This window comes from Mirounga angustirostris, unplaced genomic scaffold (assembly GCF_029215605.1).
Source record: "Mirounga angustirostris isolate CCGP_5_RB_7025 unplaced genomic scaffold, mMirAng1.0.hap1 SCAF_6, whole genome shotgun sequence".
Lineage (NCBI taxonomy): Eukaryota > Metazoa > Chordata > Mammalia > Carnivora > Phocidae > Mirounga > Mirounga angustirostris.
This window is the reverse complement of record NW_026991714.1, coordinates 22,067,442-22,139,530: the sequence shown is the minus strand read 5'-3', so window position 1 is coordinate 22,139,530 and position 72,089 is coordinate 22,067,442.

Sequence of the window (72,089 nt, the reverse complement as noted above, 5' to 3'; positions counted from 1 at the left end):
AAACAACAATAAGATACTACCTCACAGCTGTTAGAATGGTTAGTATCAAAAAGACTAGATATAACAAGTTTTGGCAAGGATGTAAAGATAAGGGAGCGTTGTTGCACTTCTGAAGAGGATGTAAATTGGAACAATCACCAGGGAAAATAGTGTGGAGTTTCCTCAAAAATTAAAAAAATAAATAGAACTATTCTATATGATCCAGCAATTCCATCTCTGGGTCTCTATCCAAAGGAAAAAAAAAAAAAAAAAAAAGATACATTACCCCTATGTTCACTGCAGCATTATTTATAATTGCTAATATATGGAAACAATCTAAGTGGCCACTGATATATGAATGGATAAATAAGATGTAATACACACACACACACACAACCACACACAATGGGATACTACTCAGTCATAAAAGGGAATACAATCTTGCCATTTGTGACAACATGGATGGACCTGGAGAGTGTTATGCTAAGTGAAATAAGACAGAACAAGACAAACACTACTGATTTCACTTGTAAATATAATCTAAAAAAACACCACACAACAAAACCCAGAGTCACAGATACTGAGACTAGAGTGGGGAGAGGGGCAAAAGTGGTGAAAAGATCAAGAAGTACAAACTTCCAGTTATAAAATAAAATAAATAAGCCATGCGTATATAATGCACAGCATGAAGAATATAGTCAATAATATTGTATTAACTTTGTGTGATTCCAGATGGTAACTAGACTTATTGTGATGATCAGTTCACAATGTATACAAATGTTGAATTACTATGTTGTATAAATGAAACTAATATAATATTGTAAGTCAATTATACTTCAATAAAAAGTGACTTTATATGCTTGTGAAGAACCAGTAAAAATGTTATAATACATTGTAAGCCATTGAGTCTGGGACTCTAATCTGATTATACTGTCTACAGATCTTTAAAAGTTAGTATGAATGACAACTAAATCTAATAAAATCTAATCTGAGCAAGGAATTATTGAGTTTTCCAAATCCATTAAGAAACCTAATGGCCATGTGTTGTGAACTAAGGCAAATTGAGTAATCTAATTTTGCTTTTTAAATGAGTCAGGTCACTGTTATTTTCAAAAACTTCTCTTTCAATATTAACTTTAAAAAGCCACAATCATAAGCATCATTATATTATAAAAGTATTACACCAAGATTACTAAATTTCTGATCTTTAATTTGAAAAGGGATCACTGTACACTAGCAAAAGTCAAGACTAAGAGCAGGGTGCACTTGGCAGGGGGATAGCCTATGCATCTGGCAAAAGCCCACAAAGAAGTGCAAGAGGAAATAAAAATAATGCAAAATTTCCAGAAATATCCATAAAGTATATTAAGTTAGGCTTCCTTGGAAAAGTTTATTTTTCTTTTATTTTCAGCTTTTTTTATTGTGTTTTTCTATTTTTCAGTGATCTCTAATAACAACCTAAATTTGCCACTTCAATAAAGAAAACATATCTGCCTTTGGGAGGCTTTCCTAGATAATAATACACAGTGACAATTCTCCCAATGCAACTTTATTTTAATTTGAATCTCAATGCAGCAAAAGGGATTTTTGAAAACACCACACCATGCCTGATATATACTTATTTACAGGACAACACCCAAAGTGCCTATGTGCTTATGCTCCCGTGCAGATTTTTCTATCTCCCATTCAGTGAATCATCCAGAAACATGTTAAACATCATTATAATTATACTGTGATGGGCACTAAAGAAAAACATGATTCCTTGTTACCAGTAGTTTGTAGTTTACTGGATGATACTAAATATTAACATAACTACAAAAGCTAATATTATAGGAGCGGTGGTTGTGAAAGTATATATTTTAAAGCATATTTCATAAACATCTAATCCATTCTTAAGACTTTAGGGAAATGCCCAAAAAAAGTCATTCAAGCTGAGACATGAAGCATGAGTAAGAGTCCATCCAATAGATAAGTGAGAGTATTAGAAAAAAAAATTAGACATGGAGAAGAAATTGTACAAAAGACTAGCTATCTCAAAAAGTGAAAAGAGTAGATCTTAACTGTTTTCACCTCACACACACAAAAAATAATCATTATGTGACATGACAGAGGCATTAGCTAACACTATAGCGGTAATCATACTGCAATATGTAAATGTATCGAATCAATACATTGTCCACCTTAAACTTAAACAATGTTATGTATGAGCTATATCTCAAACAAAAAAGAGTTGATTATGGCTGGAGGTTAGATTCAAATTGGGAGATGGGTACAGTGAAAAAGATGAGGCTAGAGAAGGAAGGAGAATCAGGCTGAGAAGATGATCACTTATCTTTCAGCTAAAAGAAGGAGCTGAAAAATATTCACAAGGACTAAGATATAACCATATTTACCCATGAAAATGCTGACTTGGTCTGCAATGAGATCATTTTTTTTTCTCTTAGAGGTGGGAAAATTAGAAGTAAATATACTATTAAAACAGACCACCACCATAAAAAGTGTGGTGAAATTTACATAAGCAAATGAGCTAAAATCAATAGGTTAGAAGGCGGAAACAACCTCATTTTTTTATTATCATATATTCAAGCTTTCTTTTATCATATCTTCTCACCATTCTGAAAAATATCTTGGTTGGATCCCATACCTTCCCAGGCACTTTAGGTGCTAAAGAACAATACCCTTTTCAACATGAAAAAGTTCATTCTAATATCAAAACATCACCCTCACCCAAATAAATCTTTGCTCGCCTAGCTTGTCTTATCCAATAAATTCTCCAATAGTGGGGAGATAGGAACAGTCATACTCTTCCCCCAGGTTTTAAATAAATGAAGGAAGGAATGGTAAGGCATTAAAAACAGTTCTACTTAACCAGTGCTGCTATAATCTGTTGTAGGTACAACCAATGTCTATAGGACAGATGCTTGAATGCTGTTCATTTCCCTAGAGGTTTGCTTTGAATATTCAGAGATATCTCTAGCCATGTCCCCAAGACCTTCTCCTTGCTGCGCATTTCCTAGCATGGGAATGACAGTTACACAGCATTAGAGTTACTCTCTTTCATCATTCCTCTATTAGGAAACGATCTAAAAAAATAAACCACACCCTCCAGCTTTGCCGTGCAAAGTAGTCCTCTTGAGAAGAGTCTGTTAAAGATGGCTTAAATCTAATCCTCTCAGATTGAGATTAAGGAAGGAGGTTGGAGGGTAGGGATGTGCACACTGGTACTCTAAACACTCTTTCTGAAAAATCCTCTTATTTTCCCCATAAATTATTTCATTTTTTTATCTAGCCTGAAGGATGATGATAGGCTAGGGGGCTTTCATTAGCAAACACTACAAATGGTGTGTTTACCATCTCATTTTAGAAAACAAGAGTAATTATTTTACCCATTTTCAATAGCATTGGGGATCATCTTAAAGTGAGACAAGTACTGAAGACTTACTTCACATCTCTATCATAAGGAAGTGCTGTCAGAGATTCAGTTATCTTTAGGATATATAATCAGTAAGATTTAATGAAGAGGTTTGGAGTGAAAGATAAGAAGTTAAGTCTGACGGAATGAAATAGGGGGGACAAAAGACACAGTGTCAAGGAGCTGGTGCTCATTCCTTAACTAATGTTACTGCCATCAGAGAGTGAAGTACCTGAAAACAATGAAAATAGCTTGAACAGTATGTGCACACTTGTGTGTAACATTTGAACATTGCAAAAAATAATCATAACAGATTCCAGAAGTGACAAAAAATATTGACAAGAGTATTCTCTTTAGAGTGATTTAACTCTAGTTAGTAGTGGTGTTTTCAAAACCAATGAAAGCAATGCTCTTTTTCTTTTTCGTTTTTTCTCCACCCGCCCCCCCGGCTTTTTTTTAAGCAATACTCTTTCTGAAACTAAACTTGGTGGTAGGATACAAATGTAGGTTACAGATGTCAGACATGAAATTGACCAAATAGATGGTGGGCACACAGTATACTGCATATAAGCAGAATCCCACTCCTAATTTTGCAACCATGAAATACGTACATCAGAATTTGCATTTATATTTATCGACAGAATATTCCACTCAAAGAACCATCCTCCCACACACGCACACACAAAAAAGGTAGTACCCAGGATCCTCTTTCTCTAAGAATAGGTGAACACATATTTTTAAAGACAGAAAAATTAATTTTAAATAAACTATGAATTACATAAATACTTGAATTCATTTTTAAAATGCTATGTGAAAAACTATATAACTTGGCCTTAAAACTATGCTGCTTCTTTTTTAATATGTTTGCTTAAAATATTTCAGGCTACAAAGGAAAAAAATCTGAAGTCCAAAAGGAGTCCTACGGAAGCTCATAGATATGATAGTTAAATAACATAAAACTTATTCTATGTAAAGTAATTTTATTGCAACTGTAGTTTTCAGAAATAATTTTAGGAGAATAATTGGGATTGAGTTATTTACTTACTGGTTTCTCATGGAAGATATCAAGTTAACAAGAGTTGTTGGGTTGGGCAGGCAATATTTAGAAATATAAGGATAATAATTAAGGTCCCCCCACTCTGCTACCAACACTAATGGAAACATTATTGTATCTGGGAATGCATATATATTAAAGAGGTGATTATATTAAACATACATTTAATATAAGCATATTAAATATTTTTAGAAAATGTTGGATATTATGTAGTATAATTAGTAAGAGGCATATATAATTCAGAAATAACATTTGTTACACAGCTGATCCTTTAACACAAGTTTGAGCCACATGAGTCCACTTAATATGTGGATCTTTTTTCAATAAATACAGTACAGTATGGTAAATCTGCTTTCTCATGATTTTCTTAATAACACTTTCTTTTTTCTAGCTTACTTCATTGTAAGAATACCGTATATAATGCATATAACATTAAAAATGTATGTTAATTAACTGTTATTGGTATGGCTTTCCTAACAGTTCTATTAACAGACTATTTTGAGGGAGTCAAAAGTTATATGCATCTTTGACTGCCCTGTGGCTTGGTACCCCTAGCCCCCACATTGTTCAAGGGTCAGCTGTATTTATTACCTTTATATTTTCCTATGCATATATTTTTTAAAAACGAATGTAATCTATATTCACTTATAAATCCAGTTTTCTTTCCTAATTATTAAAGTCTCATAAAAATGAAAATAATAGTCATACAGTATTCCATGTTACATATGTACCATACTATTTTAATAATTCCTTTAATATTTATTATAATTAATAATTTTCCAACCTCCCTTATCACAATGAATACTGTAATGAGCCCTCTTATACATGAATTTTGTGCCTAGCTTTAATACTTTCACAGAGTACATGTGTAGAAATATAAAAACTTAAGGTTCTTAAGCTGAATACTGCTCACCAGAAGTACACCTTAATTGACACATACAACCACAAATGAATGAAAGTCTCTTTTTCAAAAAATGCTTAGCAAAACTGGAAGATTTTCTTTTTCTTTTTAATTTTATGATTGTGAATTTCAAAGCGGAAAAGCTGAAGCTATTTTTTAAGGAGGGTGAACAATCCTGCAATAATTGTAAGTTCTGAATATTCGCAGAACAGAGGCATGGGTAAGGACCAGTAGGGCAGTTAGAACTGTCACTGTTGAAGGAAAGGTAATGATTTCAGTGGGAAAGCCAGAGCCTAGGTACCCTGGTGCAAGTCAGAGATTAGCCTAAGGCATCCCAACCTAAGACGATGCGGATGGTGAGTTCAAAGATTTACTTTTTCTTTGGTTCTGCTACAGAAAATAAGAGTTTAAGTAATGATTGCTAATGGCATATCTGAAGACATTTTTTAACTTCTTTAAATACTGAAAGAATATATATTACCCATAAATATAAGCTCAACAGTATTTCTCAACTTCAGTGCCTGAATATTACTAGAGAAGCTTATTAAAACTTCAGATTCTTGATATACAACAGTTGGAGATTCCGTTGAATTATATGGGAAGGCAAGGTGAGTGGGCCCAAGATAACAAAATCCAAGATTCTGAAACAAGTGGTTAAGAAGTCAAATTTTAATGAAACACTAAGACAAAGAGATCAATCAAAACATACTCTGCTCTGATTGGGCACCTGGGTGGCTCAGTCAATTAAGTGTTCAACTCTTGGTTTCGGCTCAGGTTGTGATCTCAGGGTCATGAGATTGAGCCCCATATGGGGCTCTACCGCTCAGCATGGAGTCTGCTTAAAACTCTTTCTTCCTCTCCCACTGCTCTCCCACCTCTCTCGAAAAAAAAAATAATAACAAATAAATAAATCTTTAAAAAAACATTCTGTTATATTGATAAGTGCATGTTATAGAAAAGGACAGTTGACTGGATTATGCATAAAACTAAGGTTTGGCCATTCACCAAAAAAGATATGGGGGCTATTCTAATTGAAGATTCATGTCTAAAATAGATTCAGTCTCTCTGTATATAACTCTACAAACACAAGTATCAGAAGAGATAGTACAAATTACCCAGGCATAGAAAAATCTTTCACACAGTTTCTTTCTTATAAACCATCAGGGTTATGTGCTTATGAAATGACACTGTTTTAACTTGAGCTATATATTCGAGTAGCTTTTCTCTGTCTCTTTACTTCATACTTGTTGCTTAACCTTACATCCTTATTGTAACTAAGACTTTTTTTTTAAGATTTTATTTATTTATTTATTTATTTATTTATTTGACAGAGAGAGACACAGTGAGAGAGGGAACACAAGCAGGGGGAGTGGGAGAGGGAGAAGCAGGCTTCCTGTGGAGCAAGGAGCCTGATGTGGACCCAATCCCAGGACCCTGGGATCATGACCTGAGCCGAAGGCAAATGCTTAATGACTGAGCCACCCAGGCACCCCAGACTTTTTTTTTTTTTTTAAGTAGTTTCCACACTCAGGCGGAGCCCAACACGGGGCTTGAACACACAATTCTGAGATCAAAACCTGAGCCGAGATCAAGAGTCGGACACCCAGCCACTGGAACCACCCAGTGCCCCTATTGTAACTAAGATTTTTAAAAGAATATACCACTTTATATAAATCTTTAAAACTATGCCTTTAGTAAGTAATAAAAGCTATTTAGCCATATAGATTTTTCATGTATAGCATAAAAATAAATTCTACAAAAATGATATTCTACTTTTCAGTATCAATTAATGTCATGATAGTCTTACAGGAATACCTAATTCAGAAACATTCTCATTTTTAACTCTCCCAAAATGAACCTAACAAAAGGAGTACTGAGTATGCTTGCATTGTAGAAGTGGTGACAGTGTTCCAGGTGGAGTGTGGATAAGCTCCAGCTGAAAGCAGAGGGACCCTCAACATTCTATATGATCACGTCTTTAAGCCCTGGCAAGGAAGAGACTGCAAGTGCTACATGATGAATAGCTGTTAAATACATAGTTTATCCTCTTGGGCACTTATTCAATTTTTTTGAAGTAGGTATTTATAAAAGTGTACCTAAAATACATATAATGATCTACAGTTTATTTTCTTAAGTTTTTATTTAAATTCCAGTTAGTTAACATATAATGTAGTGTTAGTTTCAGGTGCACAATACAGTGATTCAACACCTCCATACATCACCCGGTGTTTTTCAGCACAAGCATCCTCCTTAATCCCCTTCTCCTATTTAACTTATGCCCCCACCCACCTCCCTTCTGGTAATGATCAGTTTGTTCTCTAGGGGAAAGAGTATGTTTCTTGTTTTACCTCTTTCTCTCTTTTTCCTTTTTGCTCATTTGTTTTGTTTCTTAAATTCCACAGATGAGTGAAATCATATGGTATTTGTCTTTCTCTGACTTACTTCGCTTAGCATAATGCTCTCTAGCTCCAGTTTAAAATGTACATTCATATCCATGAACTTATTGATTTTTACAGCCTTCGTGTAAGGTACAATAATTATATATCTTACACATAGGAAGTATGTGACAAATATTGTGGAAAACAGGACTTGATCATTAAACAGCTAGCGAGTGACAGAATTGCTCTTAAGTGCCTCTCTGTTATTAAATTTAGGAACTGTAATGATCAGACTGTGTAGAAGAAAAGAGTAGATATACACTCACCACTGTACCATGCTGCTAGAAGTATTGGCCAAAATTTAATGTTATCTAGGAAAGATGGTAAAACATTTTCTTTCAGGATAGGAATAATTCTGACAACTTAACTCTGAGAAACCACCATTCTGCAAATAGTGATGATTTTCAGTATTAAATTGACAAGGGTATTATTTAGGAATATTTGAGCTTGTGTCAATATTCTTATTAGGAAGTTATCACCAGCAATCTTTATCTTAAAATTAAAAAAAAGACGGAAAAAATACAAAGAAATAATTAGTTTCTAAATAGTTTGTAACAAAATTACATTTCTTGTAAAAGAATTTGAAGTTTGAATTTTATCAGATCCTTTCCAATACTGGGTTCTTAATTTTTCAGTTACTTCCAGTTTTCAGTGAAGAATATGTAATCCATTCTTATTTAGATTTTTATTTCTCTAAATTCTTAGGAGGTTATACTTTACTGGAAATGTACAAGTACATAAAATTTAAATTTCTGAAAAATGTTAGTGCTAGCATTTTTAATATAAAAATACATCGTTCTACTAAACACTTTAATACCCTATTGTTCATCTTTATCCTTCAATTTTAAGGTGTAGGTTTTTACTAGGTTTGGAATTGAAAATAAGAATTGGGCCTATATTAATGTAATAATCTAATTTTATGCTAATTTTTATTTTTATTAACTTCCATTTCCATTAAGCCTTTAAAATTGTAAGCTTCTTTCAGCACTTTCAGTATCTAAAAGTTTAGATATCTAAATAGTTGCTTAAATATTTAGCAACCTAAATATTTAATATTTGCTTACTCTGTTTAAATATTTGTTTAAAAATTCCATTTTTTAAGATTTGTGTTTATTTTTTAAAGGTAGTATGTCACTATATGTTAAACTCAAATTTATATAAAAACTTGAAACATTAAAAAATGGTAGTATGGAAATAAGAAAAAAAATTTATATTGTTTTAAAGATCTTATTTCAAGTTCTTACTTTTTTGTCAATATAGGTATATTCATTTGACAGTTATCCATATACAGGTGGTCTAATGTTACTATTTACAAACACAGCATCCGGAACTGAAATGCTTATTTATGCCCTTTATTAGCTGTTCAGGTTTTGGCAAGTTCAAACACTCTTTGGTTCAGATTTTTCATCTACACATAAGGATAATAATAGCAAATATAAAAGAGGATTGTTGTGAGAATTCCAGACATGCACAGTCCTTAGCAGTGAGTCTCAACCTATGGTCCTTGGACATTATGTATTAAAATTGCCTGAGGATTATTGTGAAAAATACCATTCCTACCTTAACCTCCTGAAGAGACTCATTTCTCTCTCCCTTTCTTTCTCTCTCTCTCTCCCTCTTTGTCCTCATCCCCCCCCACTTCCCCAGTCCTTGCAGGTACCTTGATCATGGACTTCTAACCTCCAAAACTTTGAAAAAAAAAAAAAAAACTTCTGTTGTTTAATCCACCCAGCCTATGGACAGACTATACTCAGCTAACATTAATAAAAATAAATTAATTTTAGGCAAAGCAGATTTCAGAACAAGAAAATTTATCAGTGATACAGAGGGGTATTACATAATGATAAAGGAAACAATTTCTCCAAGAAAACATAACTATCATGAACACATATGTACCTAACAATAATACATCAGAATACATGAAAATAAAACTGACAGAACTTCAAGGAGAAATAGGTTATTTCTGGGTGATGGGGTTTCCTTAGCTGTATTTTTTAAATCACACACAAATTCTTTGTCGATAGGGGTGAATGATATGAACCATTACATTGGAAGAATTTTTTTATCTAAAAATAGTGATTTTTTTCTCAAATACAACAGTTTTTTATTGTCAAATCCCTCTAAGTAATAAAAATTAGGAAGCAAGAACCAAGAAAAGTTATAATGCATAAGCTCCATTTGAAATGGCTTATTTTATAACACTGAAAATGTATCAGATCATTTCTCTAATAGAAGGTTATCCTAAAATTAGTTCATGACTTTGCTAGAAAAGAATTATTTGTTAGCTTCAGGGCAGGGGCTTTCAAGACACATGTATATTAAAAAATTATTTAGAAGAGTAACAGTAATGTGTTATTATTTTAAAAAATACCTAGCATTACATCAGAACTCAAATCTGGAAAACATTAATGATAAGAGATGCAGAAAATCTTGTTTCAACTTTTATTGTTTGTATATTATTTTACTTGCAATTTACCTTCATGTATGTTCATACATTTTAAAAAAGTCAATTTGGGGAGGAAAAAGAAATTCTTTCCCTGACTTATTTCATTCCCCTCACCCCTAACAAAAAAGTAAAAAGTTAAAAACAAAAATTTTAAAAAAGCAACAACACTCCTCCCTACTTTTCAGAGTCTACTCTTTTCTTCTACAAATAGACTTTAACCCTTTTCAAGTGCAGTAAATCCACTTAGCATCATGATTCCTGTTTTTCATATTTTGCTCATTATCTCCATCATTAAAATAAAAGGTCTTGACCTGCTGGTGGCTCATGAGCAAAGTGTCCTGTTAGAGGTGAGAAGATCCGTTGGATGGTGAAGAGGAGGAGGAAGGAGGATGGCACAAAGGCAAGCTATATGCCACCTTTTAATTACTTAAAATCTTAAGCAAGTTTGGAAATCCTAAACTTTCTGCTGTTTAGTCTGGGCCATGAATACTCCCAACTTCTCATATTAGAAAAGGAGAATGGATATATTGTTTTACTTTTCTCATTTTAAGGGAATATGAGTGACAACTTTTTGACAAAGAATCATCCCCAAAAAACCACTGCTGGCCAACCATATCCATATGATCTCTTAATACTTGTAAATTATTGTAAACAATTTTGTGTTATGATGTGAGGGCAAGAAATCATATCACATGGAATACTTTTTAAGCATTTTATTTTGTACTACATATATTAAATAATTCAAACTTCCCCTTCTTCCCTCCTGCCCATATTCCACGCCTCTCTCCATTTTTCCTTTCTGTGAATTGCTTTCAATACATTTGTGGACTTGTCAAATTCTAATTCCTTGAGCTATTGTTTGCAATGTTATGTTATTTTCTACAAAAAGCTCTGAAACCATGTCCCATTTCCAGAATTCTAACACCTGTTATGTCCCCAATGTTCTCAGGTCAAGTATGTCCTTCACATCACTTTCTAATCCTCTAATTCTTTAAATTGAGAAAGCACATGAGACAATACAGCACTCAGAGGTACTTCAACTACAGCTTCCCCTACGAATTATAATCATGCAAACAATATTCCCAGGAATGACTTGTGCTGCTCACTTGTTTTCTGGTGGTGGTGAACATGCTTGCTGAATGCAGGGCCCATTTTCTTTTACTGCTGGTCTAAATCAGACTTACATCTCTGAGTTTAACAATCCTAGGAAAGTTTGTCTTTTTCTCTTTACTCTTCATGTATCAAGAGAAACCTGATGAGCCTTTCTTACATGTCATGTGCAACCCTGAACCACATCCCATCTTCGCATTGTTCTTGAAGAAAAGTCAATTTAAAAGTATAATTTTACTAATTATTCTCATCAGAATAAATGTTATGCCTCTATTTTATTTATGTCATTACTCAAATGCTGTATGTTCAATTATAGATGAACAAAAGAACAAATTACCTGTTTTCACATTGGACAATTAGAATTTTATTAATTGTACCTTACTTTCTTTGCTTCTAAAGAAACTACATTTCAGTCATGACCCACTTTTCACTCTATTTTTAATTGACAGTGTTATTTTCTTTCAATTAAATTGCAGTCACAAAGCACCTGAGGGAGAAGTCTAAATAATCTATGGTAACCTGATTATAGATGGTTATAATCATTTGGCAACGTGCATTATTTTTGTTATTTCTGAACATGGAAAAAAATGAACAGAGAACCTAGGTGATACAATGGAAAGATGGAGATGTGTTTATCTACCTCCTTGTCTTTTCTTTCTTTTGCCTTCTCTCAAAAGTGATAGAACACTGCTAATATTACAGATATGTATATCAAGGCAAGGGAAGTAAAAGCATATTTACTCAAAAGACAAATGCATCAAAAGACAAATGAGCTAAATTTACTGATAGGCAAACCACAAATATACTAATATTTAGTAAAATGAGAAAACATTTTCAACCATAATACTATTAAAATGTATGTCTTTACAATCAGTGAGATTTTTTTTTTAAATAAAAATGACTAGAGTAAAATGCGGCAAACTCAGTACTTCCATTCATGGCTTAAGGAATGGTATATAGATATAAACTCTTCTGATAACAAGTTTAAAGAATATATCAAAAGGTTTAAAAATAACCTTATTCTTTTTCTCAGCATTTTGTAAAATCTTATCATGAAGACTTACGTATGTGCAAATAGCATTTAATAAGACTTTCATATTTAAATATATACATACCTACATATACTTTCAGAGGAAAAGAATGATAGAATACTAGACAAAAGGGGGGCGCCTGGGTGGCTCAGCCAGTTAAGCGTCTGCCTTCGGCTCAGGTCATGATCCTAGAGTCCCAGGATCGAGTCCCGCATCGGGCTCCCTGCTCGGCGGGGAGTCTGCTTCTCCCTCTGACCCTCCTCCCTCTCATGCTCTCTGTCTCTCATTCTCTCTCTCGCAAATAAATAAAATCTTAAAAAAAAAATACTAGACAAAAGGTAGAATTAATTAAAATGCTTCCATTAGATAGGACAGTATGTGGCTATTTAAAGTAGGTTTTCTGACATTAGTTACAGAAGAAACTATCGTGGCTGAATTTAATTACCATCTTCAGGTTATAAATTCAGCATATGATCTTAGCTAAAAGATACATGTATTAACAAACTTAAACAGAGGGAAGTGGTAAGAAATACATATGCATTGTAACGGTGGCTTTCTAAATAATGGGCTTCTGGATGCTCTAATTTTTTTTCCTCTTTTTAAATCCACAGATTATAAAGCATTTAGGAACCTCACATTAAATTCTTAAATTTGTTAAAGGCTGTCAGTAAAATACTTATAATAACTTTGTATGGTGACAGATGGTAACTATACTTGTGATGAGCATTTCATAATATATATATATATATATATATATATATATAATTGCCAAATCACTACCTTGTACATGTGAAACCAATATAATATTGTACATCAACCATACTTCAATTAAAAATTAAAATGAAATACCTATAGTTACATAACAAAGGGCCTTGTTCTCTGCATATCTTGAACTTTTCTATTTAAATTAATGAGAACTCTCCACCAAATTTTAGACTGGTTTAGCTTTTTAGCTTTTATTTAGGATTATTTTACAAGGTCTTCTATATGTATGTAAGAATCATATTATATATCTTTAGAAGAATAACAGAGAAGCATTATAGTACTCTAGCAAAATACTTGGTTTGATGATTAGGGAGATGAGGATTTAAACTGTCCCTATGTCCTCCAGAGTTACACTAAAACTTTCAGAGCCAGGCACTTCCTATTTAAAATAAGAAAATAGCACATGCTTCATATCTTATACTACTTAATACAATCTAGAAAAAATATCTGGTAAAAAAAATGTAGATATATATGTGCTAGCTGGTATTTGTTTCTGTTATAGTAATCTGTAGAAAACGTTAATGTTTATTTTCAAACCATGGTGCTCTGATTCTACATATTTGGTATCAAACTAGCAAATTAACTTGGAGATAAACACATACACATTAAATAAATAGAAGCTGTAGTAGTCCCTTTGGTATTCTTGATATCCAGGGCAACGTTAATGTATGTAAGCAGGTAGAGGCCTTTGAAAGTATTAATAAAGTGATGGACCAGAGTTTCAAACACAAAGGCATATTTAAGTTACAAATAGAATGGGATGTTTTATAACTACATCTCTAACTACTTCACAAAATGATTATTGATTGAATTTCACACCTGCAAGGATTTTAGATGTGCTTAGTTTAACAATGGATGCATGGTATACATTTATGAATCACCTAAAACTATTCTCACTCTTAAAAAATGAAGTTAAAGTGTAGTGAATAGTTCATATTAAAGCTGTCTTTAAAATATTACAAATACAACATAATAACAGATTAACAAGACATGGTTTCTTCTCCTTGATCTATATGGAAAAACTTTGATTTACTATTAATCTCTGCTTGTTTTAGAGTGTTATTCTTCAAAAGGCACTTACATCAGATCTTACCCTTTAAGAATAATATTGTTAGAAGAATGTTTTTGATGCTGTTTTGATAATCAATTAATAATATATGTTAAAAATATTTTAGAAAAGATGGTACAGCAAAATTTTCTTTAATATTTTTCCTCTCTAAAATAAAACAAAACAAAAAATAACAACAAACAAACAAAACAAGGGGAGGAGGAAGAAAACAGGGCAAAAAACAAACCTTTGTACCTAATGATGTCAGGAACCATCGTGATAAGTGGTATAAAGGACAACCAAGGCTGGAGGATGGCAGGGAGAGCACCTGCCTCAGCAGATCCTAAGCAAAGTCAGCAGAAATGAGAACTCTGTAGCCAACATTAGCCGAGCTGTTTTCCATGAAAGGCCTTACTGACATGATGATTAAGAACAGGGATCCAGGAGCCAGAGAGATCATAAATTAAATAAATAAATAAATAAATAAATAAATAAATAAATAAATAAATAAAATAAGGCAGATAAAAGGGAATTAAGGAAGGAAGGGAGAAAAGAAGAGAGGCCAGAGCAATCCCTGAATCAACAGCAAATTCGATTTCAGGATCAGAATGATTAAGACACCAAAGAATGCAATTTACTTTTCATAAAGTATATATTCCTTCATGAAGATCTGTTGTGAATATGTATAGAAGAGCAGCGGAACATTGTATCTAAGAAGCAAAATCTATAAGAAAATGGGCATTTGTTCTTGTGGAAGGGGCATTCTTCTTTCATTCTGGTGTTTGTTTTGTTTGTTTGTTTTGTTTTGTTTTTTGCTTTTTTGTGGGTTTTCTAGTCCTGCATGACATACATATTATGTACTTAGAATATTAAAGGTTGAATAATGATTTGGTTCATTTAAGGAACCACTCATTGATGAATTGAAAGGTTCATCTGATTTGGAACATTTTTTTTTTTTTCCTTCTACATGTCTAGAGTGTTTTGTTTGTTTTCTGTCAGGGTCACTGTAAATTCATCATTCAAGAGGGGACCTGTCACCTCCATTTCTGAAACAATAAGCAAGGATATGTTGAAAATACAGCTGTTTCATATATCTTAAGTATTATCCATGTTAAAATTAAGATTTCCTAAAAATCGATAACAGATTAATAACTCATTAGAAAATGGAAGACATAAATGACCTAGCAAAACACATTAAAGGTAAAATAATTTTCAGACAAATGAAAAGTTGACTAAAAACTTTCATAATGTTCACTGTTGAAAAGGGTTAGAAAACAAAGAAAAATTCATATAATGTATGTGGGATTATATGTATATGTACAAAGATGGATGATTTATAATGTTTTTGCAATATAAATTTTATTGAAAGTAGCAACCTAATGCTCATCAATATTAAATAATGATATAACAGTGAAACATGCTATTATGTGACTAAAATAATTACTTAAATCTACATAAACATAAATAAAACAATCTCCAAGAGATGTTAAAAAAACAGTTCATAAAAGTGGTACAGTATGTGCTCATTTGTATATAAGCACTGAATATTTCTGGAACTATACATATGGAACAAAGTTGAGTGGCTATCTCTGTTAGAAGCAATTGTGGATCTTGGGTGGGAAAGAGATTACTTTCACTGTGTTCATTCTGAATACTATATGTGTGTGTAAACATACACAAATATACATACATACATAGAGACTATATGTATATGAATATATATATATACATACACACACATATGTACACTTCAATTAATTCTAATACAGTAAAAAAGACAGTAAGTGTTTGGAAAGGAACTATGAAGTATATTCAGTGATTGTATAGTGACATTAATGTTTGAATATAAATTGATATGCTTATAATAAAATATTGACATATTACTGTAGCATTGATAAAGGATATATTTATTTTAAACCATTACATAAGATTCAGCTTTAGAGTCATCATATGTCCCTTACACTGTAAAATGATTCTAAGTATATTGATGTGACAAGCTCTGATTATATTCTTTGTGCTAAAGCAAATTATAATCGGCTATCTGAGTCATTTCATACTGATTTGAAATATAAAAAAGCTACTCACATCCTTTAACTAATTTTTGTATCTCTTTCCAAATTGAAGAAACTTGTGTAATTTTTATTTTTGTAAACTTTAAAAGACAGACCATTATTTAAATTGTACTTTGTTTTTTAAAATCAGCTGATGTAACAAAATGTTAACTAAAAAATCGTAACATATTAAAAATAGTAAGTAGTAACATTTTCTTATTCAGAGAATAGCTTTCTAGCCATTTAATTTTCTTTCCACAGCTCCATTTTTTCATAAAAAGAACTCTGACCACTCAAACTAATCCCCAGTTGGCAATATAGACTTACCTCTTAAAAACAAGAATGATGATGGCAGGAGACATGAGGATGACAGTTTGACAAAGGGATCAGAGATGAAAAACACTGAAAGCAGTCAACAGACAAAGGTCACTGTAAGCTACAGTGATGGATGTTCAGAATGATGATGAAAGTATTAGAATAAACAGTTAAATTAATCTTAATTGCTCTGTTTAAGAATAACATTAACTAGGTCATCCTTGCAAGATGGTGGAGGAGTAGGAGACCTGGATTTCGTCTAGTCCCAGGAATTCAGCTGGATAGGGATCAAACCATTCTGAACACCTACGAACTCAACAGGAGATCGAAGAAAAGAATAGCAACAACTCTCTGAACGAAAAGCAACCACATACTGGAAGGTAGGACGTGCGGAGAAGTGAATCAAAGGTGATATTTGGGAAGATAGATGGCAGGGGAGGGGGCCTCCGTCAGCCACTTCTGGCAAGTGATAGAGCAGCAGAGCACAAAATTGGAACTTTTATAAGTCGGCTCTGCTGAGGGATGTCACTCCAGTGGCTAAGTGGGGGGGTGGAACCCTCACTGGGACAGTGTGGTCTCAGGACCCTCGGGGTCACAGAAAGACTGGGGGTGCCTGAGTGGGGCAGAGCTCCCAGGTATTGAAGCAGGGAAGCCGGCTGCAGAGATGGAGCTGAGGTGCAGGCTCTCAGCTTGGGGTTGCTGTAAACCGTAATCCAGGGCACAGTTGGGCCACTGCTCTTCCAGCAGGGACCCAATAAGCGGCAGATCTGGGGAGACTCCCCTTCCTCCCCTGGGAGGAGAGGTGTGGGAGTGCACTGTAGGGATATGCTGGGTTTGGAGACTCCACACGGGGTCAGGTGCCAGAGATAGAAATGCTCGGTCACAGGCAGGGTGAGCACGGAGTGCGACCAGAGACCAGGGAGATGGGAGTGATTGACTGCTTTTCTCTGGGGGTGCACTGAGGAGTGGGGCCCCCGAGTTCTTGGCTCCTCTGGGTGGATATTGGGAGGCCACCATTTTCACTCTTGTCCTCCAAAGCTGTATGGAAAGCTTGCAGAGAACAAAAGCTCCCGAGAGCAAACCCAGGCAGATTACTGAGCCTGACCCCAGCAAAGGTGGGCAAATCCACCTCCAGCAAAGACATTTGGGAACCACAGCAACAGGCCCCTCCCCCAGAAGATCAGCAAGAAAACCGAGCCAAAACCAAGTTTACCTATGAATGAGAATGGCAGAACTCCAGCACTAGGGGAATACTGCACATAGAATTCATGCCCTTTTTACCATGATTCTTTAGTCTTTCTAAGTTAATTTTTTTAACTGTCTTTTTTTTTTTTTAATTTTCTTTTTCCCTCTTTCAATCAACATCTTATCAATCCCTTTTAAAAAAAAAACATTTTTTATTTTTCATTTTTAGAGTCATATTCTATCCCTTCACAGTAGTTAACCTTATTTTTGGTATATATATATAAGTTGTTATCTCTTTAAAATTTTGAGATACAGTTTCTTCTAACAGATCATAATATACCCTAAATCTCTAGTGTATGGCTTTGTTCTAGTCTCCTGCCTGATCACATTCTCTCCCTTTTTTTTTTAAATCTTCTTCTTTCTTTTTCCAACCAACTTCTTATCTTATCAATTCCTTTTATAAAATATTTTATAATTTTCATCTTTATAGTCACATTCCATCCCTTCATCATATTAACCCTTATTTTTGTACATATATAAGTTTTTCTTTCTTTAAAATTTTGGGAGGCACTTTCTTCTAACAGACCAAAATATGCCCAAAACCTAGTGCGTGGCACTGATCTATGCACCAGTCTGATCATATTTGATCATACTGTGGTCTTTTTTTGGGTTGTTTTTGTTTTTATCTTTTTCTTTTTCTTTTTCTTTTTCTTTTTCTTTTTTCTTTTTTCTTTCTTTCCCTTTCTTTTCCCCTGGTTTCAGGTCTTTTCTGATATGTTTAGTGTATATTTTCCGGGGACGTTGTTATCCTGTTAGCATTTTGTTCTCTCATTCATCTATTCTCCTCTAGACAAAATGACAAGACAGAATAAAATCACCTCAACAAAAAGAACAAGAGGCAGTACTGACTGCCAGGGACCTAATCAATATGGACATTAGTAAGATGTCAGAACTAGAGTTCAGAATGATGATATTAAAGACACTAGCTGGGTTGAAAAAAACATGGAAGTTATTACAGAAACCCTCTCTGGAGAAATAAAAGAACTAAAATCTAACCAAGTTGAAATCAAAAAGGTTATTAATGAGGTGCAATCAAAAATAGAGGCTCTAACTGCTAGGATAAATAAGGGAGAAGAGAGAATTAGTGATTTAGAAGACCAAATGATGGAAAATAAAGAAGATGATAAAAAGACAGATAAACAACTACTGGATCACGGGGCAGAATTCGAGAGGTAAGTTATACTCTAAGACTAAACAACATTAGAATAATTGGGATCCCAGAAGAAGAAGAAAGAGAGAGGGGGGCAGCAGGTATATTGGAGCAAATTATAGCAGAGAACTTCCCTAATTTGGGGAAGGACACAGGCATCAAAACCCAGGAGGCACAGAGAACCCCTCTCAAAATCAATAAAAATAAATCAACACCCCAACATCTAATAGTAAAACTTACAAGTCTCAGAGACAAAGAGAAAATCCTGAAAGCAGCTCGGGAGAAGAGATCTGTAACCTACAATGGTAGAAACATTAGATTGGCAACAGACCTATCCACAGAGACCTGGCAGGCCAGAAAGGACTGGCAGGATATATTCAGAGCACTAAATGAGAAAAATATGCAGCCAAGAATACTATATCCAGCTAGGCTGTCATTGAAAATAGAAGGAGAGATAAAAAGCTTCCAGGACAAACAAAAACTAAAGGAATTTGCAAACACAAAACCAGCCCTATAAGAAATATTGAAAGGGCTCCTCTAAGCAAAGAGAGAGCCTAAAAGCATCATACACCAGAAAGGAACACAGATAATATACAGTAACAGTCACCTTACAGGCAATACAATGGCACTAAATTCCTATCTTTCAATAGTTACCCTGAATGTAAATGGGCTAAATGCCCCAATCAAAAGACACAGGCTATCAGACTGGATTAAAAAACAAGACCCATCGATATGCTGTCTGCAAGAGACTCATTTTAGACCCAAAGACATCCCCAGATTGAAAGTGTGGGGATGGAAAACCATTTACCATGCTAATGGACATCAAAAGAAAGCTGGGGTGGCAATCCTTATATCAGACAAATTAGATTTTAAACCAAAGACTGTAATAAGAGATGAGGAAGGACACTACATCCTACTTAAAGGGTCTGTCCAACAAGAAGATCTACCAACTGTAAATATCTATGCCCCTAACATGGGAGCAGCCAATTATATAAGCCAATTAACAACAAAAGCAAAGAAACACATCGACAACAATACAATAATAGTGGGGGAATTTAACACCCCCTCACTGAAATGGACAGATCATCTAAGCAAAAGATCAACAAGGAAATAAAGACTTTAAATGACACACCGGACCGAATGGACTTCACAGATCTATTCAGAACATTCCATCCCAAAGCAACAGAATACACATTCTTCTCTGGTGCCCATGGAACATTCTCCAGAATAGATCACATCCTAGGTCATAAATCAGGTCTCAACCAGTACCAAAAGATTGGGATCATTCCCTGCCTATTTTCAGACCCCAATGCTTTGAAACTAGAACTCAATCACAAGAGGAAAGTCGGAAAGAACTCAAATACATGGAGGCTAAAGAGTATCCTACTAAAGAATTAATGGGTCAACCAGGAAATTAAAGAAGAATTTAAAAAGTTCATGGAAACAAATGAAAATGAAAACACATCTGTTCAAAATCTTTGGGATGCCGCAAAGGCAGACCTAAGAGGAAAGTATATAGCAATACAAGCCTTTCTCAAGAAACAAGAAAGGTCTCAAATACACAACCTAACCCTACACTCAAAGGAGCTGGAGAAAGAACAGCAATAAAGCCTAAACCCAGCAGGAGAAGAGAAATAATAAAGATCAGAGCAGAAATCCATGAAATAGAAACCAAAAGAACAGTAGAACAGATCAACAGACTAGGAGCTGGTTCTTTGAAAGAATTAACAAGATTGATAAACCCCTGGCCAGACTTATCAAAAAGAAAAGAGAAATGACCCAAATCAACCAAATAAAATCATGAATGAAAGAGGTCACAACCAGCACTAAAGAAATACAAACAATTATAAGAACATATTATGAGCAACTCTATGCCAGCAAATTAGATAATGTGGAAGAAATGGATGCATTCCTAGAGACGTATCAACTACCCAAACTGAACCAGGAAGAAATAGAAAACTTGAACAGACGTATAACAACTAAGAAAACTGAAGCAGTCATCAAATATCTCCCAAACAAAAGCCCAGGGCCAGATGGCTTCCCAGGGGAATTCTGCCAAACATTTAAAGAATTAATACCTATTCTTCTGAAACTGTTCCAAAAAATTGAAATGGAAGGGAAACTTCAAACTCGTTTTATGAGCCACCATTACCTTGATCCCAAAACGAGACAAAGACCCCATCCAAAAGGAAAATTACAGACCAATATCCTTGATGAACATGGATGCAAAAATTCTCACCAAAATACTAGCCAATAGGATCCAACAGTACATTAAAAGGATTACTCACCACGACCAAGTGGGATTTATCCCTGGGCTGCAAGGTTGTTTCAACATCCACAAATCAATCAATGTGATGCAATACATTAATAAAAGAAAGAACAAGAACCATAAGATCCTCTCAATAGATGCAGAAAAAGCATTTGACAAAGTACAGCATCCTTCAAAACTCTTCAGAGTATAGGGATAGAGGGTACATACCTCCATATCATAAAAGTCATCTGTGAAAAACCCATAGCGAATATCATTCTCAAGGGGGAAAAACTGAGAGCTTTCCCCCTAAGGTCAGGAACATGGCAGGGATGTCGAGTATCACCACTGCTATTCAACATAGTAGTAGAAGTCCTAGCCACAGCAATCAGACAACAAAAAGAAATCAAAGGCATCCAAATCGGCAAAGAAGAAGTCAAACTCTCACTGTTTGCAGATGATATGATACTTTATGTGGAAAACCCAAAAGACTCCACCCCAAAACTGCTAGAACTCATACAGGAATTCAGTAAAGTGGCAGGATATAAAATCAATGCACAGAAATCAGTGGCATTCCTATCCACCACCAACAAGACAGAAGAAAGAGAAATTAAGGAGTCGATCCCATTTACAATTGCACCCAAAACCATAAGATACCTAGCAATAAATCTAACCAAAGAGGCAAAGAATCTGCACTCAGAAAACTATAAAATACTCATGAAAGGAATTGAGGAAGACACAAAGAAATGGAAAAACGTTCCATGCTCATGGATTGGAAGAACAAATATTGTGAAGATGTCAATGCCACCTAGAGCAATCTACAAATTCAATGCAATCCCCATCAAAATACCATCCACCTTTTTCAAAGAAATGGAACAAATAATCCTAAAATTTGTTTGGAGCCAGAAAAGACCCCGAATAGCCAGAGAAATGTTGAAAAAGAAAAGCAAAGCTGGCAGCATCACAATTCCGGACTTCCAGCTCTATTACAAAGCTGTCATCATCAAGACAGTATGGTACTGGCACAAAACAGACACATAGATCAATGGAACAGCACAGAGAGCCAAGAAATGAACCCTCAACTCTATGTCAACTAATTTGACAAAGCAAGAAAGAATGTCCAATGCCAAAAAGACAGTCTCTTCAACAAATGGTGTTGGGAAAATTGGACAGCCACATGCAGAAGAATGAAACTGGACCATTTCCTTATACCACACACAAAAATAGACTCCAAATGGTTGAAAGACCTCAATGTGAGACAGGAGTCCATCAAAATCCTAAAGGAGAACACAGGCAGCAACCTCTTCGACCTCAGCCGCAGCAACTTCTTCCTAGAAACATCGCCAAGGGCAAGGGAAGCAAAGGCAAAAATGAACTATTGGGACTTCATCAAGATAAAAAGCTTTTGCACAGCAAAAGAAACAGTCAACAGAACCAAAAGACAACCGACAGAATGGGAGAAGATATTTGCAAATGACATATCAGATAAAGGGCTAGTATCCAAAATCTATAAAGAACTTATCAAACTCAACACCCAAAGAACAAATGATCCAATCAAGAAATGGGCAGAAGACATGAACAGACATTTTTCCAAAGAAGACATCCAAATGGCCACAGACACTCTCTTATGTTTGTTATTATCCATTTTATGTATTTGGGTGCTCCCATGTTGCGGGCATAAATATTTACAATTGTTATATCTTCTTGTTGAATTGTCCCCTTTATTATTATATAGTGTCCTTCTTTGTCTCTTGTTACAACCTTTGTTTTAAGTCTATTTTGTTCAATATAAGTATTGCTATTCTGGCTTTCTTTTCACATGAATTTGCATGACAAATATTTCTCTATCCCCTCACTTTCTATCTGCAGGTATCTTTAGGTTTGAAATGAGTCTCTTATAGGTAGCATATACATGGACCTTGTTTTTTATCCACTCTGTCACCCTAAATCTTTTATTTTTAAGATTATTTATTTATTTGAGAGAGAGAGAGAGAAATTGTTAGCAGGGGTGGGGCAGAGGAAGAGGGAAACAGACTCCCCACAGAGTGGGGAGCCCAATGTGGGACTTGATCCCAGGACCCTGTTTCCTTCCCCAGAGTCAGGAAGTTTTCAGCTATTATTTCTCCAAATACATTTTCTGTCCCCCTTTCTCTCTTCTCCTTTTGGGAAATGTTATTATATAACATAATATGTAATGGTATTATATATGTATATATAATGTTATTGGCTATAATGTTGATGTTATTACACTTGACAGTGTCACTGAGTTCTCTAAGTCTATTCTCATAAAGCAGTATTTGTTGTCTCTCACCTCACCTGTTGAGCATGATTGCTTTGCATTACTCTATCTTCCAGATCACTGATACATTCCTCTGCTTCCTGTAGCCTACTATTTATTCCATCTATTGTATTTTAAATTTAATTTATTGAGTTCTTCATCTCTGATACGTTATTTTTTATCTATTTGTCAAATGTCTCACTGATGTCCTCCACCTTTTCTTAAGTCCAGTGAGCATCTTTATGATCATTACTTTAAATTCTTTATCAGGCATATTATTTATTTTTGTTTCACTTAGATGTCCTGCTGTGATTTTTGTCCTGTTCTTTCATTTGGGATATATTCTTCTGTCTCCTCATTTTGTCTACCTCTCTGTGTCTTTCTGTGTGTTAGGGAAGTCAGCTACGTCTCCTGCTCTTAAGAGTAGTAGCTTTATGAAGAAGTGTCCTGTGGTGCCCTGCAGTACAGTACTCCCTGTTCAGAACCTGACACGTCAGGGGAGTCTCCTATGTGTGTTGCCTGGGTCCTGCTGTTGTTGTGTTTGAGTCAATTTTTCTCTGAGTCTGCACCTACTCTGCCTGTTGTGGGTTCTGCTTGATTTCTATGGTGTTAGTGAGACCCAAGCAGGCTGGCTCTGAGGGGCTGTGACCCCAGGGTGGCTCAGGGTGGGGTGTCAGCACTTTAGCAAAATTTGCACTAAGCCATTAGTCCTAGCCAGATCCCCAAAATGCAGTGCCCATAACCTGTAGTGACAGTGGCTGGGGTTACCCAGCATCTGTGTGTGTGGTCACTAGGCAGGGCACACATGTGGTATTAGCAAAATCTGCACTGAGCCCAGGGCTGAGGTCAGCAGACTTGGGAGTGGGCAAGTCCTCAGGAGACCTCATGGGTGGGGCACACTGCTAGCAGGTTGGGTAGCAAGTATCTGTGCCATGCTGCCTCCTGCAGGTGGCCCTGTGTTTATGTCAGGGGGCAGGGGAGGAGTAGGTGCCTGCCCGCTCCTTTGTTCCCGGTGAAGTCCCTCAACATGCTCTGAAATCAGTATAAACAGATCTTCCTCTCGCTTGCCCTGGTGTTATGCAAAATGTCACTTTTTATTGTCTCTCCGTGGGCTGTTGTCTCTTTAAGAGTGGGAAGCCAGCTATCCCTCACCCTCAAGGCTAGCCCAGGGCTCAGTCAGCTGACTTTTAAAGCTCCAGGCTCCAACTCCTGCTGGTTACACAAACTCAGAGAATCCAATCCCTCTGGTTTTCAAAGCCAGACTTTATGGGGATTCATCTTCCCCAGGAGGGCCCCTGGTAGGAGGAACCATTTCTTTCCCTTCTCTATGCCCATAGCTCCCTTACAACCTGCAGGCAGCTCCTCACCACCATTTATGCCCTTCTTAACCTCTCAGATGCAGTTTCTTACCTACATTTAGTTGTGGAGTTTGTTCTGTCAGTCTTCGAATTGCTCTCTGGTTTATTACATGGATATGAGTGATATCAATCGTAAATGTGGGACAGGGTGAGCTTAGGGTCCTCTTACTCCAACATCTTCCCAAGTTCCTCTCCCAAAATGGTCCAAAAACTTTAATATATGCCTCACCAAAAAAGATATATGCATGCAAATAAGAATATGAAAGGTGCTCCATGTCATTTTCATTAGGAAAATACAAATTATAACATGAGATACCACTACACACCTATTACAATGGCCAAAATCTGCAACACTGAGAACATCAAGTTCTAGTGAGGATGTGGAGCAACAGAAACTCTCATACTTTACATGGTGGAAATGCAAAATGGTATAGTCGCTTGGGAGGACAGTTTGGCAGTTGTTTACAAAACAAAACATAATCTTACCATATGATCCAGCAATCACACACTTCGGTATTTACCCAAAGGAACTGAAAACGTGTGCCTACACAAAAACCTGCACATGAATGTTTATAGCAGCTTTAGTCATAATTGCCCAAACTAAGAAACAACTAAGATGTCTTACAGTAGGTGAATTGATAAGTAAACTGTCATATATTCAGACATTGTTTATTGTTCCAAACTATAAAGAAAGGAGCTATCAAGCCATGAAAAGACATGGAGGAACTTTAAATGCATATTACTAAGCGACATAAGCCAATCTGAAAAGTCTACATATTGCATGATTACAACTACAGAACATTCTGGAAAAGGCAAAAATACAGACACAATTAAAAAGTCAGTGGATTGCCAGAGCTGGAGAAGGACAGAGATAAAAAGGCAGAGCACAGAGACTTTTTAGGACAGTGAAACACTGTATGACAAGGATGGATATATGCCATTATAAATTTGTCCAAACTCATGAATGTATAACCTCAACAGTAAACTCTAAAGTTAACTGTGGACTTCAGTTGATTATGATGTGCCAAAGTGGGTTCATTCTTGGTAAAAAAATTTACCATTCTGGTAATATTGATATTAGAGGAGGAAGCTATGCATGTATGGGGGTAGATGGTACATCAGAAATCTCTGTACCACCTTTTCAATTTTGTTGTAAACATAAAATTACTCTAAGACACAAAGTCTTAAAATGCCCCCTCCACATCCAAAATGTTCATTTTATAATTTGGAACTACTTTATTGTATACTTATCCAGATATTTCCAATGTTAATGAATATATGCTTTTATTTCTGTGTTTAAATATCTGTAATTAGTTGACTATGAAATAAAAAAAAAAGTTTTTTAAATTCCAAATTGATTTAATACATCAATACATTTTAAAACTTCATACTTAAAATTACCTACATAAAAGTTTCAAAAGAGATATTTAATATTCTTAGGAATACACTGAGAAATTATCAATATAATTCTTCTGTGTCTTTCATAAAGTGGGTTCTTATTGACATTTCAAGGTGTTATATATAATTTCTAATGTTATATATAATCTCTAATATAATTTCTAATTTCCTAATTTCTGAGCTGAAGGCAGACACTTATCTGACTGAGCCACCCAAGTGCCCCGTAAGTTTAATGTAATTTTATAAGTTACCTTTGATAAAGAATTTTTTTTTACTCTTGGTAAATCTCTTAATGGCATACCCATTAGTTTGTTTTAAAAAGAAAAAGAAGAAAAAAAGACAAAAGACTGACATTATCAAGTCTTGGAAAATATGTGATAAACTGATGTTTAATATAACCATTTGGGAAGTCCATTTAACCAAATATTAAAATTTTGTAATTCATATGCCTTAAAATACTTCATTCCCAAAAAGATAATCAACAAACCTCTTACATTTATGTACCGGGAAATATATACAAGAATGAGTACAAAAAGTCTGTTCATAGTAATGTTGTATATTCACACAAGAAAATGTATTACAGCTGTGAATATTAATCAAAATATGAATAAATTTTAGTAAGGTATTACCAATTGAAAATCATAAGCACAATGCTCTTTTAACTTTTTAAAGAAAAGATAATGCATTTTTTAGATAGTCATATATGTATAATAAAAATAAAATAAAGTGGAAGGGAAGGAGAAATCTGAAATTAAGGATTATGATCACCCTTACCATGGAAAGTCGATGAATAGAACACACAAGGAGAACATAGATTGCAGGTAAGATTTTAGTTCTTCGAGCTCTCAAAGAAAAATCACATTGGACAGAGTTAGGCAAAGAAGACTTCATTCAAGACTATTACATTGGGAGTCAAGGCTATTGCAATAAGAATAAGAGTTGAAATCAATTCTGTTGAAATAAATGGCAAGAGATATTTCAAGAACTGGGTGAGCTAGTGGGAAACTACTAGGGTACATTAAGGAGAAGGTTAGTCAATGTGATTAAACATCTGTGTTTGCTAACTGGTACTTACTGAAGTTAGACTCCTCCCCTCCCAAGAGTCTAGAAAATAAGGGTCCTATCTTTCTTGATGATTACATTTCAAAGGGATCAATGGGGGTCCTTGAGAAAGACACTTTTGGGTTGCAAAACTTTAAGAGGCTGTGAGAAGATTTACATCTCAAAGGAGCAGAGAGAAGAATTTATACTCTCATGTTTTCTAAAGTAAATGCTGTCAGAAAAAGGAGCTCAGGGATCTATAGTCAGGAAAAACCTTAAGTTTAGTCAAGCTGAGGGAAATGTTAAGGCTGTCTTGGTCAGGATATATAATATGATATGACATGACATGATATGATATCAATAAGGTAATATTAATAAGATATAACTAAGTGCAATAAAATATGAATATGAATGCCACATGAACTAATGATACTAGTAAATCATAAACCACAGATCATAATTAAGCTAATCAAATTCTGTGCTTTTTAAATCCATAAAAATAAGGAAAAGAGGATTATTATCACCTCACACCAATCAGAATGGCTAAAATTAACAAGTCAGGAAACGACAGATGTTGGCAGGGATGCAGAGAAAGGGGAACCCTCCTCCACTGTTGGTGGGAATGCAAGCTGGTGCAGCCACTCTGGAAAACAGTATGGAGGTTTCAAAAAGTTGAAAATAGAGCTACTGTATGACCCAGCAATTGCACTACTGGGAATTTACCCCAAAGATACAAATGTAGGGATCTGAAGGGGTACGTGCACCCCGATGTTTATAGCAGCAATGTCCACAATAGCCAAACTGTGGAAAGAGCCAAGATGTCCAACGACAGATGAATGGATAAAGAAGAGGTGGTATATAAACACAATGGAATATTATGCAGCCATCAAAGGGAATGAAAGCTTGCCATTTGCAATGACGTGGATGGAACTGGAGGGTATTATGCTGAGCAAAATAAGTCAATCAGAGAAAGACATGTATCAATGATCTCACTGATATGACGAATTCTTTACCTCAGGAAACAAACTGAGGGTTGCTGGAGTGGTGGGGTGTGGGAGCGATGGGGTGGCTGGGTGATAGATATTGGGGAGGGTATGTGCTATGGTGAGCGCTGTGAATTGTGTAAGACTGTTGAATCACAGATCTGTACCTCTGAAACAAATAATACATTATATGCTAAAAAAAGAAGAATATAGCAAGAAGGGAAAAATGAAAGGAGGAAATTGGAGAGGGAGATGAACCATGAGATACTATGGAGTCTGAGAAACAAACTGAGGGTTCTAGAGGGGAGGGAGTGGGGGGATGGGTTAGCTTGGTGATGGGTATTAAAGAGGGCACGTATTGAATGGAGCACTGGGTGTTATACACAAACAATGAATCATGGAACACCACATCAAAAACTAATGATGTAATGTATGGTGATTAACATAATAAAAAATACATATATATATATGTATATATACATATATATATTAAAAAAAAGAAGTTAAGAAGAAAGTTAAAGAGGAAAAACCCGATATTGAAATGTTTCACAGTTAAACAATCAGAGGATTATATACATTTATATGAGATATAATTATAAAACTTACGTTACTCACAGGTGAAAAACATTTAAGAAAAAAGGCTTCATGATAATCACCAATTATTCAATATTGCTATTATTCTTTTGCAATACAACTCTGTTTCTATTTCCCTAAAGTTAATATTTAAACAAAAACTTTTCAGATTTAGAAATGTTCTTTAAATTTTTTAAATCAATAACAACAACAACAACAAAAAGACAGCCTTATCCCCTTTGGTTTATAAGCTCTCCATGCTTTGCATCACAATGCAACTCTGGAGAAAAATCACAATCCATTATTCAGGGAAGAAGGGAAGGCATGCTACATTTTTAAAGGTTAGACCTAATCTAAATATTTGCTGAGAATACAGAGTAAGCAGAAGGATAAATCTTTATCATCAATTCTCATATATCTTGGAAAGATACACAACTGGAAGAATTTTTCCTGATAAAAGTATTTAATTTGCAAACTGAGCTCAGGAGGAAAGCAGACACATTTAGAAAAGGAATGTGATAAACATCCAATTGGACTTAAAGAAACAGAAGGAGAAATCAGCACATGGAAGGACAAAATGCATCTTACAGCAATTATCTGCAAAATGGCAGCAGCTGTTCAAGCTTTTGGATGATTGGGATTCTGAGAAGTCCAGATAGAAACATATGGTACAGTTCATCACAAAACAATTTAAAGCTATTATTGTTCATGTTATATCTTTACGCTATTATCAATGAAAGTTAATGGATACATAGATTTTTCCCTGTATATCATGAATGTGTGATGAGTCTAAGGTCCACAAACATTTAACTGGGTCAAAAATAGGCTGTTCCATGATAATCTACACAAAAGTAATTTTTATCCATAAGCAATAAAAATAAACCCATAATTGCCCTTAAATTCTTATAACATTTATATTCTATATATCTCTACTTTGAGATTTATTACAGTTACAGTTTTGGAGATTCATGCAAAATTCAGTTAATAAGAAACCACTAAGCCTTTAAAAGCCATGTAGCATCTCTTTTCGAATAGATATAAAGTGCCCATTAGCACCTCCCACTTATTTGTGTGGGCCCATTATAATTTTGACACTTATAAAAGGAAGTGTTAATGGTGACATTTTAAAGCATTGGTTTCAAAGGATGAGGGTGACTTTATAAAAAAAAAAAGAACAAATACTCTTTTTTAGTTTGTAGAAATATATATATATCTTTAATTTTAAAAAGGAAATTATTAAAATCATATTAAAATTATTGATATGTATAATAAAATCTGACATGAATAAGAATTTCTACAGAATTATAGTTTTTAAAATGTCACAAAATATCTAATCAAAAGTATTGGAGGGCGCCTGGGTGGCTCAATTGGTTAAGCGACTGCCTTTGGCTCAGGTCATGATCCTGGAGTCCCAGGATCCAGTCCCACATCAGGCTCCTTGCTCAGCGGGGAATCTGCTTCTCCCTCTGACCCTCCCCTCTTCATGCTCTCTCTCTCACTCTCTTTCTCAAGTAAATAAATAAATTTTTTTTAAAAAAAGTATTTGAGGTAACATTTTATAATTTAGGTCAAGATTATTAAAACTGCTCTATATATACCTAGCGTATCCAGACTTTTTGTTGTTTTTTCTATGTAGGCTTCAGTTAAAATAATTTTTTTGGAGTGAAGTTGAAAAATAGAACACAGTATTTTGAATAGAAAAATAGAATAATCCACTGTCTCTGGAAGTTTGCTTCATTGTCCAACTTTTACATTTGAGAAAATCCAATTTATTTATGATTATTTATATCCTTAAAAAGGAAAATTATAATTTTATTGCTAAAATATAAAAATGAATCATTGGCAGAATGGTAGACATGCATATAACACAGGTATGGTTCCCAAAGCTTTAATTCTTAACCTAAGTTGGATGACAATAATTATTAATAAGAAAAATATTCTGATGATTCACTCTTCTTTCAAAAGACTCACAATTAATATTTCAAATTTAATTTCTCAAGTGATCAAAAAACTGTTAAATTTCAAAACAAGGGAGTAATATTAAGTATGCTAAAATGAGCACAGTTTTTTGAAGAATAAGACCCTACATAGCTGACATTCAACATTTTAAAAGGCTGAATGACTTCAAGTGACTTTATCAATCTCTGTCTTAAGCTTCTTGGGGATAAAAGAAGGAGAGTAATAATATCTACTCCATTAGTTGCTTGAAGGAAAATAAATAATCTATTCAAAGTTATTTTTTAAACTGTTAAAGCATCTTTAAAATAACTGCTTGCAACCCAGAGTCACATAAGTAATTAAACCTAAATAAACTGAATATCAGATGTTCAGCTAATGGGAGTTACATGTACAGCTCTTTTACCTGAAGTGAAGGGTACTGATACAATGTGAAGTTTTATGAAGCCATACAAATCTCTTATAACACACTATGCAGCATTTATTGAATAGGCAAGAGTTTTGAGTTTAGAATAAGAACCACATAATTATATATTAATTATATTATATCAATATTATAAATATAATCTCTCTTGCTCATTGTCTATCTGCTTTAATTCTCCTAGAGGCATGAAATAACAAAAACAAGAAATTTGCCTGAGCCAGATCTGTGAGAGGCTTGAAACCAGAGGGCCATTGGGCTGCATCTTGCTGAAAGAGGAGGTAGCCGAGGAAAACATCACAGCTATGGTTTCTAGATTCAACTCTTGAGTCCTTTCTGCTCTGTTTTCAAGTCTCATAGAGGATATTCTATTGACTTTCAAGTGTGAGACACTACTCTCGAAAAAAATTATTTCCTTCGTGAAACTTTAGAATTGCTCTTGTTAAAACACCTCAATGGGTAAATAAATAGCCCACAAATGGGTGATTATCTGATAAACCATGTTTAAACTTCTTACTGACATAGTCAAACATGTTTGAAATCATGAATTCATTTGAAACATGAACTTGTTTAAGAAACAAACTTTGCCACCTTTTCTAAATTTAAGGTACAAAGGAAAAAAAACTGTTTTGTATTTTAAACCCTTTTTCGGTTAATATGTAGATTCAGCATTTATTTCAACATAGATGGTGTACTTCATTTAAATATTTATGCTTAGAAGTTAATAATATTACATATACAAGCTTATGGGGTTTTATGAGAATTAAGTATCCTGATGTATATTCAAAAGCTTTATGATTTGTAAAATGTAAAGCTATTAGTGTTAACATTTCTTTTTTTTTTTTTAAAGATTTTATTTACTTATTTGAGAGAGAGAGAGAATGAGAGAGAGCACATGAGATGGGGGAGGGTCAGAGGGAGAAGCAGACTCCCTGCTGAGCAGGGAGCCCGATGCGGGACTCGATCCCAGGACTCCAGGATCATGACCTGAGCCGAAGGCAGTCGCCCAACCAACTGAGCCACCCAGGCGCCCGAGTGTTAATATTTCTATGAAATAATTGTTTTCTCAATGTTAAGGAGTTTAGTAAGCTATGTGGGAGTATATGGAGATGGATTTATTTTCTAAACTTATATCAAAATTTGGATTTTACTTTATTCTTTTCACACTCCCAGAGTGACTTAAACGATAACCAAGTGAGTAATAGTGTTCACAAGAAAAAGAGCCTAGTAACCAGATTCCTGCTACAGAAGGCACACCATAACCCAGCTATTTACTTTTTACTAAGTCTTGTCACTACCAAGAAAGCAAGAATTTTATCAAATATGTAGCCTTTTAACAATGACTCCCCCACTAATAAAATTGTCCCTGAAACTCTCCTGGAATCAAACCCCTTAGGTCAATTATTCCATTTCCCTAGGGAGGAAAATGAGAAAGGAGGAAGTGAAAAGGGTTTCTCTTTTGCAGATGAAAATTTTCCCCAGAGTCAGTTCTTCATGTTCCCTCATTAGATTTGTGGAATAAGCCTATAGTCAACCAAAGGAGGAAATCATTAGAGTATCCCAAGAAAATCCTACCTCACCTAAGAACAATATTTCCCATGTTTTTTTTTTACTGCATTTAGAAATACCCCCAGATAAGTGGAAAGTTTGAAACACCCCAGGTAAATGGAGAGTTTAATTCAAGTGATTTCTTATTGATACTATTCTCAGAAAGTTGTGAAGTGAATCAGGTTAGGTCATTAATCAAGGTATTCCAAAGTTATACTTTGCAAAAATTCACTTATCCTAATTCCCTCTTGATTTTTGCCCAGCCAACTTAGATTCCCAGACATGACAATGTAATGGGCAATCAATCCATCTTCTAATTCTAACTAACAGGATTAGCATTTTAGTGAGCACTTCATATGCATTCACACTGTATTAACTACTTGGTCTTATTCAGTCCTGCCTTATGAAATAAGTGATTTTGAAATAAACATTGTTGTAAACTGAACTAACACAACAAGATAAGTAGAATCTTCAAACGATTTTTTGTTAAAAGTATAGGTACGAAAAGTTTTAGCCCCACAAATTTGTTACCAAGGCATGTATCCAGTCATTTAATATACCACATTCAGTAGTAAGCAGACACACAACAGTTCCCAGCTGTCTATCCTTGGTAATCCAACATATCTTACCAAAAACTTTCCTTAATAAGAAGATGCAATCTTATTCTAGAGGCAGGATTCCATTACTCTATTTTCAGAGAAATACATCCCTCCAATTTTTCTCCCCCTCAGTAGCTGGACACAAGACTATTTTAAGGATCAAGCTTTGTATTTCATCCATAAATAGTACAAACTGCAGGACTTGCTTTGCATAAGGAAGTGTAAGGAGTAATGCTAGAATATTCTAGAATATCCGATCCACTATCTTGAATATTGCTTATTTTATCCATGAGATGCCATTTTAGCATTCATTATATAAACTCGTCACTACAGTCATCAATGAAAATCTAAATGTTATTATTTCTTATGTTAATAGAAAGGCCTCAGATACCAGGGCACCTGGGTGGCTCAGTCAGTTAAGTGTCTGCTTTTGGCTCAGGTCATGATCCTGGGTTCCTGGGATCCAGCTCTACATCCAGCTCCTTGCTCAGCAGGGAGCCTACTTCTCCCTCTCCCTCTGCTTGGCACTTGGCCTGCTTGTTCTCTCTCTCTCTTTCCCTCTCTCCCTCTCTCTCCCTCTCTCCCTGTCAAATCAATAAACAAAATCTTAAGGAAAAAAAGGCCTCAGATATTGGTTGCCAACACAAATAACTCAGTTGTTCTATTAAATCCCTCGAGAGTGTGGCCATTGTAATCAGAGACGAGCTGAACATTCCGGAAGGATAAAATTCTGACTAGAATAACTTCCCTTAGAAAAAATACAATTAAAATCCACGTTTATGTTGTACTGTAACATAGCTGTAGCATCCATCCTAGAGTTGAAAAAGAAGACATTTGCCTATGTCTAGTGACTGGCTCCTAGTCTACTAAGTACCAGAACCGTGAATCAGATCTAGAGTTTTCTGACTCATGCTCATACTAGCTTCCACTTTACCAGGGTGCCTTGTGGCAATATAATCCACCTAATATTAAAAAAAAAAAAAAAATCATGAAACTTTAAATATATAGTATATATATATAAATATATATAAAGATATAAATTCTTCTTATTGTCAGGCTTCTACAGAAATATATCCCTTCCCCTTAACAGCAAACTTAAAAGGGGACCAATAATTAAAACCTTAGTAAATTGAGAAGTTACAGACCACATATCTGCCTTCGGCAGCTTTCTTTTTTCTACTCTGGCCAAGTATTTGTTGTGGCTAAATTCCTTCTTTATAACTTGATGAAATGTTTATGTAACACCTGAACAGAAAAATGAATGAATGAATGAATGAATGAATGAATGAATGCCAAATTTTTCATGGCAGAGAAACTGGAAACATTTTCTAAGTTCTAGAACACTAACCAGACCTATAAGATTATTATATCCATAGCTTAAATTCCAAAAAATCGTGGATCTAGAATGACCTATAGTAGTACCCTCTCCCAAGAAAAAGATAATCCCTGTATTTATAATGTTAAACAATTTACAGGAGGTGAGTAGACATAATGGACAAAAAATAAAAGTGGAAACAATTACTTTAACTTTGCAAGAATGTTAGTGAGTCTGATCCAAGTAGAGTCAATTACCTGTAATGTAAACACAAGTTTGTAAAATCTCCCTCTCAGAGGAAAATGGGACATTATGTGGCCCATAACCTTGTCAAAAATATCTACTTTTTATTATACTGACTCATCTCTAAAGGAAAAATACTTGAAATATTCTTTTTTAGAGCAAATTATAAGTCATATTGGTTAATGGGAAATTCATGCTCTTCTGTATGCCAAGGGCTATATTCACAGATCTATATTTACATCGTTGAGATATCAATTAGAAACCACTGTGCGCCTTGCACTCTAGTGAATCCTATTGCACTACTGTGCCCTTTGGTTGAGCTCCTGAAAACTTGAGGTGAGAAGGAAATACTTTTTGTGCCCCTAGTCCTCCATATCCTGGAATTTCAGAAAATGCCACGGAGTTCTAGCAATTTTCACTAAAGTAATCTCATTCTTTCTTTTCACTTTATGTTCAACACCTATTTAACCTTAATCCTACTACATATCTGTGCTAGCTGACGGAACACCACAACCAAAACATATAGGAAATGTATAGGAAATATTTTTACTCACATAACTGAAAAAGTCCAGAGATAATGATCATGCTTCGGGCAACCTTTATTTAAAGAATAAATTTTTTTCACCAGGACTGGGTTTCTCCCTTGTAATCCCATAACTCTATTTTCTCCCTTTTAGACTACATAGCCAAAAATAACAAATGGAAATTGAATAAATAAAAGATGTGAATAATGCACAAACTTGGAAACAGTGATGGTTCATAAGTTTGAGAACAAAAACGAAGAATGACAAAAATACATAAAAGTATGGAAAATTTCCATAGAGTTTAGAATATAGAAAGAAAAAAAAGTGATAAAGTTGATATTCTAAGACTGAAAAATATAATACCTAAGAACTCAATAGATGGCTTCAGTAGCCTATTAATACTACAAAAGTTCAGAGACTCTCAAGCAACATAGATAAAATAGCAAATAAAAACAACATTAATAAAAATATTCTACCATGACATATTATAATCAAATTATAAAGCCAACCAAAACAAAACAAAACAAAACCAGAATCATAAAAGCAGCCAGAGGAAAAGGTATATTATCTTCAAAAGAGCAAATGAAAGTCTGATACCTGGCTTTTTCACAGAAGTGACAAAGGTCAGAAAGCAATTGGAAAATGTTTATAAAATTCTGAAATGTAAAAAGAAAATAAAAACACTATTTCCTAAAATTCTAAATCAAGCAAAAATGTCATAGAATACTGAGAATGAACAAACATGACTTCAGGAAAAAATAATAAACTTAGTTTTTTTTATGTATTGATTTTAACAATCAGAACCTATACTAGAATATTACAGAAAGTTTTGTGAGGAGAAGGAAAATAACCACTGAGAGAAGAACAGAAATGCAGAAATAAATCTGTGCACATTCCTCTGAGCATTATTGAGACAGACGGAACAGATGAATTAGTATCACTAATATCTTACAGTGAAAATCAGAAGTCAGATATCCCATGTGAAAACTTAACCATAATACATACCAGTGTTGAGATGAACTATATTTGATGACTTGCCTTCTTATAAATTCACATCATTTCTTCCTTGTATTAGTATTAAAAACCAGAAATTGACCGTAACAGCCCTTCTGTAAGGCCATAAATTACCTCCATGTATAGACAAAAAATGAAGGGAGAAAACTAGCAAGTGAATTGCCAAAGTAAAATGAGAATTAAGGTCTCCTTACTCCCCATTAGTTCATTGATTATGGCAAAGCTGATTGCTAGGTATGGCCAAATCGTGTCCTCATGATTATCAGTAAGTATAATAGCTATAAGTATTTTTGCAAATAAATATATTCTCATGTCTCATTTCATTTCACATGTGCATTTCATAATAATCTTGCATTATTCTAATTCCAGTATTACAGAAGCATTTGAAAACATTTTCATGTTTAGACTGCTGGGAAGTAGAATCTGGACTGAAACTTAATTCTAGATTCCTTGCACCAAAATCATTTTTACCCTTCTTAAAATAGGAGATAAAGCAAAACAATAATAATAACAATAATAATAATAATTAATAATAAGTTCCAAGAATGAGTTATTTGGATTAAGTGTCTGAAACATTCTGAATTATCTCATTTCATGTGACAGTATTTCTCCATCCCTACAACTTCATTATTTTCACCCTCTGATTCCATAGTTCTGCATGAGTAACTCCAGAGAACATTAAAGTTCATGTCACTACTAGAAGAATTCCAATTATAATTTGGCAAAAGAAGATAGGATATTTTCATTTAGGAAATTGCTCTTCATTGCCATCTCATTTTGGGTATGATATCCTCCTCTGAAGAAATCATATGCATTCCCTTATAAGAACATGCAAACCATCATGACTTATGAAGTCCCAAGTTTTTTTAATCTCCTGAGAATGATAAGGTAAAAAGGCCTTTCTTGCTGTCACTAGTAGTTGTAAATATATTCATGATACTTTGTTTCAAGGCTTTAAAAATCCACTATTGTTACTAAATTAAAGTATATCAAGTGCATAGAATGGAGAGCATTGTTATCAAATAGGGACTGTGCAGAAATATGAAGAGAGGAGAGATCTTGATATTTTACAGAGTAGACTCATCTCGGTTATGTATAATGAATGACCAGTAGCATGGAAGGTAAATATGAAACCAATAGACATGGAAGGATATGACCTCTGAGTTCAACTCCTCTGTGGTGAAGATGAGGGAGAAGTTATAGAACTTTAAGTGGATCTTGCCAGGAATGGGGAGAGAGTTGTAGCAAACTAACACTGAGACAACTGGATCACTTTTTACATTCTTCTTCCAGGTCTTATTTTAATTTCCTTCATTTCTTTATCAGTTCCTGCTAACCTTGATCTCAGCCTGTTAGATTTTGATTTTATGCTTTTCACCTTGCTCGAATTTGGTGACTCCCAATTTTTCCTCTAGTAGTTTTTCCCTGATCAGCAGGTGTGCACACACCACCATTCACCATTCCCGCATACATCACACCTATGGTATCAGGCTGGAGTTTTATTTTTATTTTGATATTTGCATATTGCATCACAAACCAGACACTACCTCAAATTATAGGATCATGCATTTCTTCCAATGTAAGAAGTATATAAAGGGGGGCGCCTGGGTGGCTCAGTTGGTTAAGCAACTGCCTTCGGCTCAGGTCATGATCCTGGAGTCCCTGGATCGAGTCCCACATCGGGCTCCCTGCTTGGCAGGGAGTCTGCTTCTCCCTCTAACCCTACCCCCTCTTGCGCTCTCTCTCTCACTCTCTCTCTGTCAAATAAATAAATGAAATCTTTAAAAAAAAAAAAGAAGTATATAAAGGGAAAATTTACAAACTCCCTACATAAATATATTTACAAAACTCTCTACATTTGCCATCTACCTGCCTAAAAGGTAGGTCTGGCACTATGGAAGTTGGAACCCTAGTATAATTGATATTTCCATCACAAGTTCAAAGATATAAACTCAAACCCTGACTCCCAAAAATCTTCAGGTAATATATAAATATTTAAGAATCAATTTGTATAGGTTAACTAGAGTTAATAAGGTTTATAGGCAAAGATGAAAATTATTACTTTTAATTTAGGCATGGTCCCATAGCAAGTAGAATCCACCTTAATCCTACTAATAATAGTAAAAAATAAGCAAACTAAAACCTATTTTTAATAATTTTGCCTATTTTCTTCTGACTATATGTAGTACATGGAATCCATAGCTTGGATCCTGATCCAGGTGAGCAATTTAATTCGAGACTTAATATATAATTGGGTGATTCAAAGGCACCAGCTAAATAAATGAGCAGAAGAAGACTGAAGAACAGAGATTATTCACACCCATATTTAGATCTCACAAAGAGTAGGTCCACTCTTGTTACATATCACTTACACTTCTTACATATTACACCATATATCTCCATGGATAAAAAATTAAGTAAATTGTAACATAATTCATTAAAACATTAACATATTTAATTACCTCACTCATTATTCTGTTCACTCATTAAACAAATATTAATTGAGCATGTGTGCTAGTTACTGATTGAAGTACTAGAGAAACAGCAATTTTAAATTCAGTTATGGCCCCTACATTTACAGAGGTGTTGCATTTTTGTGAGGAAGCAAATAAAAAAAAGCAAGCAAGGAGAACAATATGAAATAATTCAGTGTTGTCAAAAGTATTAAGAAAGAGAGAAAGAAAGGATTGCAAAATAAACATTAATGGCTGGCAAGTTTTTAGTTATTAGTGAATGCCTCTCTTAATAAGTGGTATTTAAAGTAAGTTTTAAATAATATGAGCAGAAGCTAGACTCTCGACAAATGAGACAAAGAATATCCCAAATCTATAGTACAGAATATGCGAAGGTTATGAAATTCGGAAAATCTTGGTGTGTTCAAGAAACTAAAAACAGAGCAGCTTTTTAAGAGTCAGATTAAAGATAAAGAGAGAGGTACAAGTAAATTGCTCGATATAACTGATAGTTTGTACCACACCCCTTAGGTGGTTGCAGTAGAAAAAAATATATAATGATGATGGGGAAGTATGAAGCCTATCATGTGTTTAAAGGAATGGGAGATACCTAGTCTATAAAAGGAAATATTCAGAGAAGAATGGGGGTTGCCTTCCTGAAAAATACCATAACATAAAATAAAATGCACATTAAACTGCCATAAGCTTGTATGAAGGTTCTCCAAGTGGAATAACTAGGGATGATGCACAGACATTTCAGCATTAGGGATTTGCGTTTATTATAAAGGAGGATGTTCTGGTTGCTCAGAGATGCCCAAAGACCAAATGAGCTACTGTAAGAGATTTCCCTTTTCTTACTCTGGGTTAGATATTTGATAATAAATATATATTTTTTGGGAGGCGCCTGGGTGGCTCAATTGGTTAGGTGTCTGCCTTTGGCTCAGGTCATGATCTCAGGGTCCTGGGATCGAGTCCCACATCGGGCTTCCTGCTCGGCAGGAGGCCTGATTCTCCCTCTCCCACTCCCCCTGCTTGTGTTCCCTCTCTCACTGTCTCTCTCTGTCAAATAAATAAATAAATAAAATCTTTAAAATATATATATTTTTCACCCCAACTATGAGTTTTTCTACATTTTTCATGTTCTATATTACTCAGAAGAATCCTACTATTATTACCATTATACTTACAAGGAGCTGATGCACATATATATGAAATTATAATCCAGATGGAAAAATGGAGACTTTCTCTCTATGATGAACATATAATTGAAGTAAACATTGAAATCCATTACTTGTGGAAGTCCAGAATTTATATCCAAGTGTTCTGCAAATTCGCACATGTACTTTCATATGCAACACATTAACTCATATGTTAAAGATGTGAAATGCAGCCTCCTATGTAATTTACACAGACACAGACCAATACCCATACACCCAAGTAAAACATAACTGAATGTTGTAAACTATTGAAGATTAGTAAAGAGGAAAAAAGAGTTTTCATTACCACCAGGAAAATTACAGACACAATTTCAATTAAAAGTAACATTATTTTTATAATGAGCTTTGTCCAATCACTAAAGAAGCACAGAAAAGTAAATGTCTCTTAACCTCTATTTGCTCCAAGCCTTTTGAAAACTGCTGCTCATCTTTCAGTTATTTGGGCTTCTGCTAATCTCCATTCTCTTGAGATTTCAACATCTCTACCTAACTTCTCAAGGTATTTGGAAATAGACTCTCCCAAGGAACATTTCTAGTGCCAGTTGTTTGTCTGTGTTTATAGAGGGATATGTACTAGATATTGTTGTTTGATTTCTGTTTTCTTTGGTTTCTGAACATTACATTGCCTAAGTTCACACAACGGATGCATGGCAAAACTGGATTTTATGACCAGATCTATACAGTAAAAATAGCTCCAATGTTAAATGTCTTAAAAAGAAGAGCAATTCATGGGTGTTTCTTCATCTCCCACTCATCACTCAACACATTCTCATCTTCAACCTGCCTCCACAACGTGAATGAATCTGCTCAAGTTGTCACTGACTTCTTTTGTTTTAAATCCATGAGATACTTTTGAATCTTCATCATTATTAAAGTCTGAGCAATATTTGACAAAGTTAACCATTTCTTTAAAATACTTAAAATACGATTTTCATAAAAATCTATCCTGGTTTCTCTATTTCTTGACAACAGGAATGAATATTGGATTTAATCAAGGCTCTGTATCTGACAATTCTCTTTTATTCTTGCTCTATTCTTCTTACCAGGTTAATCTTACATATCCTCAACAGCATCATCATCATGTTTGCAAATAACCCCAAAATAAATACCTTTATCTCAAAACTCTTTCTTGGCTTCAGAACAACCACCCACAACAAAAACATAATATATAAAAATCTTAAGGTTTTTTTTTATTTTCTTTCCCCCCCATCAAATCTATGCTTTATCCACTAGTGCTTGTCTGAGCAATTAAAACCTATCTTGGATCCAGACATTCAAGGCAGTATTATGAAGACAACATTAATTCTTCTACCTCTTTATTTCCATCAATGAAAATTTAGTTGATTTTATCTTTAAAAGATCTCAAAATATATCTACAAATATTTCTATATAGCCCAATATAGGCATTCCTGACAAACTCCATATTCTGCAAAGTCATGCACTGATAAAACATAAATTATGGGGAAAATAGGATTAATGGTAGACCATTCAAAATCTATGCAAATTTGTTTACCAGAACATTAACAAATAAATGCATGAATAAATGAATACATGAATAAATGAGTTAATGAATAATTGCTATTTCAGGAGATGAGTTGAATAATCCAGGCCAGCAAAGCTTAAAATATCTAGAGATTGAGTCTTATATTAAAAACGTGTGTGTGTGTGTATGTGTGTGTGTGTTTGCCCGTGCATATATGTACACAGTCATAGTAGAAATGCTAGCTTGTAGATAGTTAGCTACAACTAAGGTGGGCACAGGGGGCACAGGAAAAAGTGCAACTTTTCCAAGAGTTGTGTATCATATAAGATAGAAATTGGGTTCAGCTACTCATTTTTTAAACTTTTTATTTTAAAATAATCATAAACACGTATTTGTAAGAAATAACATAGAGAGGTGCTGTGTACTCTTTACCCAGTTTCCCTGAATGGTAACACTTTGCAAAATGATAGTTCAATATCACGATCAGGATATTGGCTTTAATACATTCGAGATATAGCACATTTCTACACCACAAGGATACCTTACGTCACCTAATTCCCTATTGCCCAACTGCCTCTTTAAACTCCAGCAACTAGTAATCTGTTTTCCATTTCTGTATTATAGGATATCATTATAGTATATTAACATTTCATCTTACTTATATATATTAATATAGTATAAGATTTCAAAAATGTTATATGAATGGAATCATACAACAGGGGATTGTTTTCTTATAGGAGAATTTTCTAGGGACGTATATGCATGTGCAAGTTGTTGCATGTATCAATTGTCTGTTCCCATGTAATATGAGTATATTCCATTGTATGGATGTATTATAGAACCCTTCATACCTTGAAGGACACTTGGGTAGTTTTTAGTTATGCCTATTATAGACATTCTTTTTTTTTTTTAAAGATTTTATTTATTTATTTGAGACAGAGAGAATGAGAGACAGAGAGCATGAGAGGGAGGAGGATCAGAGGGAGAAGCAGACTCCCCACCGAGCAGGGAGCCCGATGCGGGACTCGATCCTGGGACTCCAGGATCATGACCTGAGCCGAAGGCAGTCGCTTAACCAACTGAGCCACCCAGGCGCCCTATAGACATTCTTGTATAGGTTTTTGTGTGAACATAACTTTGTATTTCTCTGGGAATAAATGCTGAGGAGTTTAATTGATGGATTGTATAATAATTGCATTTTGGAAATAATTGCATTTTTTGGAAAGAAGTGGACAATGTATATTCTTTCTAGAGTTGCTATACTATGTTAAAGAATGCCAATATGAATGGCCCAGTTTTTCTACATCCTCACCAGCATCTGATGCTGTCACTATTTTTTTTTAGTTTAGCCATTGTGATAGATATGTAGGCTTTAATTTCAGTTTCCCTGATAGCTAATTATGTTGAACATCTTTTCATGTATTTATTTACCATTTGTATATCTTCTTCATTGAAGAAGACATCTCTTTGTCTTTGCTCATACTCTAATTGGATCATTTGCTTTTTATTATTGAATTTTGAGAGTTCTTTATAAATTCTAATTTTTTTTTTTAAGATTTTATTTATTTATTTGAGACAGAGAGAATGAGAGACAGAGAGCATGAGAGGGAGGAGGGTCAGAGGGAGAAGCAGACTCCCCGCCGAGCAGGGAGCCCGATGCGGGACTCGATCCCGGAACTCCAGGACCATGACCTGAGCCGAAGGCAGTCACTCAACCAACTGAGCCACCCAGGCGCCCCTTTATAAATTCTAGATAGTAATTCATTGTTGGATATGTGGTTTGCAAATAATTTCACCTTGTAGTTTGTTTCCCTTTATCCCCTTAATATATCCTTATTTCTTTCTCTTTCACAAAGGAAACATTTATAATTTCGATGCAATCAAATTTATCAAACTCTGCTATTATGTATCATGCTTTTGGTGTCAAGAAGTCTTTGCATACCCTTAGATCCTACGGCTTTTCTATTTTTTTCCTTAAAAGTTTCAGAATGTCACATTTTACATTTACATCCATAATCTATTTTCAGTTAATTTTTGCATAAGGTATGAAAATTAGGTCACAGTTCTCTTTTTTGCCTATGGATGTCCAAATGCTCCAGCACTATGTGTATATGTATAATTTCATTGCATATATACTTGAAGCTATAATTTTGGATTTGTCTATTTCTCTTTTCAAGTCTATCAGTTTTGGTTTCACATCATTTGCAGTTGTCAGATAAATACACATATAGGAATTCTATTCATGATGGGGTGATTGATTTATAATGTAATATTCTTTTTTGTCTCTGATAATTCTCTTTTTCTCTGAAAACTGAGGGACCTCACCACATCATTCCTTAGGTTCCAAGGGCCCTGGCTCATTGCCTATTTCTCTCTATCTTTCAGAATCTTAAGTTAGTTTTATATATAATTCCCAGGGGTTTTAGTGGAATGAACGGGGAAAACTATGTTACTCCAACCTTCCGGAAACAGAAATCCCAGGCACTCATTTTAACTTTCTTAGAGCTGAAAAGTGTTTGTTTGTGCAGCAAATAGAATTTTCCTTTCTTGCTTAAAGTTATTATTCTATTTCCACTATCCTGGTTCTATAAAAACAGGAAAATTTTGGCATGCAAAAATACAAACTCTGTGTTAATACTGACACAAATCCACTACTTAACTACTTGGCTGAGATAACTTGTGTTATAGAAACAGATGTGGTAACAGAACAAACTGGGTTTTCTTCTGTCCACTGGCTTAATACTTGGTTTAAGTTCTCATTAGTTCTTCTTCCCCAGGAAAATTAAAAGAGAATTTCTATAAATGTAAATATAATTCAGACCTTCCTATATGTTACTTTTATAATAAATTGTAAAGCAGAAGATCCTGAATCATTTTTTCCTACCTATCTTAACAATTATATTCCAAATATGCTAACCTTCTTAAGTTTCTGGAATATTCAAAGTTATTTTCCACCTCAGGGTCTTTGAATATGGTTTTCACAGTATTAAAAAGGCTTTTTCCCCCAGATTTCCCTTTTCTCCCAGATTTACATTGTCTGTTTTACTTACCCATTAGGTATCAAATTAACCATAAAGTATGAGGAAAGCCACCCTGGTATCCAAGATTAGATTATTCTTCTTTCTATTCATTAACAAGCTTTTTTTTTTTTAATCACAAGACACATTCCATTTGATATCATGAGGCTTAAATCCCCCCCCTTTTTTTTTAATGGCCCTTACACCTGGAACCCAAGGTATACTGATCGGTACACAGTGTGCAGTTCACCCTAAGGCATCTTGGGTCCCCTATCTAGTCATTGCTCTTGAGAAAGAGCAAGGCACTTAGTTAACTTAGTATACTTCACACAGTAGGTAGAGAAAAAGAGGAAAAAATTGCATGCCAACACATACGTACACAGATACACACAGACACAGTCAGGCACACACACACATAAAAACCAAACACAAACCAAAGACAGGCATTCACGCAAATCCTTGGAATCCTCTGGGCAGGTGCAGGTGTTCTAGAATTCACCCCAGGAGACCATCACTGCTGTCCCTTGAATCTTTTCCCTGATGAACAGCCTCATGGCATTACTCTCTCTTTCTGACCCTGCCCAACTTTTATCACCCAGCCATGGAAAGCCTGGCTCCTTCACCCAAGCTCCTCCATCTGGGAATATTGTCCCCTTTTAAACACCATAGGGGATGGCCAAGGGCCATCCTGAAGGCAGAGGTCATTTCTCTCTGGTTAATTGCTATAGGACCTGTCTTAGCACAGCACCTAAACAGTCAAGAAATGCTTATGAAATCACTGAATTTAAAAAAAAAATCAATGAAAGAAATAAAACATGACTAAATAATTAAACTTTCATGCATTCTTTCCTCCTAACTTGCAGGGATGTTAATGAAATTGGGAGTGATAGGAGATCTGGTTAACATAACAGGTTAAATGCACTTTGTTATCTTCATCTCCATTTCCTCTGCAACCTCACTAATATTGCAGTCAGAGGATTTTAAAAATAGGCATACACCAAAAGGTTAAAAAGAATGAAGTGAGATACAATAGAAGGAAATTAATGTATTTTTTAAATATTTTAGAACAGATGAGATGAAATAATGGCAGAAACCAGGCTGAAAACAAGTTTTGTGGGTTTTTTTAAGATTTACTAAGCAACAGGAATTTATATTTAGAAATTGTTAGAGATCTGCTATTTTTGTTAGTAGCCTTATAATAGTTACAAATTTTTAAATGATGTATTATCTTTATAAGTAAATAGTCACTTTAAAGATACACGTCTTAAATGAAATCTAGTGGGATTATATATTTAATCTATAATTCATGATTTTTTCACAAAAACTTTTCTTATTAAAATATTTTCCATATTTGTCCCATTATACCAATTTGGTCTTAATGTGAGATTTTTTTTAGGAGTTAGTGCAAAGTTGTATAAGTATCGTGAGTCAATGGATGTTGATGTTTATTTGCCTGAACAGTGCTTGGATAATTTTTGTTTTTTTTTTTAAATAAGTAAACGTTTTTATTTGTTACCATAATTTTGCTGCTCCCACATAGGGTTAGAAGTCCATGGCTGATATCTAGATGGAGTTTTCAGACATATTTTCATATATGAACATACACATTTTATATTCTCTATTCATAGACACCTGATAACTTAGACTTTTTTGGCATCTCAAATTGTAAGAAGGATCATTAAATAGTATGTCTAGAAGGTAGAATCTTAGAGTTTGTCTTTAATAAAGTGATAAATATCAGTTACTTATTGGCAAGAATATATACATGTGTTCCAGCAAGGTCTGAAAGGTGCAAAATATATTTTATTACATATATATGTGTGTGTGTGTGTGTGTGTGTGTGTAAGGTACATGGTCAATAGTGGGCATGCTTCAAATTACTATGATAATGTTCAGTTAAAAAAATATAAAAGAGTACATAAATTTTTTGTTAAATAACTGGTGCTCAGGAGATAAGAGTTATGTTGTATTTTTCTTAATGCAGAGCCCACATTTGCTTAGGAGGAAAGCATGAAGGCAGGATTGGTCTAAAGAAATGCTAGAGCTGTTAAAATAAATGACTTGGAAATTAGTCTGAAGTAGCTTCATACAGACTCTGAAGCCAGTTTGCTAAATATAGACACTAAATTCTGCCGCTTCTGCTAAAGGGCAACTCAGAGACAGCTTGGGCATTATTTAATAAATGCCACTGCTTCAGAATAGCCAAAATGGTTTAGCCAATTTTCAATTACAGTTGAGATCTTATATGTATGTGCGTGCACACATGCAGACAGATGTAGACAGAAGTACATCACTTAGCATTTGTGCATTCTATTCCACAATTTTTTAGTTGATAAGGTTGCACCAGTCACTGTGTTAGACAACAACAAAATAGCAAAACAAAACAAAACGGCAGGTTTCCCTGACTTCACCTGACCTTAAGGAATTCATCAACTTCTTAGAAGCATAGAAAAGCAGATGATCAAAAGTCATTATGTAGTTATAGTAAAGGGAATTCACCACACACTGAGTACCAAAAATAAGTAATGTAATACCAAATAATAGATTCATTAAATTATTAGGATTGAAGTTTTTCTGAAAAAGTGAAGCTAAATCCTGATTCTTTAAAGGAAGAACTATCTGTTTATTTTTTTTTAATTATTTTTTTCTGTAAACACAGGAAAGATGAAATTATGCCAGGCATGTGAGCACTGCAGAGGACAACATGAGCACAGTCTTGAAGGTGAGAGGGTGTTTTATCTGCACGTGTGTAGGACTGGAGTATAAATCCATAGTTTACTATTGCTTGACCATAGAATTCAATGTAAACAAAACAGCAAAGGAGGCAGGGAACAGTTCACAGAGGTTTTTGAATCCAGACCTAATTTCCATTTTATCCTATGGGCATCCACCAGGGAACAGATTTCTAGCAGCAATGCAGAAGTTAATTTTAAGTACCACAATATAAGCACAGAACACAATAGATGAAAGCTACACCAAAAGCAGTACTGACAAAGATGGAGAGGATAGGGACAATTTGAGAAAGCTCAGAGGGACTAGGTAGTTTAGATTTGGGGTGAAAGACTCTGGGAGTCAAAGATAACTTTCTGGCAACTGATTGGATGACGTTGTCAACTAATGAAACAAACCAAAAATAATAAGAAACTATGGTTAAAATATAGAGATTGTGAGTTCAGTTTTGAACATATTCAAGTTTTCTGGTAGAATTATCCAGCAGGAAGTTAGAACTCAGGGGAATGGCAGGTATGGAGAGAGCTATATCAGAGTTAAGAGTAAAAAGTGAATACCTGATAAATTAAATTTTTGAAGAATGGATAAACTTTCATACTGGTAAATCCTGGGGAAATAGCAATCTTTTAAAAGATAAGAAGAGGTATCTTATTGAGAAGGGATAAAAAATCAGAAAAGTACAAGTAGAATGAGAAGATGAAATGTTGCAAGCCCCAAAGAAAAATTTTAAGTCGAATGGAGTGATCAAAATGTCTAAAGTAACAGCCAGGTCCAGTAATCCAGAAATTGAAAATTGTTTAATTTATTTAACAATTAGGAGCTCAATATTAGCATAAATAAAACTGCCTGAGTAGAGGTGTGAGAGCAGAAGACAGGTTCCAGGTTTTCCCTAGAAAATTTTACATTTCATCTAAAATATAGTGTCTATTCTATGTAATGTCTTATTTATTAACATTTTGAACCGTCAATATGCTCTTGATTATTTAATAAATCCTATTTTGGTAAGCATGACTTTCTCCTTTGCTTTATAAGAAACTGTAGCTTATACTGAGGGTCAACAACTAAGGGTCTGAGTTTACCATAGTAAAGTTTAACAAGTGAGCCTGGAACGATTACACAGAAGATGGAAGAATCTATTATCACTCCTCGGTCGGAGGCAAAGGACTGTATTATACTCAGAGCAATAGCAGTGGCCATTGTGTATCTATGCCACTTCCTCAGAGTCCAAAGTTGTGTCTTTGCATACAGTAATATGAACTATAGGAGCAGAACCACAAGCTTAGGGACCTAGATAATTTATAATAAGTAGTAAGCCTGCCTGACCTTACTCTTGGGGGAGATAGTATCATTATTATATTGGATAGTATACAAACTTGTCCTTTGCTCAAAAGGGAGAGCCCATCTCAACATTTCAAAGCTGTCTGGTATAAAATTATCCTTCAAAAGATAGTCCAGAACGAATACAGCAATGTGTCTGCTCACAGATTGTATAGAAACGCACAGACCATGCCCTGCTTGGTTTGTGGTAAATTTCCCTTCTGTAATTTTTATGAGTTAAGACAATCAAACAGTCTCCTTCCTGGAAATATTTATTGGTGCAAGGATGAGAACTTAAGCCAATTTTGTCCAATTCATGGGAAGGGAATGCAGGACTTCTCTTAGATTCTCAGAAGAGACCCTCTCCCTTCCCCCAGAGGATGTCATGTGAATATGTGATATGTGAGAACACCACAAATATTTGCCTGATCAGAAAACAACATCTTAGACATCCCAAGTGGGGCAATAGTCACCTTTATGAAGCCTGATGATCCAGATGAAACAACAAAAAAACAAAACATTCAGCTGTGGGATTGGGGAGCCCTTGATGAAATCCTTTGAGCCACTAGTTAAGTCTTGTGTAAAGTCAACAAATGCATATTATAGTTGAGCCAGTTTGGGGTTAATATTTGTAAACTGTAACTAAATAATGATGTCTTCAAATCAAGCCACATTTGTCTCTATTCACCTTTCCACTGGCTATTTAGGTGTCCAGTGACTAGAAAGAATGCACTGATCCTAGAATAATGTTTTTATACTACTCATGTAGTAGACAATTTGTCAGCCCCAAATACATTCAAATATTAATCATGAGCATATTATTTCAATATGTATCTCCACTTAAATATAAATTAAATAGTAGATTTTGTTGTTGCTGTTGTTATTTCCCTACATCATAGTCCACTACCATGCCAAGGCTGATCAGTATTTAGAGGACCTTCAGAATAAACTCTAACAAGTATGGGTTATATGTTGTTTTTATTAAGGAGAATAATATATAGAAATAGGCAATGGATCATAGAGGAGGGGAGAGAAAAATAAAATAAGACAAAATCAGAGAGGGAAAGGGAGATGAACCATAAGAGACTCTTAATCATAGGAAACAAACTGAGTGTTGCTGGAGGGGAGGGTGGTGGGGGGATGGGGTAACTGAGTGATGGACATTAAGGAGAGCACATGATGTAATGAGCACTGGGATTATGTAAGACTGATGAATCACTGAACTCTACCTCTGAAACTAATAATACACAATATGTTAATTAATTGAATTTAAATTAAAAAAAAAAGAAATAGGCAATGGGCAGCAAGAGATAAATTTGCCTTACACCTATCTTCAGGTTTACCTTTGCACATGTTCCCTCCAAACTTCCCATTTCTACCTACAACCAGACCTTCAGTTAATCAGTAAGAAATAGGTGGCATAAAGCACTACTTTTCAATCTACTTAATTATATACAAGGCAATAAGCCCATGACTCTAAGGTACTCTGATTTAAATAATTTTCCAGTCTTAGCAAGCTGCCTGACCATCAAATATTAACCCATCTCTGTGAGTAACTGTGCCCACTGAAAGAACTGTATCCACTAATTCACCCATAACCTTGTCCAGTTGATAACTTTGCACTGCATTGTATTTGCATTGAAACTGACTGAAAAGTCCCAAGTTACCATTCTTGCTAACTTTCAATCCATATGAGATTGAGTCATCTTACCTATCAGAGTAAAAAATAACCAAATGTACAGCATTCTGGCCCATTGCCACTATCTATCCACCTAGTCTTTGTCAGGGTTACTTGTCATTGTGATACAAAAACTAGAGGACATAGGGGGAAAAACATGCAAATCCATCAGGGCAGGACTAACACTGTTACATAGAGAATGGGAAGAACAGAAAAGCATTTGTATAAATATAACTCCACCCTTAAAAATAATCCAGAATATATCATGACTTTCTACCAGGAAAGCCTGGAAAACTTTAGGCACGTGAAGGGTAGCTTAACAGAGGTCAGTGTTCCTTTACACCTTTCACCAATTTTTTTTCTGTCTCTTCACCTCATCAAAGTAAACCTCAAATAGCATTTTGTGTTTGAATCAATACCTGAGACAACATTCACCTTGTTTCTTTCAACGTGTTTAGCTTTGATTCAATTTTTAGTAGTTCTGGTTTCTTGACTCTGCAATGACCTTGAATTCAGAGGGTCTTGGGTCCTCCATCGAAGTTAAGCATTTGAAAGATTACTTCAATAATATAAAGATGTTTTTTAAAGCTGATATATCTTTCCTCTTATAATAAAACAAAATTTCCTAGCACTTTAGAGTATAAGAAACATCATACTGTTAGATAATAATAGCATTTATGTGCCAGTAAATTGAGAATAACACTAAATTTCACAGAACATTTTGGCATAGATTTTCATCAAGTTGCACAACTCCATTTTCTCCTAAAACTAATGAGGATTAAAAATGAGATCTTGGTTTTGTAATGTAATTATGATAACCAGGAGATGACGGAATGGTAGTTCTTTGTTTGTTCTATGCTGAAGACATTTCAAAATAATTTAAGTAGAACAGCATGTATATCCAAAATGATTTGATATGCTTCCTAGTTTTAATGGGTGCAAAAATCTATTTCAGTAAAATTACATTTAGCATAGGTTCTAACTATGATCCTTTTCCACATGTGCCTATGGAAAGTATGACTCAGTTTTCTCTATAGTGATTTATAAGAAACAGAAATAGCTCTTTAATTATTAATGCACCATTGATTCAGCAAATCATTCCCATCAATGGTGATTTGATTATAGCAGGTACCTTATGATCCACATACTCAGGGAACTACATAAATATCTTCATCTGAAGAGAATGATATTCTAGTTAATCAGGATATTATAACTTCTTTAAATTCAAATAATGCCAAAAAAGCACATTATAACATAAAAATCTGAGTTAGTCATTTTTAAATTTTTATTTCATTATGTCCAAGTTTACATCTATTTTAAGCAATATGTAAGAAAGATATGAAACAAATAATAAGCTATATAAAAATAAGATTCATTATTATAACAATATATACCCTTGGCCTCAGCAAGTTTAAACACCTTTTAGTTAATAACACCAAATACCTATATGCTATCACTCTTATTTACCAGAAGAATGACTGCAGGATGTCAAGATTAATGTACATGAGAAAATCATGAACAATGGCCAAACATGTCTATCTTGGTGTATATTTATAGTTATTTGAATTGGATTTTAGATGGAAAGTGATAAAAAGTCCGTCTTACCAATACCCGATTTCTCATAGGAGTTAAAAAAGGGACTTGAATGGCATGTCCTCATTGTTTAAAAGGACATGTTCCTGGAGGGTATTATGCTGAGCAAAATAAGTCAATCAGAGAAAGACATGTATTATATGACCTCACTGATATGAGGAATTCTTAATCTTAGGAAATAAACTGAGGGTTGCTGGAGTGGTGGGGGGTGGGAGGGATGGGGTGGCTGGGTGATAGACATTGGGGAGGGTATTTGCTATGGTGAGCACTGTGAATTGTGTAAGACTGCTGAATCACAGACCTGTACCTCTGAAACAAATAATACATTGTATGTTAAAAGAAGAAGAAGAAGGAGGAGGAGGAGGAGGAGGAGAAGAAGAAGAAGAAAGCAGGAAGGGAAAAATGAAGGGGGGGATTGGAGGGGAAGACAAACCATAAGAGATTATGGACTCTGAGAAACAAACTGAGGGTTCCAGAGGGGAGGGGGGTGGGGGATGGGTTAGCCTGGTGATGGGGATTAAAGAGGGCACGTACTGCATGGAGCACTGGGTGTTATACACAGACAATGAATCATGGAACACTACATCAAAAACTAATGATATAATGTATGGTGATTAACATAACATAATTAAAAAAAAGACATGTTCTATGATTTTCTCTGTGATTTTTACTCACTAGTTCATAGTAAGACTGTGGGTAGGGAAAGTGTATTTCTAGGAATATTAAAAAATACCAATTACTATTTATTTTGGGGGCAGAGAAATTTCTTAAAATGCATGGTAATTGTAACTCCTCCCTATAATACATGACTCTATATTGGTTCTGTACTCATACTTAGATTCTAAGATCTTGTTCTTCTCTCTTGGTTTCTAAATTAACGTAAAATTGATTTTAACTTCTAAAGCACTTGAGGATCAACACTTAAAATAATATTAATTTTTAATAGAGTATCATTTCTACCTTTTCAAGGAATATTCACAAGCCTTATGTTCATAAAATACTTTTATTAAATTATTCCCTCTAGTCTTTTTCTTTAACTTGTATATTTTAACATACTTGAAATAATAAGATTGACAAAGAAAAATTATATTCCTCTTTGCCTTTTTTAATCACAACTATATCAAAAGACTTATTTCCATTTTCTAAAAGAACTCTACATAATTTTGTAGTTTTATTAATGATACCATAATTTACCATTATTTATTCATTAATTTAATAAATATTTACTGACTACCCAAATGTATGAAGACATATTGAAAAAAAAGTAAGAAAAACATAAAATTCCTGATATTGTGGGCAGAGGAGTCATTTGTGAAGACATACATAAACCTAGTAAGTGCATAAAAAAGTAAAAAATAATTCTCTGTCAAATGCTAAAAAAGAGAGCATTCTGGTGAAATAAGAAGCTTATAATGGCTTGATCTAATCAGTGTCTTACCTGAGGCTTGCCTGAGGAAAAGATAAAGAAGATCACTTAAGAGACTATGGCAGTATTCCAAGTATAAGTGCTGATAAAGTGTGTGAACATAAGGGGATGGTGGAGAAAGAAAGTGGTCATGGTTTTTGTAAGTATGAAGATCAAATGAAACTATTTTTATCTCATTTTATTATTCACCTATTGATAGGTTTTTAAATTCCTTCTAATTTCCCTAATTATAAACAATGCTGCAAATGCACATGTATCCATAAATGTTGGTGAGTATTTCAGATTTCCACATTGGGATATATTTCTAGAAAATATTAGATTAAAAATTATGGCTATTTACAATTGCCTTGTAACATATTGCCATTTTTTTCTGTAAAGCTTCTAATTTAGAAGGTAATTATAATTTTTTATAAAAATATGTTATCATCATACACGATTCAAGCAATAGAAGTATAGCAAAAAGGGGAAAAAACACTCAAAATTCAATCACTTAATATAATTAAACCTAATATTCAGTAAAAATAATCAGATACCTCTCAATGAGAACTTAAAGATGAATGTCATACATACAGGCTGACAAAATGCCTTTATGGAAAAGTATTTTAATATTCATAAACTAATCCTTATAATAAACTTTAATTCAAAATAGAAAATAATAAAAGTGAAAATATAAGAATTGCTAAGTAGATAAATATTTCTTCATATGAAAGCTATTAAATGTATCAATAATTGGCAATGTAGTATTACATTATCTACCTAATGTAGATAATGGTTGATAAGACTATTTCTAATTGTACATTAGATTACACATGACAATCAGAAAACAAAGTATTTTGTTTAAAGAAGCTAAAATTCAAAAGATTGTGTTTAATATAATAAACCAGTTGATTTTATTATAATCAGTAACATACAGTAAGTGATTTTATAATTTCAATAACAAACTATACTTCTAGAGTTCAGCTTTGAATATAAACATTAAATTAAGGTTTTAAATAATGTCTACCTAAATTGTCCACAAGCTAGAACCAAATAAAAATTTGATCTCAAAGCAAAAGTAAGAAAAATAGATCAAATTTTCTAGTCATTATGCAATGAAACATACACTAATGATAAAAATTGGAGAAAGGGACAAGATACACCATCAATTTTACCAAGATCTCTCATTTTTTAATTGATGTGAAATTCACATAGTGTAAAATTAACCATTTTAAAGTTATCAACTTAGTGGCATTTAGTTTTTTCAAGGTATTGTGCAACGACCACCTCTATCTGGTTTCAAAATATTTTTATCACTCCAAAATAAAACTCCATAATCATTAAGCAGCCTTTCGTTACTCCTCCTACCCCTAGCACTTGGCAACCAGAACCTGCATTCTTCCCCCGTGGATTTATCTATTTTGGATATTTCATATAAATGGAATCCTACATTATGTGACCTTTTATGTCTGCCTTCTTTCACTTAGCATGTTTTCAAGGCGTATCTATATTACAGCTTGTAGCACTACTTCACTCCTTTTTATGGATGAATAATATTCCACTGTATGTATATACCTCTGTTTATATACTTTTGGAACTTTTGGAATAGTGCTACTATGAACATTCACATACAAGTATTCAAGTATCTGTTTTCAAGTATTTAGGGTTTATACCAAGGAGAAGAATCGCTGGGTAATATCGTAATTCTGTGTTTAGTTTCTTGAGAAACTACCAAACTCTTTTCCACAAAAGCTGACCTATTTTACATTTCATCTAGCAACGTGTGAGCATCCATTCTTTCACATTTTTGCCAACATTTATTATGTGTTAGTGTATGGAAAGGTATTTCATTGTGGTTTGATTTTCATTTGCCTGTTAATGATGTTGTGCATCTTTTCATGTACTTGTTGGCAATTTGTATAGCCAGTGATTTGGTAGACTTCCTTAAATGCCTATGACCAAAAGAAAAAAAAACAATACTGTCTAGACTTTGCAGACTGACTCTGTGCAGGTCATTCCTTCAATGATTATTCTCATCTACAACTCTGCTTTAGCTTTCACTTTTCATTTTCATGGAGCACAAAGATCAACCACTGGTGTAAGCCTAGGATCCTCTCAAATCTTTTCTGAGTATGCATCCATCCCTAGTATGAGGCACTCCAGATTCCAAGGTACGCATGGCAGCTCTTCTAAGCCTTTATTCCTCCAAGAAACTGCCTCTCAGCCTCTTCCTTCCCATGCTTTTTGGTTTGAATACTGCTTGCTCCATCCGTTCTTCCTTGCTCCAGGAAGCTAGGGGCGGTACAAGTCTTTAAATGGTTCCTACAGCCAGGGCACGTGGGTGGCACAGTCGACTGAGCACCTGACTCAGTTTTGGCTCAGGTGGTGATCTCAGGGTCATGAGATCAAGCCCTGCGTCAGGCTCCACACTCAGCGCAGAGTCTGCTTAAGACTCATCCTCCCTCTCCCTATGCCCCTCCCCCTGCCACTCTCGAGCATGTTCTCTCTCTCCCTCTCTCTGTCTCTCTAAAATAAATAAATAAATCTTTTTAAGTAAATAAATAAATGCTTCCTACAGCTGCTGCTAGGAAAGCTGCTGTAGCCCAAAAGGATTGTAAAACAAAGGCCAGTCTCTACACTGGTCTTTCAGGGACCTCCAGTATGATCATAATGCATAAAAACAATTTATTGAAAACAAGATACATATTTATTTCCCCTCTAAACTCTCCTCACCCCACCCCCACCAGCATCAGTAAACTGCCCTAGGAACATGAACAATGGCTGGTGCAAATATGAGGAATGGGGAATGACAGATGAACTAATTTATCAAAATTTAACAGCCTATTCTTCATTAGGCATTTTCCTGGTTTTCTAAGTTTTTGATTATATCCCAGATTTATAAAAAAGTTGATTTTTTAATTTTTTGCCAACTTAATGGCTGCTTCAGTGGAGGGTCCAATTTTTGAAACTCTCTACTATGCTATTTCTATGACATCATTACACACAAATGTCTTTTAACAATTCTAAGTCAAAGAGGGAATCAAATATCAATTGTAAAATACCTAGAATAAAATTTAGTCAAATTGTTACATGTCATAACCAATGAATATGCTTTAAAAAATAAATGGACAAAGAGAGGCACCTGGGTGATTCAGTCTGTTAAGCAGTCTATTTTTGATTTGGGCTCAGGTCATGATCTCAGGGTTTTGGAATTGAGCTCTGTGTCAGACTCCACATTCAGTGAAAAAGTCTGCTAAAGATTCTCTCTCTCCCTCTGCCCCTTCCCCCGTTTCTCTCTCTTTTTTTTTCTTTTTTTTTAGAAAAGATTTTATTTATTTATTTGAGAGAGAGAGCACACAGCATGGGGAGCAGCAGGCAGAGGGAGAGGGAGAAGCAGACTCCCTGCTAGGCAGGGACAATGTGGACCTCGATCCCAGAACCCCAGGATCATGACCTCAGTTGAAGGCAGACGCTTAACTGACTGAGCCACCCAGGCACCTCTCTCCCTCTCTAAATCTTTAAAAAAAAATGGATAAAGAGGAAATTAAGTCATAAACATTTCAAAACAAGCAAGAAAAAAGATAGATAATTAAGCATTCAACTAAAAATTTTATAATACTTTAGTGAAATAAGAAAGAATTCACAGGAAAGATAATTACAAAGATTACACAATTATTTTGAAAAATAGCATGGAATCTGTAAAATATCAAAAATTAAGTTTCAGGAAAAGCAAATAATAAAATAAGATTCATGAAAAACTGATTAACTCAAGAAACTGAAGAAAGTTTTTACAAAATTAGAAACAAAACTGAATAAATGACTAGTAGAGAGATAATCAAAGAATGACAAAAGTGTATCTCACACCTAAAAACAGATTTGAAAATTTGCATGATATGAATGAATTTTAGAAAAATATCAATTAATAAAAAAGACACTAAAATAAATGTAAAAGAAAATGTAACCCAATAATTCACATGCAAAATTTTGAAGAATAATTCATCTAATAACCACCATCGCCAAAAAAGCATTGATTACAGAAGCAATCACAGAAGAATATCATCAATTAATCAAGACAGGCTACCTCAATTCTATATCTACAACTCCAGAATTTAACAAAAATAAGAAAGTCACCATAGTTATGAAATCAGCACAAAATTGATTTCCTAATTCAATAAAAGAGTACAAAATAATGACAGGAACATGCCAATACAATTTGACTACAAATGCAGAAACATGAATTAAATCATAGAAAATAGATTCTAGTTGTAGTAGGCAAGATCAATATACCAATAAATAGAATTCAAAGAAGTTTTGTATTCATAAATATGAATACCTATATTAAAATATCAAAAATGCAAGTCCATGATAAATTCCAGAGAAAAAGAAATAGCCTTCAATAAAGTTCACCTGTGATTATTTAAAACACTTCAAGGGACCGTAAATTGACATACAGAAAACACTTTGATAAAGAACAGTAAGTCGATATATAGATATAATGTGTATTTATATATTAAATGTGTATTTATATCCAAAGTATATATTATATATTATCAATCTATTCTCGGGGTGCCTGGGTGGCTCAGTTGGTTAAGCAACTGCCTTCGGCTCAGGTCATGATCCTGGAGTCCCGGGATCAAGTCCCACATCGGGCTCCCTGCTCAGCGGGGGGGTCTGCTTCTCCCTCTGACACTTTTCCCTCTCATGCTCTGTCTCTCATTCTCTCTCTCAAATAAATAAATAAAATCTTAAAAAAAAAATCTATTCTCTTTAAGTTTTATTCAACATTTTTTTTCAGCTATTTTTCATTTTTCAGCTCTTAAAGAAAATGTTCTATGATACCCACAAGAGTCCTCTCTCATAAAATCTTGGTGTGATTTCAAAAATTAGTTCAAATTTCTTGTCAAGTCAACTTAACAACGTGCACCAAAATTTAACATAAATGTATTCTTTTAGCCAATTCCACTGCTAGATCCCTAGGACATGCCAGCAAAAGCATCTGAAGATATGATATTCATAACTGCAACATCCTCAAATTGGAAGCTACCTGTTAGTCAAGCACAAGTGCACTAAATTACTACATAGCTGATAATAAGAATGAGAACTCTGTCATATTTGACTACTCTTCTTTTACAGTTCACAAAGAATCCATAGCCAGTCCTGTAGATGCCAGTGTTGAGTCATAGCCTGAATGTCTCCACTCCTCCATTTACACTCCAACAGCACTGTCCAAGTCAGACCTACTACATAACCCTGCCTTCTGCTTCCACCTGGCCTTTCTATAGTCCATTTTCTAAGCATCCATCAGAGTGACTTTTTAAAGGTAAGTCAAATCATATCATTCTCTTGTTTAAAAAACTCTAATCATGCTAATAAAAGCTGGTCTTCTGACTATCCCCAAAGCCTCACATGACCTGGCTTCTGCTTCTCTTTCCCATTATATTGCCCATCAGATTCTATGATAGCATGAAACTTGTTCCCTGTTCTATACACAATTCCCAATATATAGTTGTTGCTCCATAAAAATCTACAGAATCAATAAACTTCAGTCTCTTCTGTGCCATTTTGCATAACTCACATGTTTCTCAGTCATACCTAAGCTCATTTGTATCTCAGGCATTTTTGTATTTGTTGTGACTTCTGCCTGGGGTGAAATTTGTATATGTAACTCCTCCTATATTTTAGGTCCAAGTTTGAATATGTCTCCTCAGAGAGACCTTTCTTGACAATTAAAATAGCCCCATGCCAACTGAGCAGATCACATCACACAACTTTGCCATGTTAATATCATTTGTTAATATTTTAAAGTTTTTGATGGGTCATGGATTAAGGATATAGCATTTGCAGTGTGCTCACATAAAATACTTGAGCTGTCCTTTCATCCACACTTCCATTTATCCAAAAATATTTATTGAGCAACTATAATATGACAGTCACTCTGGTTCTTACAGTAAAGCAGCTAATAAAACAAAATATCCCTGTTTTCTTGGAGTGTATGTTCTAGAGGATTAAGAAAAAACAATAAACACATTTTAAAAAGTAAAATATAACATATTTTAAATTGTGAAAGTGTCAGACTGGGGAACAATTTTAAATAGGGAGTCAGAGTAGGCCTCATTAACAAGATTACATTACAGCTAAAATCAACATTAATTCTTAAGAATTTTGGAATTAACCCTGTGGATGTCTATGATTCTTCAAAGAGAAGAGTCAGGGCTCAAGGCAGAACACCCATATTCAAATTTCCAAGTATCAAATGGGATATAACCAAATTGTTAAGAAACCAAGATGCTGAGAAGTAAAATATAATAAAAATTATCCATATATTCGTAAATTATCCATGTTATCCTGATAAGGAGCACTGAAATTTGTGAGTCTTAATGGCCAATCTAGTAATATTTTCAACTTTTGCTTTCCTAAGGATTCTCCACTAAGGTTACAGAAGAACTAAATATGATGGATTATAATTTTACAGTTAATTTATAACTGTAATAAACCTTTAATAAATAAAGGTATATTGTGTGAATCTTTACTTTTATGAATCCCAAAGGGATACTGGATTTGGCATATTGATTCATGAAGGGAGGTGTGGTAGATTTGTGAAGTAATAGTCTCCAGTGAATCCCCTCTCTCTGAATCTATGCTCTTGTGCGGTCCCTCTTCCTACATTGAATCTGTGCTTGGCCATATGACTTACTTTGGCCAGCGGGACATTAGCAAAAACAATGTAATCAAGAGCTTGAAAAGAAGCTGCACATTGGGACTTATCTTGGAATGCTGCCATGAAGTCCAACCTAACCTGTTATAGATACTTGACCCAGCAAACAGTCATCATGAACTGCTAGACATGGGAATAAAGCATCTTAGATTTCCCATTCTCAGTGGAGCTGCCAAATAATCACAGTCACAAGACTGACCCCAGGTGAGAGACTACCTGAAAACCATCACTCCCTGAAAGCCCACATTTCTGACCCAGAGAATCATGAGTAAATAAAGCACTTATTAAAGCACTACATTCTGAAGTGATTTGCTACACGGCAGAAGATAAGTCATGCAACAAGAGATTGGGAGATTTAAGGGCTGGTACACTTTAAAATTTGATTAATCTCTCTTATACTCTATAATCTCTTCCATTAAGCTATAATTATACTATAAGTAAATAAAAACTAGCCTCATATACTTTCAAATGTCCTAACTTCTTCTTCAGTGGAGTGGCCCAAGGTGTCTCATTCATAGAGAAAATTTCATACCAGCATGTCCTGCTGAACTAATGGTCTCTAAAACAACATCAGTTTCATCATCATAAGCTTGGGGGTGGGGGTGGAGAGGGGAGTTCATTTTTGTTGAAAGAGAAAGAGAGAGAGAGAGAAAGAAAAGGGGTAGCGTGGGAGGGAAATAAATGTAGAAAATCCTCAAGTGGGTTCCACATTTCCTAGCAATATAAACCTTGACTCATCCTCCAAAAGAGTAAACACTGGGACTGCCTCATTCTCCCTTAAATTCTTTTTTAAAAATTCAGAGAAAGACTGACTGTGATATGATAGCACAATCCTTTAATTGCCAAATGTAAGGGGAGAAAGGAAAGAGATTCCCAGCAAATTGCACTTTCCTGCTGCTTCCCCAATGACAGTTTTAATTTTCTCCTTCTCTTGAGACAGAAAAACTCTAGTTTTACCACTATCAGGTGTTTGGATTTTACTGAAAACCTCATTTGAACTAATTGTTTTCTCTCACTGAAATTTCTAGATGTTCCAGATTTCCTCATTTATTCAGCCCCACAAAGCAGGTTGAGATTTTGTGGTAGCAGCAGGAACTTCACTGGGTTCATTATTATAGGACCTTAATTCTAATAGCTAATTCCACTTATGGTCCTTCCTGAATCTGTTGGAATCTCCTTTTTGGGAACTCAAGCACACTGATTATGGAGACCCGGGCCCATTAGAGTTACCTTCTTCATCCAGATGACTGGGAGTAAGGCTTATTTTAGCTGTAGAATTCCTTCCCAAAAATCCCTTTTTGGCTTTGGTCTATGCCAGTTCATTAATAAATGTAGAAGTAAAAGGTCTTAGAAAAATGAGCAAGAAATATGCTTTTGAATAGTTTACCTGTGGAAACCTATTCTTAAAACTCATTTTGTTTCTAAGAAAAAAAATGAAACTAGATAAACAGGCATTAATGCCATCCATAATGACAGGCAGGTTGATATTGTTTGTTTCCAGCAAGTTGACACCCAAAAGGGGTATCAGGACCAGGAACATCAGTATCATCTAGCAGCTTTTAGAAATGTAGGCTCTCAGGCCAAAATCTAAATGCCCTAAACCAGAACCTACATTATAAGATCACCAGGTTATTCCACGCACGTGGAGGTTGGGGAGGCAGAGCTGTAACATATGGCTTTCATCATTACTATGAAAGCAAAATTGCTAAAAATTTGTAAGAGCAGGTATTTAAATGTTGTGTTATTTAGAATACATGCTAAACATAAGTACTAGAAGAAAAAAAAAAACTTCAAAAATACAATGGCTTAAAGTAGATAGACGTTCACTTCTTACATAATAGTCCTTAGGTAAGTTGCCCAGGAAGGGCAGAGACATCTCTGTCACACTGATCCTGCAATTCAGAAGAGAAGTGATGACTTAAACTAGATTAGTAATAAGAAAAATTGTCAGAAATAGTCATAATTGGGATATATTTTGAAGGACTCAGAGATGGTATCCCCTGAAGAACTGGATGTCAGTTGTAAGAGAAAGAAAAACCAAACAAACAAAAAAATCAAAGATGACTGTAACACTGGAAGGATGAGCCTTCTATTTGTGAAGTAGGGAAAAAAATGAAATAGAAAAATTATTTTGGGAAGAGGGAGAATAAATAAAAAATGTGTTTGTGGACAAATTAGGTTTGAGATGCCTATGAAGCATCCAAGTGGAGATGTCATGCAAGATATGCATTTTAAAGTTCAGGGGAGAAGTGTGGGTTGAGGATATAAATTGGTGGGTCTTCAGGATATAAATCTTTTTTTAGGCAAGATTTTTAGGCAAGATATGGGATTAAACCACAAAATATGTGAATATAGATAAAGAAGGAAAGAATCAAGGACTGAGTCTGGGGCACTCCAACACTGAGAAGTCAGAAAGATGAGGAAGAATTCATAAATAGACTGACAAGAAGATACTGATGTAGGATGATAACCAATAGAGTGAAGCGTTACAGAATCCAAGGGACAAAACTGTTTTAAATTAGAAAAGAGTGATTAACGACTGCAACAATTCAGTGTCTTAGTCTATCTGGGCTGTTACAAGAAAAATATCAAGGACTGGGTAGTTTCAACAATAAACCATTCTTTCTCATAGTTCTGGAGGCTAGGAACTCCAAATTCAAGGCATCAGCAGATTTAGTGTCTAGGCTGCTTTCTGGTTCATAAGCCACTGTCTCCTCTATAACCTCCCTTGGTGGAAGGGACAAGGGAGCTTTCTCAGGCCTCTTTTATAAGGGTACTAATCCTATCACACCCACTACCTATGACCATCACATTAGGTGTTAGGATTTCAGTATGTGAATTTTGAGGGAGTACAATATTCAGACCACAGTATGCAGGTAGGAAGATATTCCATTTTATTTTATTTTAAAAGATTGTATTTTTTTTATTTTTGAGAGAGAGAGAAAGCACGAGTAGAAGGGAGGAGTAGAGGGAGAAGCAGAATCTTCGCTGATGGGGGAGTCCAATGTGGGACTCGATCCCAGGACCCTGGGACCATGACCTGATTTGAAGGCAGATGCTTAATCGACTGACCAACCCAGCCACCCCAAGAAGATATTTTAGAAATCTTTTCATCAGACTTCCACTTCCACCAATGGCGGACTGGATAATTTGCTCAAACCCTTTTACTAAACACACAAAAGAAGGCTGGAATCATTTATTTATTTATTTACTTACTTACTTACTTATGTACCTATACCTACTGAAAACATCAGAAAGCTAACAAGATCTTAACTGAAAGCGCTCAGCTTTTCCCCATTGAGGATGATACTCACTGTGGGTTTTTCATAAATGGATTTTATGAACTTAAGGAATGTTCCCTTGATCCCTATACTCTGAAGAGTTTTAATCAGGAAAGGATGCTGTATTTTGTTAAATGCTTTTTCTGCATCAATTGAGAGGACCATATGGTTCTTCTCTCTCCTCTTATTAATGTGTTTTATCACACTGATTGATTTGCGAATGTTAAACCACCCTTGCATCCTGGGGATAAATCCCACTTGGTTGTGGTGGATGATCCTTTTAATGTATTGTTGGATCCTATTAGCTAGGACTTTGTTGAGGATTTTGGAATCCATATTCATCAGGGATATCGATCTGAAATTCTCCTTTTTGTTGGGGTCTTTGCCTGGATTGGGGATTAGGTAATGCTGGCCTCATAGAATGAGTCTGGAAGCTTTCTTTCTTTTTCTATTTTTTGAAACAGCTTCAGGAGAATAAGTATTATTTCTTCTTTGAATGTCTGGTAGAATTCCCCAGGGAATCCATCAGGCCCTGGACTCTTGTTTTTTGGGAGGTTTTTGATCATTGCTTCAATCTCATTACTGGTTATTGGCCTATTCAGGTTGTCAATGTCTTCTTGTTTCAGTCTTGGGAGTTTATAGGTTTCCAGGAAGGCATCCATTTCATCCAGTTTGCTCAGTTTATTGGCATATAGCTGTTGATAATAATTGTTTCTATTTCCTTGGTGTTAGTCGTGATCTCTCCCCTTTCATTCATAATTTTATTAATTTGGGTCCTTTCTCTTTTCTTTTGGATAAGTCTGGCCAGTGGTTTACCGATCTTATTAATTCTTTCAAAGAACCAGCTTCTAGTTCCGTTGATCTGATCTACCGTGTTTCTGGTTTCTAATTCATTGATCTCTGCTCTAATCTTAATTGTTTCTCTTCTAATGCATGGCTTAGGCATCTTTTTTTTTTTTTTTTTTTTTGCTTTTTCTCTAGTTCTTTAAGGGGTAAAGTTAGTTGGTGAGTTTGGGATTTTTCTATTTTTTTGAGTGAGGCTTGGATGGCTATGTATTTCCCCCTTAGGACTGCCTTTCCAGTATCCCATAGGTTTTGGACCGATGTGTTTTCATTCTCATTGGTTTCCATGAATTGTTTGAGTTCTTCTTTGATTTCCTGGTTGAAACATTCTTGAGCAGAGTGGTCTTTAGCTTCCAAGTGTTTGAATTTCTGCCAAATTTTTTTCTGGTGATTAAGTTCCAGCTTTAAAGCATTATGGTCTGAGACTATGTAGGGTATAATCTCAATCTTTTGGTATCGGTTGAGACCTGATTTATGACCCAGTATGAGGTCTGTTCTGGAGAAAGTTCCATGTGCCCTCGAGAAGAATGAATATTCTGTTGTTTTAGGGTGGAATGTTCTGTATATATCTATGAGGTCCATCTGGTCCAGTGTGTCATTCAAAGCTCTTGTTTCTTTGTTGATTTTCTGCTTAGATGATCTTTCTATTGCTGAGAGTGGAGTATTGAGGTCTCCTACATGTCAAGGATGCCCACTCTCACCACTGTTGTTCAACATAGTACTAGAAGACCTAGCAACAGCAATCAGACAACAAAAAGAAATAAAACGTATTCAAATTGGCAAAGAAGAAGTCAAACACTCTCTTTGCAGATGACATGATACTTTATGTGGAAAATCCAAGACTCCACCCCCAAATTACTTGAACTCATACAGCAATTCAGTAATGTGGCAGAATACAAAATCCATGCACAGAAATCAGTTGCTTTGTTATACATCAACAATGCAACTGTAGAAAGAGAAATTAGAGAAATGATTCAATTTACAATAGCACCAAAAACCATAAGATACCTCAGAATAAACCTAACCAAAGAGGTAAAGGATCTATACTCTAGGAACTACAGAACACTCATGAAAGAAATTGAAGAAGACACAAAAAGATGGAAAAACATTCCATGCTCGTGGATCAAAAGAATAAACATTGTTAAAATGTCTATGCTACCTAGAACAATCTATACCTTCAATGCCACCCCAATCAAAATTCCAATGACATTTTTCAAAGTGCTGGAACAAACAATCCCAAAATTTGTATGGAATCATAAAACACCCCGAATCACCAAGGAAATGTTGAAAAAGAAAAGCAAAGCTGGGGTCATCACATTGCCAGATTTCAAGCTATATTACAAAGCCGTGATCACTGAGACAGCATGGTACTGGTACAAAAACAGACATATAGACCAATGGAACAGAATAGAGAGCCCAGATATGGATGCTCAACTCTATGGTCAAATAATCTTTGACAAAGCAGGAAAGAATATGCAATGGAAAAAAGACAGTCTCTTCAATAAATGGTGTTGGGGAAATTGGACAGCCACATGCAGAAGAATGAAACTCGACTATTCTCTAACACCATTCACAAAGATAAACTCAAAAATGGATGAAAGACCTCAATGTGAGACAGGAATCCATCCAAATCCTAGAGAAGAACATAGGCAGTAACCTCTTTGACATTGGCCACAGCAACTTCTTTCAAGATACATCTCCAAAGACTAGTGAAACAAAAGCAAAAATGAACTTTTGGGACTTTATCAAGATAAAAAGCTTCTGCACAGCAAAGGAAACAGTCAACAAAACAAAGAGGCAACCCACAGAATGGGAGAAGATATTTGCAAATGACACTACAGACAAAGCACTGATTTCCAAGATCTATAAAGAACTTCTCAAACTCAACACCCAAAAAACAAATAATTGAGTCAAAAAATGGGCAGAAGACATAAACAGACACTTCTCCAAAGAAGACATACAAATGGCTAACAGACACATGAAAAAATGTTCATCATCAGTAGCCATCAGGGAAATTCAAATCAAAACCACTTTGAGATACCACCTTACACCAGTTAGAATGCCAAAAATTGACAAGACAAGAAACAACAAATGTTGGAGAGGTTGTGGAGAAAGGGGCCCTCTTACACTGTTGGTGGGAATGCAAGTTGGTACAGCCACTTTGGAAAACAGTGTGGAGGTTCATCAAAAATTTAAAAATAGAGCTACCCTATGACCCAGCAATTGCACTACTGGGTATTTACCCCAAAGACACAGATGTAGTGAAAAGAAGGGCCATATGCACCCCAGTATTCATAGCAGCAATGTCTGCAATAGCCAAACTGTGGAAAGAGCTGAGATGCCCTTCAACAGATGAATGGATAAAGAGATGTGGTCCATATATACAATGGAATATTACTCAGCCATCAGAAAGGATGAATACCCAACTTTTGCATCCACATGGATGGGACTGGAGGAGATTATGCTAAGTGAACTAAGTCAAGCAGAGAAAGTCAAATATCATATGGTTTCACTTATTTGTGAAACATAAGGAATAGCATGGAGGACATTAGGAGAAGGAAGGGAAAGATGAAGGGGGGAAATCAGAGGGAGAGATGAACCATGAGAGACTATGGACTCTGAGAAACAAACTGAGGGTTTTTTTGGGGGGGAATGGGTTAGCCCAGTGATGGGTATTAAGGAGGGCACATACTGCATGGAGCACTGGGTGTTATACGAAAACAATGAATCGTGGATCTCTACATCAAAAACTAATGATGTATTGTATGGTGCCTAACATAACATAATAAAATAAAATTAAAAAAAAAAAAGAAGAAGAAAGAAAGCTAATAAGAGAAGAATCATCTGACCAGTCTCTAGAGAAGACTTATGAAAACACTGTGGAACTTGGGACTCTTTCCCTCTGTGGTGTTAGTTAATTCTGATGGTGGGATGGCATGATGGAAAGGCTAAATATTCCTTTGACAGACTTCCTGTTTTACATCAAAGGTCTTGGTTGGTGTCCAGGGCATACCAAAGCACTGTGGATGGATGTTACTTATCTCCACACAGTATTGGGATTGTGAAGATCAGGAGCTATAATTATTCTACGACTAAAATAATGTGTCCACAGTAGAATATATATGAAATGAAAATATATATAAAATGAAAAGTAAAAACTACAAAAAGAAAGAGATGAAAACTATAAGTGAACTGGAAGTGCACAGGTCAATATCAGGGACTGAGCTGTTTCACTGCCAATGACCCCATGCATCTGGTAGGAACAACCAAATCTTTTCAAAAGGAAATAACATAATTCGGGGCCTCAAATAATTTCTACAGACAACTTTTCAAATATAATATCTGTCAAACAGTAAGAATTATCAGGAATGTGTGGATAACAACAGGGATGATATAAAAAAAAGAAAAATAGATATTATGAAAAATTTTTAAAGTACTCTAGATATTAAGTGTATCAGATATAGACAAAAATATGTATAAGGTAGAACACATAACATAAAAAAATCATAACTATAAAAATGATGAAAAAAGACAATAAATGAAATCAGTGAATAAATAGAATAAGAGAAGGAATTGAATGATAATGAAAATGCATATTAAATTATTTAAGTGATGTTAAAGCCATGTCTAGAGGGAAATGCATAGGGTTAACTCATATTTATTTAAAAATAAGAAAGGCTAAAGAAGTAAGTCAGGAGTTAGAAGATAACATGTAAGAAAATATGGACAATGAAGCATGGAGACAAAGTTTTATGGAAAATGCAGAAAATACAGTGACTATAGTCTACATATATAACTGAAATTTTAGATGGAGAAGGTAGTAGTACTGGATCAAAAGCAACATTTGAAAAAATAATGCCTGAGAATTTTTCTAAAACTTACAAAATACGTGAAATTGGAAATTTAAGTGTATCTATGAACCCTAAAGGATAATAAAAAGAAACCCAGCCAAAGCATGGAAAGCAAAATTATTTAAAACTAAAGATTAAGAAAAAAATCTTTAAACTATTAGCTCCAACAAATCCATATGGCAAGGACAGTCTAACAGGAAAATGACTAGGAGACTTAGACTAATACTTTCTTTTTTTTTTTTTTAATTGTGCTTTCTGGTTTTGTTTTGATTTGTTTTGTTTTTATTATGTTATGTTAGTCACCATACATTACATCATTGGTTTTTGATGTAGTGTTCCAAGATTAATACTTTCTAAAGAACATGCACTAATTGGAATAAGTATATTAAACAAAGTTCCGACCTTCACTGATAATTAGGAAAATGAAAATTATAAAGCCACAGTGAGATAATCACTCTGCAGGTACTAGATTGACTAAAAATTACAAGAAAGATTTAAAAGATCTACTGGAAAAGCTAAGTAGAAACTGCTATCCCACATCTTTTCCTGCTGTTCCATACTAGTAATGAGAGTATAACTACTCTATGAATCAGGTGGGCATTATCTACCACAACGGTTCTCAGAGTATGGCCCTGAGATCAATGGAGGGTTCCTGAACCATTTTTATAAGGTCTGGGAGTGAGGAATATTTTCATAAGTCTAAGGTATGATTTTCTTTCCTCACCCTCCATAACGCATAAGTATACAGTGAAGTTTTCCTGAGGCCACATGATCTGGGACATTTCAACAGAGTGAGTATGCAGAAGCAGATGTGAGAACCTACCTATTTTCATCAGATGTGGGAGCAAGACATTGATGGATTTGCACAAAGGTAAAATAATGCCAACTGTTCACTATTTTATTTCTTTGAAAAATAATGTATTTTTCACCAAAAAAATATATTATTTGTTTTTACATATTGTGGGTTTAGTATTTAAAAGTAAATATATAAAAAATTAAATATTCTCATTTTAACATCTAATTCAGCAACCATCAATATCAAATACAATATCAGTACAGAAGAAAACAATCCACATAAACAGAAGGTCTTTGTTCTTTTCTAATAACTTTTAAGAATGTAAAGGAGTTCTGGGATGGAGAATGGGACAACTGATGAACTATCAAAACTGAACTATCTACCTAAGAGCAATGCATACACAGTGCACCAAGAGATATTTTTGTAGTAGCCAAAATATGGATATATGTTACTGCCATCAAGAATTAAATAAATAAATAAATAAATAAATAAATAAATAAATAAATAAATAAATTGTGCTATGTGCACAGAGTCAAGTCCTATAGAAAATAAGCAGATGATAGATACAGGCAACACCACAAATGAATCATACAAAACAACTTGAATGAAAAACACAGACTCGGGGTCCCTCGGGGGTGCAGTCTCGTTAAGCCTCCAACTCTTGGTTTTGGCTCAGGCTGTGATCTCAGGGTTGTGAGATCGAGCCCACCGTCAGGCTCCAAGCTCAGTGGGGAGTCTGCTTAAGACTCTCTCTCCCTCTCCCTCTGTCTCTCCCCCCCTCACTTTCTCACTCTTTCACCTTCTCTCTCTCTCTCAAATAAAAAGAAGGAAGGAAAGAAGGAAGGAAAGAAGGAAGGAAGGAAGGAAGGAAGGAAGGAAGGAAGGAAGGAAGGAAGGAAGGAAGGAAGGAAGGAAGGAAAGAAAGAAAAAGAAAGAAAGAAAGAAAGAAAGAAAGAAAGAAAGAAAGAAAGAAAGAAAGAAAGAAAGAAAGAAAAAAGAAAGAAAGAAAGAAAAAGACACAGACTTAATATTTACTCTATAATATCATTCACATAAAACTCAGAATCATTTCAAATTAATTAACAGTGTTTCAGGATTCATACTCAAGTAGAAAAGTGAGAAAAGACTTGTTATTAAAAAAAAAAAAAAAAGCCTGGTAGTATACTTAGTGTTACTTAGTATACTTTGTGGAACAGGAATAGAAAGAGATGAGTAACTGGAAAGGGACTGAAGCAAAGCTTGGAGGTCTTTGTAATGTTCCATTTATTGATCTCAGTGGTTCACACAGATGTTTTCTTTGTTACAAACCACCAAAATACGAATTTCTATAAAGTTAAAATCTTACTGGGGTTTTTATCCTAATTTAAAATGGCAATTTTGAAAGTTAGAAAAATAATGAAAAAGAAGCAAAGAGTTACACGCAATATCATCAGAAACAAAACAACGTCCATTGCTGTTTTGATACTTAGCATAATATTAGAAATTTGAAATATACGGTGTTACATGTCACAGTATCAAAAAGTAAGAAATGTTTTAAAAGAATGGCAAATGTTAGAAGTATTTATTATTTTCCAGTTGAGTTCTCAGAAAAGAACTTTCTAACCTTGAGACTATAGTATTTGCATGAAAACATATTAATTTTAACATTTTAGCAAATACGCAGTACTTACCAAAGACATGATTTACTCTCAGGAGGAAAGATCCTCCGAGCCAATGAATCAGAATTTGGACTTCAATCTCCACAAATCACAACATTTATAAATGAAATGTGTTAATATTTAGACCATATGGTAGTACTTTCATACAAATCTAAGATGCCAAAAATACGGTATATTAAAATATTCTAGGGGCGCCTGGGTGGCTCAGTCGTTAAGCGTCTGCCTTCGGCTCAGGTCATGATCCCGGAATCCTGGGATCAAGCCCCACATCGGGCTCCCTGCTCTGCGGGAAGCCTGCTTCTCCCTCTCTCACTCCCCCTGCTTGTGTTCCCTCTCTCACTGTGTCTCTTGTGTCAAATAAATAAAATCTTTAAAAAAAAAAAAATTCTAAAAGTGTAGGAATATGTGCTATTCTTATTAGATGTTGAGAGAATAAAAAGCAGCTTTGATTCTTTCATTTTCTTCTTAATAAAGTCATTTTGATTGAATAAATCTTTTTGGTCCCTGTGGTTAAGCATTTAATAAGATTATAGTATCATAAAAATCAATTTCTGCATATTTTTAACACTTTGAATGCACAATGAACTCAAATTTTTTTCTCTTAGAAAAAATAAATAAGTCAAGAGCATCAGAATAAAATGTACTATAAGGATAGCATTAACACCTGTGAGGCAAAGGACAGTTTCTGGGATATCAAGGTAACATTTAGGTTTTGAAAGACATAATATTGCAGATAATGATTTGCTACCATAAAAGACAATATATATTAGAAATAATTAATACCTTTTTTAAAAAGTTTTGTTTTTGTTTTTGTTTTTTTTTAAGATATTATTTATTTACTTGACAGAGAGAGACACAGCAAGAGAGGGAACACAAGCAAGGGGAGTGGGAGAGGGAGAAGCAGGCTTCCCTCAGAGCAGGGAGCCCGATGCGGGGTTCGATCCCAGGACCCTGGGATCATGACCTGAGCCGAAGGCAGATGCCCAACGACTGAGCCACCCAGGCGCCCCAATTAATACCATTTTTTAAGGAGGGCTTTAACCCTATATAGTAAAATACTGGTCCTACATCACATTGCTATGTAGTAAGTCTTAGATAAGAACATTATGTCTGGATGAATTTGAGTTTTATGCCTTGGCTACTTTGAGCCAAGTAAGATAATACAGTTGCAATTTTCTTGAGTCTCACTCTATTTGAAAAAGTCTGGATACCTGTAGTCCCAGTGTCATGATGACAGTTGAATGACATCAGACTGAAAATAAGAATTACTGGCAAATCCAAAAGAGGCTCTGTAATCCATTGTTTACAAATCTGTTATCTCAGTATGGATTAGAAAAACATGGCTCCTTTAAATCAAATGTACCTCAAAAGTCAATCCACATAAGCACAGAGCATTTTACATAAAACACATACACCAAAAAATCTAGTATTTAAAAGCACATCTTTCTTACGTCCTAATTCCATTGTGGAAACCACATCTACCGCTACAGTTTCATGATAGAGATTATTTTGTGTACTAAATAAAAGTGCTGAGGAAGGTAGGGAAAAAACACTGATTTCAGAAGCTTACATTTCAATCCACAAATTAACCATGTTTGCAAGAAACACAAC